Source organism: Eublepharis macularius, chromosome 15 (assembly GCF_028583425.1).
Source record: "Eublepharis macularius isolate TG4126 chromosome 15, MPM_Emac_v1.0, whole genome shotgun sequence".
In the NCBI taxonomy this organism is placed as follows: Eukaryota; Metazoa; Chordata; class Lepidosauria; order Squamata; family Eublepharidae; genus Eublepharis; species Eublepharis macularius.
In genome coordinates this window covers 13850943-13923031 of record NC_072804.1, presented here as the reverse complement: position 1 = coordinate 13923031, position 72089 = coordinate 13850943, and the positions used below count along the sequence as shown (strand labels likewise).

Here is a 72089-nt window from a genome sequence, read left to right as displayed (position 1 = left end):
CACACTTGTGAGTATGGTCTCTTCTAAAACACTATCCACATCTTAAACTAGACAAGCGTATTCTGCACCCGAACACTGTACTGTTCAGTCCCATGAATATTTTAAACAAACTTTCTGGAAAACCTGGGGGGGGGGGGCATAATGTGTGATAGAATTAGTTACCTGATCCAAGTTTGTAGCTACCACATAAAACATTTAAAAACTCATATAAATTTGGCTCTAGCTGGCTAACTGAAGTATTGAGATCTTCAAAAAAAATACACTACCACCTTCCAGGTTGAGTCACTCTGAGTAACAGTTGCTGGACGGCCAATAGGGAATGAGGACTTATTGCCCCACTATGGTTCTCTTTGCAAGAATCTGGTTGGCCAATGTTGAGCTATATGGAGCTTTGGTCTGATCCATCAAGGCTCTCAAGTGGTTTTTAATTTTAAAAAGAGCCAGTTTGGTGTAGTAGTTAAGAGCATGGGACTCTAATCTGGAGAGCCAGGTTTGATTCCCCACTCCTCCGCTTGAAGCCAGCTGGGTGACCTTGGGCTAGTCACGGCTCTCTGGAGCTCTCTCAGCCCCACCCACCTCACAGGGTGTTTGTTGTGGGGATAACAACAACATACTTTGTAAACCACCCTGAGTGGGCATTAAGTTGTCCTGAAGGGCGGTATATAAATCGAATATTATTGTTATATAACCCAACAGCAACAGTTCAATTTTGTCTGGCAATCTGTTAGCAGAAGATGGTAAGAGATGCAGATCTTTCCTTTGTTCCCTTCTTAAAGGACCCCTTTCCAATCACAGGAAAGATGATTCCTGGAGTTCCAGCACATATGTGGACTAACAGCAAAGCAGGTCAAGGGGCTGTGGTGAGGAAGAGCGTGAAACTGTCCCTTCTATATCCTCCATCAGCAGAGGTGTGCTGACAGAGAAGGAAGCAGAGGGTAATTTCACTTCCTCCTCCAGTGCAGACCCTCAACTTGACAGGCCCCACAAACCTGGGAGTCAACTTCCTTGGGGTCAGAAAGGAGTGCTAGAGAAGGCACAAAGGGGAAGTTCTGTGATCCTTGCATCCTCCGAATCACTGCATCCAACCCTGTGCCCTAGTATTACCTAAGCATAGCAAAACTTGAAGACTTGTTCAATGAAATTAATTTTTTTCTTTGCTCTTCAGCATTTTAAAAAGTGGTTTTTAACTGTTCTGGAGACAACTAAAAGTTTTCCAAGGCTCCTTAAAGCCAGGTTTGGTGTAGTGGTTAAAAGTGTTAGGACTCTAATCTGGAGAACTGGGTTTGATTCCTCACTCCTCTGCTTGAAGCCAGCTGGGTGACCTTGGGTCAGTCACAGCTCTCTCAGCCCCACCCAGGGTGATTGTTGTGAGAATAACAACACACTTTGTAAACCACTCTGAGTGGGTGTTAAGTTGTCCTGAAGGGCGGTATAGAAATCAAATATTATTTTTAATCTGGAGAACCAGGTTTGATTCCCCACTCCTCCGCTTGAAGCCAGCTGGGTGACCTTGCGTCATTCACAACTTTTAGGAGGTCTCTCAGCCCCACCCACCTCACAGAGTGTTTTGTTGTGGGGATAAAAACAGGTTTTACTTACCATAACTGTTGTTCATCTAGGTCTTCCGTGCAGGCACACATGGGACTGTGCACGCGCAGGCCTGCCGATACCGGAGATTTTTATAGCTCTAAACCACTAGGGGGCGCTCCAGCCTCCAATCGCGCATGCGCGGCCGCTTTCCCGCCAAAACGGCTCCTAGGAGGCGGAGCGCCCCTCACATACCCTCAGTTCCTCTTTCGCCGCCCCCTGCAAGTTAAGTACCAAGAGAGTTAGCGGGGAAGGAGGGAGGGCATGTGTGCCTGCACGGAAGACCTAGATGAACAACAGTTATGGTAAGTAAAACCTGTTTTTCATCTACGGTCTTCCTGTGCAGTCCCACATGGGAAGATTACAAAGCTTAATACCTGGGTGGAGGTGACGCCAAAGCATCACACAAAGATGGAATGGAGAACCGCTGTGCCCACCGCTGTCTCCTTTCTATCCAGGATGTCCAGCGCATAATGTTTCACGAAGGTATCCGCCGAGGCCCACGTTGCCGCTCTACAGATGTCGTGAAGAGGAACACCTCTGAGAAGAGCCGCAGACGACGCCTGGGACCTGGTGGAATGGGCACGCACCTCCAAGGGGCAAGGTAAGTTAGCAGCAGAATAACAAGTCAAAATAGTCTGGACCACCCATCTCGAGATGGTCTGAGACGTAGCCCGTTTCCCCTTATTCTGCCCCGCAAAACAAACAAATAAGTTAGAATCAAGCCTAAAAGACTTAACCCTATCTAAATAAAACAGGATAGCTCTGCGGACGTCCAAAGAATGAAGAGCTTTCTCTGCCTCCGAGTTCTGAACTGGAAAGAAAACTGGCAGTATCAGCTCCTGGGACAGATGAAAACGAGACACCACCTTAGGTAAGAACTCTACTTTGGTACGAAGAACAACCTTCTCAGGGTGTAACTTTAGATAAGGCGGTTCGCAAGATAAAGCCGCCAACTCCCCCACTCTCCTGGCCGAGGTGGCCGCAACTAAAAAGGCTACTTTCATGGATAAAAAACGTAACGGGCACGAGGCCAACGGCTCGAACGGTTTGGACATTAGGCGAGCCAAAACTAAAGGCAATGACCATTGTGGGATCAGAGCCCGAATGGGGGGAAACAAATTATTCAACCCTCGTAAAAACAAACGTGCAGAGTAGTGGGAGAACACAGATTTCTTATCAATAGGAGGATGGAAAGCCGAAATAGCTGCTAAATAAACCTTAACTGAACTATTAGACAGGCCTTTCTGTTTAACTTCCCACAAAAACTCCAATATGTCAGAGAGAGGAGCCAAAAAAGGGTCCAAGGCTCGCTGTCGACACCAGGCCGAAAATTTGTCCCACTTCAAGGCATAGGACTGTCTCGTAGACAGACGTCTAGCGTTAAGCAAGACGTGCTTTACCGCTGAAGAAAAGGAACCCCCGGTCTGATCAGCCACGCTGTCAGTCTGAGTTTCCCGATGTTGTGGTGAAACACCCCCTCGCAGGACAGAAGGTCTGGAACTACTGGGAGACTGATGGACTGAGTCTGCAAACTCAGGAGGGAGTGAAACCAGGGTTGCCTCGGCCAAAACGGGGCCACCAGGATGACTGTCGCCCCGTCCCTCTGGATCTTGCTGAGCACCCTGGCTAGCAGCGGGAATGGGGGAAAGGCATAACACAGGGGACCTGACCAACTTAGTTGAAATGCGTCCCCACGTGACCCTAGGCCTACGCCTCCCCTGGAGCAAAAACATGGGGCCTTGCGATTCTCTGCTGTCGCAAACAGGTCCAGCTCCGGATCCCCCCACCTGGGAAAAATCGGAGCAAGATACATGTCCTGAAGGGACCACTCGTGGTTGTCCCCTTTTATCCTGCTCAACTGATCCGCCATAGAGTTCTCTACTCCCGGGATGTGAACAGCATGCAACCACACAGCATGGTCTATAGCCCACTGCCAAAGCCTCATCGCTTCGGTGCATAGTGCCACAGACGCCGTGCCCCCTTGCTTGTTGACATAGAACATCGCCGTCGTGTTGTCTGTCAGGACTTGGACGGACTTGTTCTGGACCGCACCTGAAAAGGAGATCAGAGCATAAAAGATTGCCCTTAATTCAAGGACATTAATGTGCTCCATACGTTCTGACCCAGACCATAACCCATGAGCATAAGCTCCGTCACAGTGAGCCCCCCAACCAAATAAAGAAGCATCGGTCGTGACAGATAAATGGGTTTGGCGATGCCCAAATTTCACCCCTCCAAATAGGTTAGAGTCCTCTAACCACCAGTCCAAAGCAGATACCACCCGTCTAGGGACTGACAATCTCCTATTCTGGGAATCACTACTCGGGGAAAAAACTGAATTAAACCATAATTGGAGAGGTCGCATAAACAGCCTGGCCAAAGGGACCACTGCAGTCGTAGAAGCCATGCAACCCAACAAAGTCTGAACAAACTTAGCAGACTGAAAACGACACCTCTTAAGGGTGGAAATGAGCTTCTTAATCTTTGAGGCGCGCTCTTCAGGCAAGAAACCCGCATTACGCACGCCGTCCAAAATCACCCCTATGAACTGAATGGAGCGAACAGGAGTCAGCTTAGACTTTTTTTGATTAACAAAAAGACCCAAACGGAGACATAAGTCCAGGGTGAGAGCCACCTGATTGGACACATCCGCCTCAGACTGACCCACTAGAAGCCAGTCATCTAGGTACGGAAAAATGCAACAGCCCTGAAGACGCAGGTGGGCTACTACCACTGCCATACATTTAGTGAATACTCTGGGGGCAGTGGCTAAACCAAAGGGCAAGACCCTGTATTGGAAAACACGATGGTCATAGGTAAAACGCAAAAATTTTTTATGGTCCGGGAAAATAGAAATATGAAAGTAGGCGTCCTTTAAATCCAGGACTGCAAACCAAGAGAAAGGGGGCAGCAAAGTCAAAACCATCTGCAATGTGACCATCTTAAATTTTTGGATCCGTACAAATTTGTTTAGGCCCCGGAGGTCCAGGATAGGCCTAAGCCCCCCATCTTTTTTCTCCACTAGGAACAGGTTGGAGTAGAAGCCCAACCCAGCTGACTCTGCAGGAATCTCCTCTATCGCTCCTTTTTGTAAAAGAGCTGAGAGTTCTCCCAAGATTTCTGACCGCGGAACATCCGAAGAAAAAACAGGGAGACACAGGTAGGGTAAACCAACAAATTCAACTTTATAACCAAACTGTATTATGGAAAGAACCCAAACATCAGAACAGATCAAATTCCAGGAACTCCAGAAAGCGCTAAGCCTGTCCCCAAAAAAGGGATCAGGTCCCTGTGATTGTCAGAACTGTTTTTGTGATTGGCTCTGATCTTTAGGTTGATGTTGCTGAGAGCCAGTCCTAGGACGCTGGCCCTGCCTCCGTCTAGGGAAGGAAGCCTGCGGGCTCTGGTAGGGTCGGTGTGGCTGGTACGCGTACCCCTGGTAGGGCCGATAACGATGTTGTCTGCCCCGCTGGAAGGAACGGTAATACGGACGAGAGGATTGCTGTGGGGCCTGATGTAGTACCCCATACGAACGAGCCGTCAGGCGGTCGGTTCTCTTCTTCGAAAGATATTCATCGGTCTTCTCCGAGAACAGCGTGGTGCCTTCGAACGGCAAATCCTCCACCTTATTTCTGGTCTCAGCAGGGAGGGCAGTTGTACGAAGCCATGCGTACCTGCGCAAGACCACAGAGGAGAGAAGAGATCTGGCAGCTGTGTCCGCCATACTCCTGCCAGCATTGATTTGATGCCTGGACAAACGGACAGCCTCTTCTTGTATGACCCTAAGGAGAGTACGCTGCTCCTCAGGAATCTTAGGAAGGAAGGAAGCCACCTTCTTCCACAAAAACAATTGGTATGCCGACATCATGGCTGCATAATTAGCCACCTTAATGCCAAACGTGGCAGAGGTATACAGCTTTCTACCCATGCTGTCAATCTTTCTGCTGTCCTTGTCAGCTGGAGCTGAAGAGGAACCCTGGCGAGAACGAGCCTGCATTTCCTCAGTCACAAGTGACGACGGAGGTGGATGCACTGCTAGAAAGGAATGCACATCGTCCTTGGTCTTGTAAAGGCTCTCCACCTTCCTGTTAGTAGCGGTAGCTGATGCCGGTCTCGACTGAAGTTTCTTCCACATATCAGCAAACCCTTCAATAAGGGGGAAAGCAATCGAGGGAGTAGACCCCGAATAGATATGCTGTAGAATCTTGTCGGTAAATTTGGATTCAGTCGACGTGACCTCCAAATCCAGAGCCTTGGCCATTCTCTGAAGAAGCTCATTATAGGCTCGGAAATCATCGGTTGGGGAAGCCTCCTCCGAGGGCCCAATTTCTCTCTCCGGAGAGTCCGACAACGGGGATTCACTGTACCGAGCTCGGCTCCGAGGAGACACCACCTCCGAGGGACGGGGTGTATAATCACGACCAGCATAGGAACCGGCTCTGGGTGACGGCGACAGAGAGACCCTCCGATAACGTTGGTCCGAGAAGTATGAGTCTTCTCTAGTATAAGAGCGGGCACCTGGATCGTCCCGGCCCCGACTACCTCTAGACCGGCTTCGATAAGAACAGCGGGAACTCCGGTCAAAGGAGCGGGCTTGTCGGCTCCCAGTGGAACGAATCGAGCCCGATTCATACGACGTCGATCGAGGCCGACCCGATGGTGTAGGGGGCCTGTCGATCGGAACCACATCCACCTCTTGGATCGCCTCCGGCGGAGGAGTCTTGGAAGGAGGGCGGACAGCGGACTCATCGCGTCTCTCCGACGGAGCCGGGGTAGGACCGGTCGGAACCGAGGACGAAGAGGTAAGCAGGGTCTCCAACACTGCCCTATCATGTTTGCTGGAATGTTTACGCTTCTTCTTCTTCTTTTCAGGCTCGGTTCTGGTAGGTGACTTCGAAGTCGGATCCGAAGCCCTCGGATCCGATATCTCTCGGGGAGCCGGTGGGATCGTCTTCGGACCCGAGGTAGCCCTGTCACCGCTGACCTCACGGGTAGGTGGAGTACAGACCGCCGACGAAGTTGAAGGAGGTCGACTCCGAACGGTTCTCGGAGCCGAAGCTGTCGGTTCCGACGAACTCCGAGCCGGGGCCGAACGACTCGGGGACGGATTGGAACGCGGAGTTCTAGCAACCGACGTCTCCGAGAGAGGACGGGAAGGCGCAGCCGGTGCAGAAGAGGACTTCGGCGGAGGATCTTCTACCGACATTGCCCGCTGCCAGAGGGAGGCATGCAACCGATCCGCCCGCTCGGCCCGAGCCTTGGAGGTAAACGCACGGCAATGTTTACACGCCTGAACATTGTGCGTTTCTCCAAGACAGTAAAGACAAATAGAATGGCCATCCGACCTTGTCATTTTGCGGTTACAGGTCTCACAACGCTTGAACAAGGCCGTCTCAGCCATCGCGACGAAGGAAGAGCAAGAACCTCAACGATCGGCGGCGAAAGAGAAACTGAGGGTATGTGAGGGGCGCTCCGCCTCCTAGGAGCCGTTTTGGCGGGGAAAGCGGGCCGCGCATGCGCGATTGGAGGCTGGAGCGCCCCCTAGTGGTTTAGAGCTATAAAAATCTCCGGTATCGGCAGGCCTGCGCGTGCGCAGTCCCATGTGGGACTGCACAGGAAGACCGTAGATGAATAATAACATACTTTGTAAACTGCTCTGAGTGGGTGTTAAGTTGTCCTGAAGGGTGGTACATAAATCGAATGTTGTTGTTATTAAGACGGCAACCCCAGCTCTCACTGCTGCATCAAGGGCAGCAGTAAGAACTGGGGTTATTATTATTAATAAAGAGAAGCAAAGGCAGATAAGCTTCCTTTCATTACAACTTGTTAGGTGGCCCTGATGAGAGCATAATTTTTTAAAATAAATAATGAATCTGTTCAATATTACTGAGCAACGCACAGCCAGACACCTAGGAATGCTTTAGGGCACACCCTGAGTTGATGGAAACAAAGTGGGCGGCTCAACACTTCTCAAAATCCACCGTGTGATACACGCAGGTTCCATGTCTAGCATACAGGAGTTCTTTGAGAAGCAGGCTGATGGGGGAAACGGTTCTCAGGCCTTTGCTACTTATGCTGTACGTCTAACCCATCTTGCGAGACAGAATCTCATTACGCAGAACACACATATACTCAAGTCTTTGAAATAATTCACCTGGCTCCACCAGCCACAGGAGTAAGCAGTTTGTTCCCTTGTGGGGAAGGGTCATTTGCCCTTTGCCCTGTAAGCCACACAATACAAATGCCTGTCCAAAAGTTTCACCCCATTTCAAGCCTGGAACAGCTTGTGTATTTACCACAAATCACACAGTAAACGGGCACTGTCATTAAATCAGGATGTTCCAGGCATTTATAAAAAGAACATTCGAATTTCTCAAGGGTCATTTGCAGACTCTGACTGGCCCACCTCCAAGACTGAATATACGACAGACCAGGGCAATAAAGGAATTGTGTTTGTATGGTGTGGTCGTGAGCTGCTTTACTGTGGCAGCTTCAGAACTGCAGAGACTCATTCCAGGTACGAATGCCTCCCACTTCGAACAAATCAGTTATTAATTTTGGGTTGAAGATACAGCAGAAGAAAATGCCAGTAACAAGCAGAAGCATTTGCCTACCTCACGAGGCTATTTTATTTCTGGAGAAATGGCAGCGCTGCTGAAATGTGCTCTAAAATATCCGATGTTGTAATCCATGATCGACACCAATTATCTTCGTAGTAAGGCATGTTTGATTGAAGTACATCTCACTCAGCTTCCTTTCAGACAGCTTGGAGCAAAGTAGCTTTTAAAAAGGCAACCAATTCATTGCAGACAATGATTCTTTGTATAATTACTGATTTTACCAAACCCACCTCAGTAACTTGCCTAGATGCCTCTTGGAATTGCTCGACATTCATCCCCATAGCTCCATAAAAGCTTCAACGTGCCTCTTTAATGTAATAGCTTGCAATCAGATAAAGATGAGTCTTTTATGTAGTTGGGTATATATGCCAAAATTAAAGCCAATTTCTCTCTTCTGAACTATTTTATAAATTCATGTGTACAGCAACGTAGTATATCCTTCCATAATTATGTTCTTCCAACTGTTCTGTTCCTTAACTATCACCCTTGCATTTTGTGACCTTGTACATGTAATTCAGTGGTTAAATAAGGATACAAAATTTCCTTCCACCTAATACCTCTCTAAAAGCTAAGTATTTTAAAAGATACAAAGGGCCTAATTAGATGTGATACGGCAAGCACTGGATAGCAAGTATATACAGAATGGAGGTGGTGGTTTCTGTGGGGGAGTACAGGGTTGAAAAAGCTCATGTACAAAAACAATTCAAGGGGAAGTCTATTAATTGTGATTGCACATGACCCAACTGCCTGAAGACTTTGTACTGCTAAATTTAGAACTGGGGGGAGCAAGTAACCCCTTCACCTTTGGTATCTAGTTGAACTGCATTACTGAAAGCCTCGAGCACTCTATTTCACTGCTAAAGTGAGGTAAGGGGGGGGCAAGTATTTAATGCCCCTCCCCTGTGCTCTCTTTTCCAGGTAAACACAGACGCTATGGTTATAGTATATGAATATGACTACCCCATCCTACATGGGCCCTCCATATATTGTTGTTCCTGAAGATACAGAAAGTAAAATAAGTGCAGTTATTTCTTCCCTATTGCATTCAGCAAATTACCTAATGAAATCATCTACATCATAAAAAACACAACTGTTGTCTTTTTCTGGAGAACATACACACATACTGTTTTTCACACAGTGTTTGCATTATTTCTCATCAGTAATCATACACTTGTTTGATTACATTTGTTAACTTGTAATATTTTAATAAATAGCACAGGAGAGGGCAAACAATTTATTGATATTGTTTAATTTTAATTGTTTTGATGGGCAGGCCTTTTGTACAGAGCTTCGAGCTATCATAGGCAGTGGTAAAGACGATATGAATATTGCAGTATATAATGTTTCAAGCACAAACAGAATATTCTAGGAAGGTTTCTGTTTATCAGGAATGCACTGAAATATTAATAATCTAAACTCATTCTGTTAATGCTAAATCAAAGGGACTTGCGTGTTACTAGCGGAGGTCCAGCTGGTGTTGGGAAGAGCATTTTGCATGCCTTGTTATGTCAAAGGAATGGTGGGAAAGTCTCGTCTCCATGACTGGTCTACTACAGCAGGGGTGGGCAATTGTTTTGGCTCGGGGGCCACTTTGTGGGAGCGGAGGTTAGCGGAGGGCCGCACCTTTTAAAATGATTGCATTCATTAGTTAACTTTGCATTTCAGAAAAGTTATAAATTGTATCATAAAAATCAATAAATGTAAATTAAATAAAATAGTGGTAGTTTTATTCAATTTATTTATTGTGCTAATTTCATATCATCTATAGCTGCAAATCTCGGTTCAAGGCAGATTTTTCTGATTGTCTTGGCGGGCCACAAAAAACTCTGTAGCGGGCCGCATGTGGCCCGCGGGCCGCAATTTGCCCACCCCTGGTCTACTACAAAGAAATTTGGAGATCCTCTGGCCCACACACACCAGGCTCAAGGTTAATGCCTCTCTCACACCAGATAGAAAAATACTTTAGTAAGACCAGAATTATAATTCAAGGACAGTACCTGCTCCTCTGCCAATTGTTCTATGCCATCTTTGCAGATGCATTCCAGAAGAGGAAAACCTAAAACTGACCATACATCCTTAATGCTAATGGTTAAAACAGATACATCCTCTTCAGCCCTATTATATAAAGAAGTGATCTTCATTGGCTCAGGAGGCACATGCAGTCCTTTGACATGCCTCCTGCGGCTCTTCTGAGCACCACTGCCCAATGCAGCACCCACCAGTGAAGTGGGCAAGGCCTTTGCCCAGTGTGTAGACTGTGGTTGGCAGCCAGTTCCCCTCCCTAAAATACAAGCCTCATGCTAGGAATGGAAGTAAATGTGGCTCTTCGGGTTGATGGCAATTGCGAATATGGTTCTCTGCAACCCATGGAGTGAGTACCACTGCTTTAAACAGTTTGTTGACCTAGGGGAAATTTGAACTGCAATGTGTAAAATAAAATTATTCTCTCTTTTGATTCTATGACAACTTTGGTCAGGAAGTAAATTTGTTTTAAAAGAAATACTTCTTAAGACTTGGGTACTAAGACCACACACGAGTCTTACTCTTAATGGCACTATGCAGTCTGACCACAGGCCTTTCAGACAAATCAGGGGTTGGCACCAGAACAATCACACACCTCTCCTGCACCCATCTCAAATCTGTGCATCTGAAGACCTCAGTGGCTTCAGCTACACGTCAGCAAATATACATCCGTATCATGGGCCTTAATTTACTTCTCTGAAAGCAAACAGCTATCCATTTCTTAATAGCAACATTATGTATTTTTGACAAGCAATCTCGATTTATGGGAATAATCTGTTATAGCCTTCATTTAGCAATTACAATTTTAAATGGGAAATATTTCAAAAATTCAGATTTTGGTGACAAAGGATTGCTGGGGATACTTTTTTTTAATGGGAATCTGATGGTCAAACTTCAGAGATCAGCCACAGCCCGAGCGGATACACTACTATTCTGTGCATGCACAATAATGGTGATGATGACAACAATAACATTCAATTCATATACCGCCCTTCAGGACAACTTAACACCCACTCAGAACTGTTTACAAAGTATATTATTTCCCCCCACAACAATCACCCTGTGAGGTGGGTGGGGCTGAGAGAGCTCTAAGAGAGCTGTGACTGACCCAAGGTCACCCAGCTGGCTTCAAGCAGAGGACTGAGGAACCAAACCTGGTTCTCCAGAGCAGAGTCCTGCCGCTCTTAATCACTACACGAAACTGGTATCCCACCAGACATTCTCATTACTAAGTTCTAGAGATAATAAAAGTCTTTCTGTTTTTAAAAAAAATGCCCTGACAAATATCGCGGAGAGAATAAATCCAAAGAAATGCACAGGCTGATCCGCTCCACCAGTTCAAACTCGCAATACCGAACCCCTGGGAACTTCCTCACCCAGCACCAAGCCCTAGGTCAGACGTTCAGGTTACCAAGGCTCTTTTCCCCGAAGCGGTTTGAAAGATTTAGACATGAGACAGCACAGCACACACAACAGTAACGCGCACGGGTTAAGTCAGCATTCTTTTCTAGCTAAGTGAACTCCTTAATTATCTGAATGACCTGAACATAAAAATAAAACAGACGATCTCACTCATGATTTCAGGCTAAAAGAATCTTCATCATTTCTTGATCAAAGGAACAGAAATACTAATTTAATATTCCACAACATTAGTATAAATAGACTTTATTGAAGTCAGTACCGCAGTACTGAAGCTGAAGATTGTGTCTACATAAGCACAAGTTGTAACATTTCACAACTTCTAAAAGGAATGTCAACAATTACAACGATCATGCATACCATGGTCGATAATCACATTTTAGAAGCATTTTCAACCATTTCTAAAGAAATGCTTGCAACATTGTTATATATATATATATATAGAACTACTTTCAATAAACTGCAAAACATTGATCAGCTTTTCCAGTATGAGCTACAGTATGAACACAAAAAGGGAGGCATAAATGTTTAATTTATGAAATCAGAATGGAATATTTACTGTAAAGAAAAAAATTAAAAAGCTTTCAAATAAAGGCCATTATTGAACCAAAGCAAAGAGCACAACTTGGAACTTAGAGAGTTCGTTTCATTGTTTAAAGCTGTCCTCTGAGCAAATTCAGTTGAAATAATAGATTCAGTACTGTGAGTATTCCTTGGACTGAAGTTTGGCAATGATGCGGTCCAACTGTCTCTTTGCTTCACACTGTGGGAAATTGCTCATGTCATAATATTGAGGGGCAATTTTCACCAACCTGCCAAAGAAAGAAAGTTTTGTCACTTAGGCACAGAACTCAACATCATGCAGGCGATAGCTCTGGCCCAATTAGTAGATACTTATGCTAATCAGACAATCAATCTATTTAATAATGCCTAGAAATATGGAAATCTATTTCCTGTATTTAAAAAAAGCTACTGAAAATACACACAGGACTGCTTCAAAATAAAAGGCATGTCTTCCTTCAGAAGTAGAGATGGGCACGAACTGCAAGATGAACTAAAGTTCGTCACAAACTGGGCTGGTTCATGGAAGCCCATTTTCCATGAACTTCCATGAACTGGTCTGCCAGTTCCGTTTGGTTCATGTAAAAGCCCAATACGCCTTTCCGTGCTGCTGTAATTTGGCATGGAAAGGGGCATTTAACTCCCCTGATCAGCTGCTTGTCAAGGAGATCCCCGACAAGCTGATCCAAGCCTGCAGTGTTGAAATGCCCCTTTCCATGCCGCTGCGAAGCAGCACAGAAAGGGGCATTTAAACCACAAGATCAGCTGCTTGGTGGGGATCTCCCCGCCAAGCTGTTGATCTAAGCCAGTGGGATGAAATGCCCCTTTCCATGCCACTTCGCAGCAGCATAGAAAGGGGTATTTAAACCCTATGACCCACGTACCGGTTCGTGAACTGGGGCACGTTTGTGGTTCGTGAAACGGGACGAACCACATGGTTCGTTTTTTCCCCAGTTCGTGCCCACCTCTATTCACAAGTATTATATATATTTGTTATTCTGAAAGTTACAAAGCTACAAAATAAATGGCTTTTTCAAAGGATCAAAACAGAACTCTTGCAATAATTACTAATGGCTGTCAAGAGGGACTACTGAATCCTGTATATAGGAAGTTAAGAAAAAAGGAGAGGAACGACCAAAAGTGGGACCATTAAAAATATTCTGTTGGGATTCCTGGGACCTTCATGGACAAATGTCATGGGATGAGTGTCATAGGAAGGATGTCAACTGGGTGGGACTGAGTGAAAGAGCTGGTTGGATCCAACTCTTAGAAAGGTCAAGACTTTCAGCTGGGATAGCATGTTGCAACTTTCCTAAATCTATTTCCTTTTCCAAAAAATTTTGTCTTAACACTTCCCAGATAATATTTACAAATGAAGAGAACTGTGATTCTCGAAAGCTTATGCTACAATAAAATTGGTTAGTCTTAAAGGTGCTACTGGACTCTTTTTGATTTTGCTACTACAGACTAACACAGCTAACTCCTCTGGATCTATGACAGGTATAAATATGTAATTTTTAGTTATGTTGGTGAAGGCATGTTGGCTTGGATCTTCTCTAGTATGAGTGGAGTTGATGCTCACAGAAGCAGAAATATAAAATTTACAGAAATTTGGAAGGCGGGGGAAGAGGGGAGTCATTTTTTCCCCAACACGCCCCCCCCCCAAATTAATTTCAGGGAAAATTGTAATCTATGCAGTATTTACTCCCATCAAACCTAAACTTATTTTACCGATTTAACAACAGAAAATGCATCAGGTATAACTCTACATATAAAGTTGTACTATATTAATCTTAGTTTTCTATAATAAAAATTGCAAATATGCCCAATAGTTGAGAGGGTTAGAAACTACTGCATTCTATGCTACTTTAGCATAAGCATCTTAAGTTTTTCCACCTGGAAAAATAAAAATTGAAGGAAGAAAACGAATTCTGTAGTAAACAAAGAAAAGGTATTATTTGGGCAGAAACTCTCTCATACAATCACAAAATGTAGGACTACCAGCACATTTGAAATTCAAGTTGTTTATAACATTGAAAACACCAAACTCTTTAATAATTATCATTAAACACATTATAGTATATTGTTGCCAAAATTACTCACATTTAACCAATTGAATATATTCTTGAAATTATGTTGTACATATCTACAGAACACACAGGAATTATCATTAGCTAACGCTGTAGATTGTCCTATATAAAAAACCTCATACTACATATTTTGAATAAAACTTTGCCTTAAAAAAATCCACTCATTTCAAAAGGGGAAAAAAACATAAGATGCTACCCAAAATTTCTTAAGCTGGAAAACTGAAAAAAGTCCTCAGGCATTTTCATTTTACACATTTTGAAAAAGAAATACCTCCCATAACCAGCATTTCCCTTATTTCAGGAAATAAAATAGTTCACAGACTCCCGCCCCATTTCCCCAAAAATTCCCACTAGGAAAAATGAAAAAGTCCTCAGGACCCCCCCCCCCATTTTTCCATGCCTTCACATCTCCACACAAGTGAATTTTTCTATCTCCCTCCTCTCAGCTAACTGTGCCCTCTGAGGCCAATGGACCCCACCCCAAATAATATAGGAGCATAAAGAACTAGTGAAAACTAGATAGGAAAACTTGTGAAGTCTTTTGCCAGCAGAAAATATAGTTAGGATCACATTGCCAATACAGGTTTTAAGCAACTGCTTACCATTCTGGCTTGATATCTGTACAAGTGCGTATGTAGTTCTTTGTGGTAAGAACAAATTCGTTGTAAAGCACCCATTCAGGTTTGTGATCAAGAACGGTGGAAGGATGCAACTGCACTACCTGGTTGTCTTTCACTGTTAGATAGTGTCCTGTCCGTTCCAAATGGGCCACCTATATTAAAAGACATTGGAAACAATCCTCTAAACTTAAGTGACATTCAAGGACACTGCCAGTTACATTTCTAACAGGATACCCAGAGGACTTCCCCCACAACAGCTTTCACAATAAAGGAAACATTAAGAAGGGAAATCAAATTAAGGGAAAAGAGTAAAACCTCAAAAGAGATGCACTATTTTCCACATCAGCTGGAAGGGCTAGTACCGCTTCCTAGAACCAGGACTCTTGCATGCACAGGCCTCGTCATTCCTTTCACAGGAGGATGCAGGTGCATGCATGTGCAGTAATGTGTACACAGTTCCACTTCCTCTAGTGAAATAAAGGAACCCCTGAGGACTGAGCTGCTCCTTGGAGACAGAAAAGCTCTGAATTTGGGACAATTCCAAATCTCAATCAGTAAAAGGCCCATAAAAGCCGTTAGTCTCGAAGAAAGCAAAGTGCTCAGGAGGGTTTTTATTTTTCACAATGCATTTTTAATAAAATGAGGTTTTAGAATTTCAAATAATTATTCACCATCCAGGTTTTATGCCTGATCTCTGCTGGGGAAAAACACATAGCAACAATTATAGAAACAGACTGGTAAAAGACAGGAGTTACTTAGGCAAAAGCCTCAAGAGATTTATGTGCACCGAGATATAGAGAAATCATACTGAAGGGGAGTAACAAAGTTTTTAAATTTGTTTAATTTTTATAAATGTCTTAAAGTGGAATGGAAAATTTGCATCTTACTAAATTTTTTGCTGATAAAGATTTATGCCAAAAGTCGTGATACGTCCCCAGACAAGAGATTACTCTTAATCTCAGTGGTAATATCGAAGTCTAGGTCTAGGCTGGGATTCAAAGGTCAGCCACAGGGTATTCCAAGGCCCATGGCAGGTCCTGGAGCCCACTGAAAAGTCACATCTGAAGACTGGGGTACCCTCTAGAAGGGCAAGTGGGATTGCAGTCCAAAGGGCAACACTACCCAACACTCTTCACAGTCAGTGAAGCATCTTAAGAGGCAAGATGTTCTGGGGATCCCGAGGAAATATAGACTATTTACAATGTATAGGGGAGGAAGGATATTCCATGGATAGACACAGGGAGAGCGCAGCTTAATTCCTTGTTCACTATTCCCTGCACAGCTCTGGTCACATTATTCAGGGTCAATTCTCAGAGCACTGGTTGAGGACTGCATATACACCTTGCAGCATTCAACTGACTGTGCCCCTCCTCCCTTAAAAACCTGCTGTTACCTGGGCACAGGCACACAATTTCTGCAAATCACCAATGATCAGAGTACATATATCAGAGCCGAGTAATACACTGATTTTGATCCTGTTGAAGGGCACAGGACTGGAGACTTGCCTGCATTTATGAGCACACATACCTGCATGAAGTAACCAGTAACCAACGCTTTCCTGATATTGATATAATAGTCTCTGCTCGTGAAGTCTGTACTTCTACGTGGCAAATTAAATCTATCCATGATTCGTGACAGCTGTTGGCGCACATTGTCTGCAGACATCAGGGACCTGTAGTTGATGAAGTTGTCATAGCACCACTGAACCGATTCATGATCTGCAATGTTTAAAAAAAGGAATGAATCATCTAAAAACGAGCATTTTACCAAATTAAAAACAAATACACAAACCACATCAGTGGAACAGTCAGTCCAATGAAGCAATTAAACTACCAAATTACATTTAAAAAAATTCAAACTGTAACCCTAGCACCCTCCTGCTGCTCTCGTATTAGGTTAATTGGGCTATACAGTCTTCAAATCAGGCTACATGGATGATGGTAGCTAGAAAACGCAATGGTTTGTATTTGAAGCAATAAATGTAGAAGAATTAAACCCTAATTGTTCAGTTATTTTTTAAAAAATAACAATTAAAGGAAGCCAGGACACTAAGAGAGCTCATGGGAGAAAGAAGTCAACCATTATAAAGGAATTATTGGCTGGTATACACAATGCTATTCATTGCCTAGCCACACGGTAGAGCATCATGTTTAGGAAATGGGGGCTCAAATCACCATCCACCCAGGAAATTTGTTGAGTGACCCCGGGCCACTGACTCAGCCAATCCTAATCTACCCTTCATATGGAGAACAATCCTAAATAAATCTACTTGAAAATAAATCGTGTTATTTAGTGGAGCTTACTCCCAGCAAAGTTACATGAGGAATACAGCCAGACTGCTTGGGTGAGAAAAACTAAGGAAGAAATGTCTCAATGAGATCCTTGGAAGACAGGCAGAAAAAATGTTTAAGAGAAAGAATGGATCTGACAGAAAATATGATTTATTTACAATGTTTAATGAGGTTACGATCCCTCAACAAGCGCAGTGCATAGACCAAGAAAAGGACTGGGGCTGTGCTATTCTGCCACAAAGGACTATTGCATATGAAGATTTTGGGTTCGATCTTGAGCAAACTTTCTGCTTGAACTAGAGCTCTTACAGAAGCAGAAATGCAAGAAAGAAACAGTAGCTTTGTGCTAACTCAAACTTACTGTATCACCAGCTGTGTTTCAAGTGCACTAAGTATGTTTATACTCCCATATAACAAGAACCTATAGATACGGAGCCAAATGTGCACATGTCTGAGCTGTGTAATCTTTAAAATAAGGTCTTATGCTGGGCATGGTGTTGGCTTCAGGGGCGTGGCGCCGGCTTCAGAGAAGATGGACACCTGAGAGCTGAGCTCCATCCCACCCCGCTCCAAAATCCTCAAAATCCCCATCTTATTAAACTAAAAATTGCTCCCAGATATGGGGAAACACAGCGAGAATATCAAGAAGCAAAACAGCACAGTTGCAAAACATCTGCAAGACTTCTTCCCTGCAACTCAAGCCTGGATACCAGAGCCAGCAATCGCAAGCGACGCAAGAACAATGGTGCCGATGGGAAACGCGGCAGGAACCTCACTGAATATCCCTCCTGACTCAGAACTTGCTGCCCTGTTTGCAAACATGGAACTTAGTAACTTAAACAAAATGGCAAATCTTATAAAGCCACTTTTTGACCAGATTGCAGATCTCCAAACTAAACGTTATTCAAAAAACTGACTGCGCGTTAGATATCTCTAGCTCTTTGCAAAATGAAATTCACACTTTGCAAAAGGAGAAAGAGGAAATGCATGAAAGAGTTCTAAACCTGGAAGTAATAACGCGCCAGCAGAATCTTAAATTTAAGGGGGTTAATGAGGAATTAACAGCAAAACAAGATTTATCTTTGCTCCCAGCCAACTGGCTTGCTAGTCTTTTGCATGCAGGTAAAAACATCACTCCAGCAATTTCCAACGCTTACCGTGTTGGTCATCTATAAACAAACAGAAAATCTCCAAGGGACAGATTGTTTCCAGATTGGGAAACAAGAAAAAGAATTCTGGAAATTGCTAGGAAACAAAAAACGCTCCAATATAACGGATCCCAGATTCAAATCTTTACAGATCTACCAAAAGAAATACTAAATAGGAGAAGAGTTCTCAAACCGACTACTGAGGTACTATGTGATGCAGAAATCGAATATAAATGGATCAACTACTCCAAACTTTATGTCCAACTTAAGGACAAATACCTTTATGCAACAGATCAAGAATCAGGACAAGCCTTACTGCAGAATCTGGACATTTCTCCTACAGATCCATCAAAGTCTACACAAAAGAGAAAACTCATTTAACCACCCACTCCTCACAAAGGAAGCAAAATCCCAGTTCGAAACAAATGAGTAACAATAATGGAAAACATTCCAGAAGTCAAGAAATTCTGCTTTCCCTCCCCTGTCTTTCCTTAAAAGTTGAAAAACAGAGGAAGGGGGGAACGATCAGAATTCAGAGATCATAAATTAAAACAAAGTTAATAATTTGTGTTACCTTGCAGTACTGAGGTTTTGAGAGGGTGGGGGGAGTCAGTTTTTCTCTTTGCTCCCACTAATGACAGCCCCTAGACTTTGTACATTTGTACAAAGACTCTCAGGAGACTACTCCCTACAGTGTCTATCAGGGGCTGTACAGCTATCATATTATCACGTTTAGCATTTTGTTTATAAATCACTCATAGTGAACATTTAACTTGAGTTTAATAGTTTTTGTAAGGGGGAAAGAGGGAATATTTATAATCTTATTAATGCTATATAGTTTTTCTATGTTGCAGGGGGGTAGGGAGTTATAACTTTAACTTTTCCTCACCCCCCCCCCATTTCTAAGGTTTATATATTAGTATAGATTAGGAATGTACGCTTTGGGTTACCCGAATTGGACCCGATCCGTAAAGATTTGGGATTTTGGAATCGGGACCAGCATGCTGGTCCCAATTTAGAAATCCCAAATCAAAGCTTTCCGAAGCATTTGTAATGCTTCAGAAAGCTTCAGGGCTGAGTTTAAATGGCCCCTGCTGCTTACAAGCGGCAGGGCCCTTTAAACAGCCCCCCAACCCCACTTACCTTGGCTCTGCCGCTGGTGGTGGAGGTGGCATCGGCGGCAGCAGTGGCTCTGGCCCTCTCCGCCACCCTGTGGGGCTGCAGGACGGCGGAGAAAGCCCTTCCTGTCCCTTCAATGGCCGCCACAGTGGCCATGAGGGGCAGGAAGTGCTGGAGGAGACAGCTCCGGCCTTCCCCACTGCCCTGCAAGCCAAGAGGAGGTGGTGCAGTGGCAGAGGAGCCGGCTCCGGGCCATCCCAGCCTTACACGGGCCACGGCAGCAGCAGACGCGGTGGCTCCAGGCCATCCCGGCCTCGCATGTGCTGCTACTGCTGCTGCTGCAGCATCCTGCCGCCCAGCTCATCACCCTCCCCTCCTCCCTGCCGGCCAGGTAAGTGGGTGGGAGTTGGAGTAGGTTGCTCCCCCTCACTTCAGTATGCTCCGAATCTTTATGGAGCATACCGAAGTGAGTAAATACCAGAATTCCAAATTTTTTTCCTGCTTCGGGTAAACCTGAAGCGGGAAACCCAGATCTTTTCAGGATGCACACCCCTAGTATAGATACTTGTTGCTGGTGTGCCAATTTATAAGTGATAGTTATATTGTTCAAAAGCCTTATATAATGTTGCAGAACCTTAAATTGTATAACCCGTTCTACATATTTCAGCTTTTTGTATCTTTCAACTTCACGACAAAACCTATCTACTAAACATAATAGAATACTTTGACTTTCAAAAACCCATGTGTAATTGCTAAATATCAGATCAGAATGTTAATTAATCGTTGTAATGCCAATATAACTGATCAAGCTAGTATAATAGGAATTGAACACCAACAACGTACCATCAAAAGAACAGTAATCTGTTTTTTGTTGTATTTGCTTAAAAAATGTTTAAGAAAATAAAAAAATAAAAAATAAGGTCTTATATGACCTAGCTTACATTCCAATGTGACACCCTCCACTGACTACCAGACAACCAACGGAAGGGGAAGAATGACCGATATAACACCAATTCCTTATTGCGCTTTGGCTCTATTGCACACACAAGTCATAGCCTAGCAGTTTACTGGCGAGATGGCCAAGAATGGCTTCTTTTCTGAACAGCACAATTTAACAGACGTTGCCCTGATCCTATGCCAGTAGGCTGGCCACAGTCTTTTAAAAGAATCCAGAACCATGCTGAACAGTTATATGGTAGGGAGTGGAAGAACCAAATCTAGCCCCCCTGCCCAACAGCAGATTCCAGTAAGATTCCAGCTGATGTGAAGGGCTGATGTGAACAGCCTAGGCTGTTAAGACTGGGTTGGGGAACTGTGTCTCGAACCATGTATGCAGAACCTCACTTGTATGGGTAGAGGCAGTACATCAAGTTCCAAGGACAATGGGCAGCCAGGCCCTGGGCCTTCTTCAACCCTGACTCACATAAAGGACCACCTGAATTGTTGATCTAAGACGGAAGTGAGTCACTGTTATCAAATGCTACAGACTTGAAGACAAGGCCTGAAGGTCATCTACGGATCCTCCAGCAAGTGCCTAGGGATGTTCCCACCAACATACAAATCAATACTGCCAACAGTGGTAGTAATAATAGTCGGCCAAAAATATGTATTTCTCATCCTGCTAGAGAATGAGTTAAACCAACAAGAGCATGGTGTTTTACTTTTAACCAACCAACTACATTTGAGAAGGCTCCACTTTTGCTTATTTGAGCGATTTACAGGAGAAATGAACCTATTCTGAGTCATTTTTATGAACTCTCAGCCAATCCCTTGTTTTCAAATTGACAGTTCATAAATTATGCAAGTGCAAATCAAACGCCATGTAAACTTTCATGAAAGCCTGCTGTTTTACAGAAATAGGTAACAGTTTTGACACGAGAGCCATTGATGGAAAATAAAAACTGAGACCCAGGGTATCATTTACGGTAATTCTTCAGAACTACTTTATCATTGCTTTTTGTCATTTTGAGCTTGCTAACTTCTCAAGCAGACTTGATTGAAGAGTAATGTAATTGGCAGACCAAATGCATACAACACGCATGAACCAAACAGTATCTAACATTATCATAATTATTCACTATCCTCTGAATCACACTGCTCTTCCATTACTCAATCTTCTTCAGAATAATTCTCATATTGTAAATTGTGAGCAACTTTATCAAGATGCCATACTGAAATCTGCCAGCCAATGAAGAGACATCAGGCAAAAGAGAGGGAGGGAAAGAATTGCCCATTATAACACCAAATTGCTACTATGCATCGGCTCAGAGCAGAGGAAGATATATTATGTCAGTTATTCAAAAATGTCAGAATAACTTGTATGCCCCAAGCAAAAACGTGTAACACTGAATTTATGATTTTCTCATTTGTAATAAAAATGTTAATATTCAGAAGAATCCCTAAACTTTCGAGACTGGCAGGTTTTCTATCAACAGGTTTTCTATCTGTGTTCAATTCATTAATGTACACACAGATTTAAAAAGTCTCTCTTAGTTATCAATCTATCAATGTTTAGGTCACCTAACCACATTGGTCGGGAACCATACATGCTAAGAAGCTTTTTATCTCTGTAATTCTGGTGAGAAGTTCCCACTTCTCAAGATCAGACTCTCCTTTACAGCAGTGTCCCACAGCTGCCCTCAGAAAGAAACACTCTTCCCCCAACCCTGGTGAATGCAGAGAAACGTTTTCCACTTAGGCATGGGGTGGTGGCAGAACTTACACAAATAATTCACAACTGGCACTAAGAATACATCAAAATAGTTGTTTTTATACAAAAACATTAAATTCTTAAAACTGATGGAGAACCTACACAACCATGCAGGTTGGGTCACCATTAGGAGGGAATGGTGAGGAAAAAGGTGGTTTGCCTGAGCCTCCCTTGTGCATTCATAGCAGAAATGAGAGTCTGGGGACCTTCTGGTCTGTAATTCAGTCTCAACAACTACACTATACCAGCTTAAAGTATTGTGCATGCTTTACGTGCATACTGCACATAAGTATGTAAGTATGTGGCGATACATAAGCATTCAGCACTCTCTGCAAGAGCTACAGCTGCAGTGAGTACAGAGCCAAACTTTCAACATCATGCAAATACCCGTATCACCGTTGATACTTACTTTGTTTGAAAGCATGATAGACATTCAGCAAGGTCAGATGATCTCCATCTATGTGGGCGAACCTCATCTTGGCCTCATCTGCCGCTTTCTTGGCTTCCGTGGGGCGAACAAAACACTGTGGGACTAAACAAGGTTGGTATGGGCCCAACACAAACGCCCATATCGATGAGTCACGCATTCACAGATAGAGGAACAAGGCCTAGCTAGGTCAGTTCACAGAGCATAGGGCAGGGCAGGATGGCCTCCAACTGCATCTTGGACTGTCTACTACCTTGATTTGGTACATCAACACCTAACCACATCTGCAAGACAAGAGGGTTTCAAAGCTACAGAGTGCCTGATTATTTTGACTAGAAGTAGGCATCAAAAATTCTATTCTGAAGGCCATCAAAGTGCCAGAGTTGTGTACTGGGTGGATCATGTGACCTTAGTGGAAAACCAAATGCTGATAGCTCTACCTAATGCCGTAGACACAATGCGGTGTTCTTTTTCCAGAGTAGTAGTCTAGGGACAACAGCCTTTTGAGGGAAGGAAGGGTATTCTGCAAGAACCACCAGAGAAAACCATTAAGATTCCATTGGCAAAGGATATTAAATTTTGTTATAGCTCTGCCACCAACAGCAGGCATTGCTATCAGCACGGTCACACAGAAACAAACATAAATAAACGTGCATCTACTGCAGTCCAGGGCCTTGATGACAGCGGCAGTGGTGGAAGGTAGACCGCCCAGCAGCTTTATCAGACCGTAATCAATAAATCTGCATTCGGTGGATTGTGACCCTATTTGTTCCCCTTAGACATTAATTTCTCTTTAAGTAAGTCATCCTCCAAATTTAATTTATAATGTCAGAATGGAGTATAATTAATGTCGATAAGCAATGACTTCACTATTTATAGTAAACAAGCACTCCATAAATCAGCTCATTTAATGCATTGCTCGTTTCTCAGCCTTGTATAAAATTATAGGTTTTTATGTATGAAGAAAGAGCAAAGGCTTTTCCCTAAAATTTAGATACAAAAATAGCATTTCACTCCGAAGTTGCGTGTGCACTTAAATGAAACAAATAATCATTTGAATGATGAAAGAACAGGATGAAGGTCCCCCTGTTTCTTTAAAACTCCATGATATTTTTGGCTTGGTCACAACCAAAACCATAAAGTTCCAATCACGATTGCTTTTTCAACTGTATACAATTTTAAAATTTGTATTTCATCATTCTAAAAGAACATAGGCACCAGGAAAAGAATTGTAATGATGCATAAACTGAATATTGCACACAACTGCAATATGCCAACAGCAATACTGCAAAAGTTGCCTTTAACTGCGCATAATTTGAAAAAACAAAAGCAGAAATCGAAAGACTTTCTTCAAAAGCAAATAAAGCCCAATATCTAGAAAAAGGAAATTTAAACTGGTTTGAAAGCTGAGGATCTAATCCTAGTATGATGGTATTATTCCAATGATTCAATGATCCAAGTAATAAATATGACAGCTAAAAAATTAATCAATTCTATACTGCAAGTTGTGGAATGAAGAGCAGTATTAATTTTCATCAGCTTAATTATCAAAGCCATAACTATTTAAACAAACAAAAATACTTTTGTTTAGGTAACTTTGGTCAGTAATGCTATGTTCCCATTTCTTTTAGATTCACCCTAATGTCTAACACAAAATATTCTGAACCTTGTATTGAATCTGTTCTGTAATAATTATCTGAACACTATCTTGTTCAAGAGTGATTATTTCCATTGGCTCTGTTGGTAGATAATTTTTGAAAGCAACAGGAGTTTAAAGGTAGCAATTTAGGCACCCAGAGAAAAACTCTCCCACAGAACGAAGATCTTCTAAGACTATGTATTCTTAATAGGGTACTGATGATTGTGTACACACATTCTTAGTTGAATGAAACTAGAATATGTAAGCATATCCTGTGAAGAATCCACATGGAGGAGGGCAAGATTCCTTTCTCCAAAATGTTTACTTATACAGCAAAGGAATTACAATATACACAGTTGATGGTGCTCTCTTAGCTCAAGTCTGTCCGGTTTGAGGAAAATGCACGGCTCAAAAAGGTAGGCATCAACCTACCACCACATCCGCAAATAAGGCTACAATTTTCTTTAAACAATGAGATTCTGCCCTGCCCATCTGCTCTGAGTCTGAACTGTCATAACTCTGCAACAAACATTGTGGCTTGTTTTTTGTTTTTTAGAAAAATACCATTAATGTTCATAAGCGGAAATAATCAAGGGGTTGCTCATATTACCCAAAACCATTATGTTACTGTCTGCATGAACTTGCCTATTTCAGGGATGATCAAAACAAAATACTTTTTCTAACTCTGTGAGATGGCAACATACTTATTACCATAATGGACAGCAGACAGTAGAATACAGTAAGTTCCTTAAGTAAAGGAATGTTTTAAGCACAGCATCTTTTTTTCTGCCCTGTGCTTTTTCTGAAAAAAAGAAACCCTATCTGGGAGCCAAAAAAAAAAAATCACAAGCTAATTCCATATGCCCAAGAGAAATTTGGGCTTTCATTCCGTGATCTTCTGAGCTACATGGCAAACCACTCTGGAAACTATAAAGAACAACGTGTGATAGTTTGTGTTGTGCTGTTCTAAATTTAAATATTCCCACTAGGCAGGTTCGGGTCCACAAGTCTGCCTTGGTAGTTCACTGGATTTCAGCCCCAGTAAAACTTGTCTGTTGTAACAAAACACGGCTATTCAGACAAGGCAACTTTATCATATCTATATCTGCCACTTTTTAAAAGAATATGAAAAAGTAATATGATTGTTCTCTCTTTCTCTAGTATTTCTTTTAACAATGGAAGGAAGTTTATGTAGTAAGCTTGCAAAACTCTTCAGAAGCCTGGAATTTGCTTGTTACATAGTTAGCAATCACAAGTTACAGGCCTCGAAGTACAACTATTGTAACAGAAACCAGGCACATGGGCAATTTCTGATAGAAGTGCATTCTTAGGATTTGGAATCCTCAATAGACAGAGATTTTTAGCTGCCACGAGAAGAGTTACATCACACACAATGACTTCTTTCGTTTCAGTGTTGATTTCATTTATCATCTTTACTCCGTTATCAACCATACTATACAGTAACTTCGAAAGGCACAATTCCAGCTTTTTTAAAATTAAGGTTATGAGTTCTGTTGCAGGAACGCTACTACGAGCTTCCCCTAATTGGAGACTTGTGTTTTGATTGGCATCTCTGTCCCTGCTATTACCTGACAACATGGCAGTAATAGATAGAATCTCATTAGAACAGTTGTAGTCGCAACTTGCAATAACCATTTTAGCCAGCTGTGGATCGAGTGGAAATTCTGCCATCATGGATCCCAATTCAGTCAAGTCTCCATCATCGTTTAAAGCAGCCAGGTAATTCAAAAGCTCTAGGGCTCTCATCAAGGTTTCTGGAGCTGAAAAATTACAGGGGTGGTGGTGGTACGTAAGTACACTTGCTAGTGAAGCTGCCTTTAGTAAACAAAAACATCACATTATAAACACTATTTTTTACTTCTCTAGTCAATAAAATTAGGAAACAAGCTGTGAAATTAGATTACTGAGATCCAGCAACAATTACATCAAATAAAACTCCGGAGTTCACTCTTAATGTTGCATTTGACAAAAATCAAAGACCGGGGTGATAATCAATTATGGACAGGTTAAATGTGCTAATCTGCAGGCTTTATTTACATAATAAAACACAAGGTCCAAGTCTTTCAGACTGTTTATAAGAATGGAAATTGGTTATGGTATATTTGAAATAAACCTCACTTGTCTCTGTAGCCTAAGGCACATTCTTCCTATCCTTTAGTGTCACACAAGAAAATCTACTTAAGACATTGAAATTAAAAGCTTTAATAGAAAATAATATAAAACGAGATCAACATTGCCATCCAAGTGATACTGTGGACCAAGCAAATTGCAGGAGGGACCAAGGAGGGACTCATTCTCTTGCAACCGCATTGTCATCAACAGAGTAGAGAAGGGACAGCAGCTTTCATTTTTATATGCCATACAGCAACACGGATTAGTCACGGCAGTACTTCGACTCATTTTCTTGTTTAGATTCACGAACCTTGCAAAGTACTTCAGTTATAATCCCCAATATACATATGGAAAAGTATGGTCAAAAGGCTGTGAGCTAAGCCAACCCAGCATCAAAATGCATAACCACGCCCTGAAATTTAGTATGTTACTTCCTGGACCTAGCCTGTTTGTGGGTTGACGCCATGTCTGCTGCATTAAAATGCCAATCAACTGACCAGTAACAGCAGACAAGTTTGTTTTAAAATATGAAGTTGCTCTGGAGTTTGAGGCTTGAAAGTTGCTCAACGCTGAAAAAGTCTTCAGCACTGGACAACATTCTCTACCTGGGAATAGCTGTAGTGCAATCAGCTTAATAACACGCAAAGTAAAAGCTAATTACCTGAATTAATTTTCTATCAGTGGAGATTCTTTCATAAGGTCCAAAAAGGATGAAATTGCCCCTCCCCTCAGCGAAGCTGCCCTTGCGAATGAGTGAGCTGTTTCAGCGTCACGTCCTTCCTTTACTCCCCTCACTAACTTGTGTAGCTGATCCTGCACAGATCCTGTGACCCCAGGAATAACCCTAAAAGTTGGGAAAGCCTGCAAGCAGTAAGGAGGAGGCAGGAAAACTACACCTTCTGTATGTGGAAAGCTAGGACATAAGCCTAGACATAAGCCCCACTGAAGGATCTGTTGAGTAGGATTTTATGCAGACCTGCTAGGTATTGCTCTCTAGGGCACTTATTACAGTTACAGGAACCTAAATATATTTTGTTTCAGTAGCAAAGCCGGATTAAAAAATAATGTTGGCAGGAAAGAAGAACTGGCCAGCGCAGTCTTGCACTCAGAGCCTTGCTGAAATTGCTAGATGTGGAGAGCCGTGCGTGCAGTATTAGCAGGCCGAGTAACAGGGGCCCCCCGGGCTGCGGATTTCTGGTGTGTCCAAGTTCTATGTGAAGATGAGAGCCAAGTTTACAGGAGACCCTGAGCACAAGGAAATCACAAGGCGTCATCATGCTGAAGCCTGTATACAGCTTATGCTGAGTACCCAGTTGAAAAGAAAACCAGACGCAAGAGATTGCTTACTGCAGGTTCAGAAGAAGAGTTTAGAAAATGGACAAAATATACCTGGTGGATCCATAAAATCAAAGTGAACCAAGTCATCTATACCAAGTTTCTTCAGCTGTAATACCACAGAACCCAAATTAGACCTCAAAATTTCCGGATAGGTGTTGTCCTAGAAAAGAAAACACATACAAAAAAATTCCTTTCCCTTTTCCTCAAGTTCAAGTTCATAAAACCCTCATAAAACCCTCCCCAGTGTCATAAATCAGGCAAACACTATCACCCTGATTCATAACAACTGTGGAGCAAGCGCCAGGTCCAACAGCACCTTAAAGACCAGCTATTTCCAAGGTATGAGCTTTCGAGAGTCAAAGCTCATACCTTAGAAAGCTAGTTAGTCTTTAAGGTGCTATTGGACCTGGCTCTTGCTCTTTGACTGTAGACCAACACAGCTATCCATTTGAAACTACAGAACTGTGGAAAATGCCTCTATAGCAACTGTCAGAGGGACGTCCATATTTCTTTCATGTGGTCCTCGTGCAACCACAGCCACAGAGCCCAAGATGAAACAGCAGTTCTAGATTGTTACACACATTCTTACTCTTCCACTCACTGGGGCTTTAACCAAGTACGAAAACAACATATCTCGCCACCCACATACAAGAGCATATTTCGTCTTTGTCAAACTATTTTTTTTCAATTAACTTATGGAGTTTTATTTTTCAGCATACCTGGGAAGCACAAAATATGGAGAGACTCCATCCTTGTTGATTTTGCTGTTTCCAGCAACTGGCACAGGGTGTTTTATTACTGGACATCAGGGCTGTGCGCTTCGGTTTTTCGGTAAAGTTACCCGAAGCATCCCGATTCGGAATGCTTTGGTATTCCCCGAAGTGGGGCCAGCATGCTGGCCCCGCTTCGGAATACTGAAGCAAAGCTTTTCGAAGCATTCAGAAATGCTTCGGGGCTTGTTTAAAGGGCCCCGCTGCTGCTTGCAAGCAGCGGTGGGGCCCTTTAAACATTAACCCCCCATCTCCCCTGCCACCTACCTTGTGGTGGCTCCAGGCCGACTCCTCTGCCGCCATCGCGCTGCTGCCCAAGCCTGCGGGGTGGTGGGGAAAGCCGGAGCTGCCTCCTCTGACCCTTCCTGCCCCTCAAATGGCCACAATATGCCGGCGCCACGGCAGCCATTTGAGGGGCAGGAAGGGCCAGAGGCGGCGGCTCTGGCCTTCCCCACCACCCTGCAGGCTCAGGCGGCAGCGCGACAGTGGCAGAGGAGCCAACTGGTTCCAGGCCACGCAGCCTTGTGCTGCCACCACCGCCCAGCTGATAACCCAGGTAAGTGGGTGGGGGTTGGAGGGATCTTCCCAGGGTTGGGTGGGGGTGGAGGGATCTCCCCGGGGTGGGGGTGTCTCCCCAGGGGTGGGTGGGGGGTGGAGGGGTTGCCCCAGGGAGGGTGGGTGGTGGTGGTAGTGGTGGTGGGGAGTTCCCCCCCTCGCTTCAGTATGCTCATGGAGCATACCGAAGCAATTCCCGAACCTCGAAGCTGCTCCGGATTTGGGGGTATTCCTAATCGGTTTCATACCGAATCTACCCACCCGTGCACAGCCCTACTGGACATGGTGACTAGTGAGGACCCCCAACAAAATGCTGCAGTGTGAAAGTTTTTAAATTCAAACAACAGGAATAAGTTCACTACCTACAGTAAGCAAGTGAACAAGTTTGCTAAGGGATAATTTCTTTATAGTGGTGCAGAAGTGTGGATTGGAGCTTAGAAACTCCAGACCTCCAACCCTACATTCCACAAGACTACAGAAAAATAGATTCATAATGGTTTGGGAGGAATGTGCTGAGGAAGTCAGAAGGCTGTTCTTTACCCCTCTACCTCTCAGTTCTAGCGCTATGAAGCTACTACAGTCTTACAAAGTCCTGGATCTTCAATTCAGCCCTCTGCAAAGACACCACAGTGCTCATGTTGGGAAGGAGCAGGGTGGAAAAAGAAAGTCTGTCCCTCCTCCTTTCCTTGCAACACTCTGGAGGATTTTCTTTCCCTTCCTTTGCTACCACTTGCTGTCAGTTTGCCTGTCCATACGGAGAGCACTTGCACAGTACTTTATCTGCCCCCTTTGAGGAATTTTCCATCTCGTTATTTATTTAAAACAATTTAGGCCGTATTTCTCAAAGAAGTCAAAGGTGGTATATAAATCAACATGCCATCAGGTCCTATACTAATTATTATTTTTACAAAACCACCAAGTTGGAGCTGTGCACAATGCCACCTGGAGCTAGACCTCTTGTATGAATGGAAATGCAAAAAAAAAAAGGGCTAGCCACCAAGTCAAACTTATTCTGACCCCACTTGTGGTTCCATCTGCACAAGACCTAACACAACTCATTTCTGGGCACTGTAATATAATAAGGAAAGTGCTAGGCACTGAGAGCCAGTCTGGTGTGGTTAAGCGCGGGACTCTAATCTGGAGAACTGGGTTTGATTCCCCACTCCTCCACCTGAAGGCAGCTGGATCTGAGCCAAGATCTACAACTATAGTTAGCAGGCAGCAGCCAACTATCAGAAATATTTTTAAAAGACAAAAACAACAAGCAGCACCAACAGCCAAGCCAAAAGCAATCAACACATAACAGCAATTTTTTGCAAAATGCAACAGAAAGGCTTTCTAAACAAAGCTGCCTTGAAAACTTCCCTGAAAGCCACTACAGACTAAAGTATTCTAGAGGGGCAGAGCAATGACTGAACAAACCCATGAGGGCTCAGGAGGATCAAGCCCCCTTGGGAGATGGTGTGGGGAGTAAGAGCTGCTGAGAGAAGTATATTTGATGCACAGGGAAAGGAAGAACTTCAGATACATGAACCCCAGTAATGAAGGGTTTTCAAGTTAAGAACCTGCACCTTGAACTGACGCTGGAAACACAGGCTGCCTTGAAGAGGTACCACCTATTCTTATCAGCTTGCTGCAGTTTACAGATGAGCTGCTACATTCTGTATCAATTGAAGTTTCTGAGGACCCATTAAGGGTAGACCCAGGAAAAGTGTTACAGTAGTCTAGCTCATCTTTTGCTGGACTTTCCAACATATGGCACCACTGTGCTACTTAGATTGTCTGCATGAAGACCAGCCAATTTCTTTAGAAGGTACAATGCCATGATACACAGAAAACTAAAAAAATTTAACCAAGCAAATTTTAACCAAGCATCAGTACTAAGTACTGATGTCTGGAAAATTATTGGAGATTTAGTATTAATTTTTCATATAGTATGAACTTAGGGGGCAACCAGACTGTCTCAGATTCTTTTTGGTCATGTACGCTTTTCAATATTTATATGAAGCTGATAAATGAGATCACCCAGAGGTTTGGGGTTAGATAGCAACCATATGCAGATGACACCCAGCTCTGTATTCCATTATCTAAGCCTCCAAATGCATCCATCTTGGCTCTGAGGCAAAACTTTGAAGCCATGGCCCAGTGAATAGAGTAGAACAACTTGAAGCTGAATATAGACAAGTCACAGGTAATGCTGGTTGTAAAGGCTAGTGCTTTGGTGGGAATAGAGCTACTTGTCTGAGGTGGACATCAGGGCCAGATCGACGGGGGGGGGGGGGCAGGCGGGGTAGTCTGCCCCCAGCACCGCCAAAGAGGGGGTGCCGGGCGCAGCTGCCAGCCCCAGGAGTGTGCGGGCGGCAGGACAGGGGGCACGTGGCAAGCGCGCCCCCTGTCCTGCGGGACAGGTGAAAGGCAGCGTGGGTGCTTGGGGGGCCACCCACACCATTCGCCTCCCCTGCAGGACAGGGGGCGCGCGGCGAGCCGGCCACCTCGTCCTGCGGGGCAGGCGAATGGCGTGGACAGCCTCCAAGCCACTCGCGCTGCCGCCACCAGCTCCATGGCACGCTGAGACAGCCGGCTTGCCATGGGGCAGCATGCGCCGCCCTGCGTGATGTCGTCATAGAAGTGACATCATCAAGCAGCGCTGGGAGCGTGTGCGCACACGAGTGGCCAGTCTTTGGTTGCCCTGGGCACCGGCAACCATAGATCCAGCCCTGGCTGGCATTTGCTGTTTGGAAAAGAAAGGCAGGTGGGTGCAGTACTCAGGAGTTCCTTCTGGGGAGAATTCTTTAGATTCCATAGGCTTGGCTATGCTAATCCATGTGTCACAATGGGACTACTCTTATGTGGGGCTGTCACTGAAGACTAGTACTAGTTCAGAATGCAGCACTTTGAATCTTGTCAGCGGCTGTGCAACAGGAACACATTTTGTTCATTTATAAGCAGCTAAACTGGCTACTAGTTTGATTCAAAGTTCAATTCAAGGCGCCAACTATAGCCTTTAAAGCCCTTCACGGCCTACAATCTTCACTGCCTGAAAGACTGTCTCCTCCCATGGCAGGCATTTATTTGGGGAGAGGAGTTAAGTGCGCTTTTGATTGACTGTGTATGATTTACTGTATAGTCTACCATGAGTTTCAGTGAGAAATGCAGGTAGAAAAACACCAAATAAATAAATAAAATTGATACTACCTTGAGTTGCAAAGGTAAAATCTGGTATAAATTCCCTTAGTGACCCTGCTGAAGGCAGAAAAGGAGTGTATACATTTTGTAAAATAAATAAAATATATTGATAAATAAGAACTTATACCATCAGATCCATCACTGTATAGTATACATTTAAAATTGTATAAAACTGTGGGTTTGTACTGATCTTCTATGCTGGAAATTTAAGGGTAAAAATGTAAAAAGGAAACAGGAATAGATTTTCGTTTTAGCACACTTGTGCTTTTATTAAGAAACTCTGTGCTGTAAGAGCAATTAACAGAACAACTGAGATGAAAATCCACCTCAAACTGCTAACATTCTTACGGGCATATACAAAATATGTAAATAAGGGATAGTAGCAGCCAAAATTCTTTATGCTAAGTGCTAGAAAGAGAATTCCCACAATTGGAGACTAGGAAAATAATTACATGAATATGCAATTAGGTCTAAATTAACACATTATGCAAGAACTAAAGATGACAATGATGTAATTGTTATAATGAAATCTGACAACTGTTTATTAATTATTGAAACAACAAAGTACATACTTCAACCATGGTTAATCACCCATCTAGTCTCCTACAGAAGGTCATTTGATGCATCATGGTCAAGAAGTTTCAAAAGGTCAGGAACTGTGTTGGTCTACAGTAGAACAGCAGGGTTTGAGTCCAGTGGCACCTCAGAGACCAACAAGATTTTCACAATATAAGCTTTTACGAGTCAGAGCTTGCTTCTTCTTCAAGGGAGCTTTGACTCTTGACAGTTTACAACTTGAAAATCTTGTTGGTCTCTAAGGTACCACTGGACTCAAATCCTGATGGTCAAGCAAGTTGATATTTGTGTATGGTCTGCCTCTAACACTGCAATCCTATGCAGCATTATTCCAGTCTAATCCCTTTGAAAACAAATATGACATAAAAGTGACATCAGAACAGCTTAAGAACTGAGAACACTGCAAATCTTGAAGATCGCAGAAGTATGAAATGACAGCCCGATAATCTGAAACACAGATTTTCATAACCAAAAATGTATTTTAAGGAAGCAGATCAGTCTCCTTGAAAATAATAATCTTTCTAACTGCAACCTGAGGCCATTATTACAGGCTATGATAAAAAGATTTGACCTCCTGCATTAAGATCCAATGCGATACTCAGCATTATGATTATCAAATTTACTCTCTAACTCCATGCTACGTACCTGCATCTCAGTTTTGTAAGCCTTCTCTGTATACAGTCGAAAACATTTGCCTGGTCTAGTACGACCAGCACGACCAGCCCTTTGCTGAGCAGAAGCTTTGCTTATTGCAGTCACCAAGAGAGATTCTACTCTTATACGAGGATTGTATACCTATATTTGATGGGGATGCGGGGGGGGGGGGGTCAGAAACAGGACACAATCACAACTTAATATCTCAAATTATTATGAATGTCATTCCCACAACAACACATCTATTTTTACTTTTTTAAATTGATCTAAAGTGTTTATATTTTGACACTGCTGGTTACGCATTTTAACACTTTCATAAACCACTAAGGAAGCCTATGAAATGTGAGGAGAGAAATTTAAAAAATGGAACACATAACCAAACATCATACCGTTAGGTGCTTGAAATGCAATTATTGACTCTTATATTTTAAAAATCTCTTTTATTAATTTTTTTGCTAGTCCCTTATTAAGCTCCCACTGTCCTGATTCTGGAGAGGGATTCCCCCGCTCCTAGCATGTTAAAGTGTTGCCTGTATACTGTTTGCTAAAGTTATTCTCAGGCACAAAACAACTTCAATTTTCTCAGAAGCTGAATAGTCAAAACACTAGCAGGTCAATAAATGCACCATCAAGGCCACAAGCTAAACTACAATGTTGTTCCTGAAGATACAAAGCATTAAAGTATAAATAATTTGCCTCATGAAACATGTAAGATGTGCTTTATAGTAAACTTCATGCCCATTAAAGACAAAACAATCTGCAGACTTTATACAGATTTTGAGGTACAAGTAATGACTAATCTATAAGAAGTATGAAGTTTTAATGTCAACCCTTTTACTTCTCTATTCCTCAATCTATAGTTTCAAATGCATATTTCAAAATCAAGCTTAAAATACTACTAAAGAGACTTGTTCTGAAATGTGGCTTTTTAAAAAAAAGGCTTGAAGTCAAGTCGTATCTACCCAACAATACTTAATTTTTCACTGCGGCTTCACCCCACAGCAAGAATAAAAGTAGAAAACAGTAGACTAATTCCACAGTAGTTCCATCTTCTCTTCCAAGGGGGAACAGTCCTGTTTGAAAGGACTTATATTTACCTTTTGCTTAGCAAACCCAGGATCAATGACAAACACGACACCATCTATTGTTAGTGATGTCTCAGCGATATTAGTAGATACAACCACCTGTTGAGAAGTTAAGAATTACAATCAGTCTTTCAACAAAATATGGCACAAATGTTGTCAACATAAGAATGCTACAACGATATGAAAATATAACTCAGTTTTAATGGAAGGTCTATTTAGTAGTTGAAAGGTTGAATAGGAAGAAAACTTTTAGTGCTGTAAACTACAGATGTCTTAATGGGAATATTGTGGCTGATTCTTTTAAATTGCAGTTTTCTACAACTTTCCAAATTCTGGTCTGTTAATTCAATATCAGTATTATCAAGCTAGCTTGAAATAATCCAAACACTGATGCTGCACTTTGTATAAAAAATAGATATTGTCTGTTGCTCTGATTCAATTCAGACATCATAGCAAGCCATAGGCTGCAGCCAGGTATGAAACTTAACCACAGTTAAGTAAAAACACACACAAACTCACCTGTTGCTGGCCTTACTCATCTCCCCCCCCCCCCCCGCCCAAGTTTAAGAACTAGCTCTGGTTACCCAAGATGTAAGAAAGCATGTAATCGGAGTTATTTTTCCTTCCACTAACCAGAACTGTGAAGGGAAAAACCAACTCTGGTTAACCCATGAACCTACATTTTTATGTGGGGAGTAACCAGAGTTAGATTTTAACAATTCTCTGTGGGCGAAGTGAGCACAAGGATTAGGTCTGAGCCCAAGAAGATGTTCTCAACTGTGGTTAAGGGTAATATCTGGAGGCAGCTTTACTTCATGTAATTTAACCATGGCTTTGCATTCTGTCTGAACTAGCAAACCCTATTCATAGCTGTTGCTTCACCTCTAGAGGCTACTGCACCCCAGGGAGACATGAACAAAATATATGAAGCTGAGGGCTCAGATGACCAAAAACAAACAGATCTAAACCATGGGCCACCTATTATAGGTTCTGAAGCTCAGGCCAGGGCTTAGAAATATGGTTCTTAACTTAAACCACTGTTTGATGTCTGGACTGAGCTCCTGCAAAGTCTTACATGTATTTTGTTCAACTTTTAAATATAGCTTTGAACCATAAATTCACTGAAATCCTTGGCTGTTGTGTCAAACACTGTTTTCAGTCATCATCACTTTAGCCAGGTGTCTCTGTAGCCTGTGAGAGAATGGTGGTAGTGCCATAAAACAACTGAGAAAGTCAGTGTTCGCACCTCATGCGTCAGACCTACTTAACCACAGTTAGCACAGCAGCTGCATTAAATAGTCACACTAAGAACAGCCTAACTAGACTATGAACAGCAAGATCTGAGTTCTAGCGGCATCTTAAAGGCCAACAAGATTTTCAGTGTATTTGAGAGTCAAAGTTCCCTTCATCATGCAAAGTTTATATCCTGAAAATCTTGTTGGTCTTTAAGATGCCACCGGACTCAAATCTTACTAAACCTTGAGTTTAGTAAAACGTTCCCAAATACTGCAGAACAAGACCAAAAGATCGAGAGAAGCAGTTACAATCCTCCAAGGGCAACGGCATATTGCCCAGGCAGCACATCAAGCTGCCTGAAATAGCCCCCAACCACCATCTCCTTGCAGTGGACTTGCACTTTACTGATGATGTCACGGGGACATTTCGCACCCTCCCCCACCCATACTGGGGCCACTGTACAAAAAGTCTGAACCATTTAAAGCAGCCCCCACTAGATGACTGTTTTCATGTGCAGAGCCCTTGAGCTGTATACAAAAATGGCACTGAAATCTCCAGCATATATTCAGAAATTCTGGCACTGATGCACATTAGAATTAGCCCATGTCATTTCAGCTGTATTGGTGGACAGTATCCCCAAACAGTAGTGGTTGTTAGAGCAAGATACTGAAAAAGACCAGTTCAGCAACGTTTATGCGAAGTTTTAAAAGCTCAACATGCTTCCCCACAAGCAACACCTCATTTTGGCTGCAGCTCTGTAAGTCAGGTTAGTATGCTTATAGCCTTTCTGCAGATCTCAGCTGAGGCTGAAACACTCCCTGCCCAAAAAAGCGTGCTTAAGGATACCTAGTAAGTTCTGAAAATTGGAATTCTCAACTACTTTCTGTAACATTAACTCTTTGGCTAAAAACAAGAGAACTCCAACACTGCTATCAAAGTACAATCCATATTCAAACATAATGCAATATAATTGCTAGTGACATGCATGCCAATACCACCTTGATGCTGCTCTAAATTTTGTCAGCTTCGATGTGTGCTATGACAGTCGAAACAAAAAGAAATCACTGGCCTAGACACAAGCAGAATTTTATCTTCCCTGAAAAATACTGAATATTTTATTTGCACACTCATTGCACAAAGAGGGCAAGGCCAAGGAACGCACTCTGCCTAGAGCACTCTCTGTTTAACTGAGAACTCCTTAACAAAAATGTCCCAACCTCATTTGCATGTTTCCCTAGAATCAAGTGTCAGTAAAAGCACCTATGCCCACGTCCACTGACCACGAGGCATTGAGCTCATGATTGGTCTGAGTGTAGGTTCGGGCTGTCCACTGCCCATCACAGTCCACACCCACAGCATAGCCTGACATTCCAGTGATCCCATCTCTCTCTCCCTCTCTCTGTGTGTAGATGTGGGTGTGTGGGTGTGGGGAGGACTGAGAGGATGGCCGACTTCTGGCCAAGCTGGGACCTCCATATGCTTGTGTGCAGCTGTGGGCCTCCCCGTGCCCTGCCAGTAGCCCTACCATCAGTAGTTCTTGCCATGTACTTCCTATGTCGCCCTGACCTGGATAATCCAGGTGAGCCTAATCTCATCAGATCTCAGAAGCTAAACAGGGTCAGACTCGGTTAATAATTGGATAGGAGACTTCCAACGAAGACCAGGGTTGCAGAGGCAGGCAATGGCAAACTGCCATGAAAACTCCACCAGCAGTCGCCGTAAGTCAATTCTGACTTGAGGGCATTCTCCACCACCACCACTTCCTATGTCAGTTCCGTTCAACCAGCTAGCTGCACCTCACTACTGTAAAAGGCAATACCCGCATGGATTGGCATCTGCCATTTGTGACTGTAGAGATGGCAGGGGGCGGGGCGGGGAGGAGAATACCAGAAATAAATTACAGCTGCAGCACACAATGCAAGTGAGTCACACACAAAACTCAGATTTTTGCCTAAAAACAAGCTTAGAGAGACAGACTCGGATCTGGAAACATAATGTTCAAAGTCCCTGTTCTGCCCATGGAAGCTTGCTGGGTGACCTTGGGCCAGTCACATCTACCTCACAGGACTGTTTTGAGGATAAAATGAAGAATGATATAAACAGCTTTGAGTCCCTACTGGGGAAGAAGATGATCTAGAAATGAAGTCAAATAAATGTTAAAAATAAAGAACATGCTTTAATAAACTTACTTTCCGTCCTATTGCACCATTTTGTTTTTTGGGAGGGGGTGGCTCAAAAATCCTCTGCTGTTGCTGTGGTGGAAGTGTCGAATATAATGGAATGATCTTAATGTCACCAACTTCAGGGCCCAGATCATCAATTTCACGTTTTATTCTCTTACAGGCTTCATCTATTTCCTATAAAGAAAAAAGGCCACGAAAACTTTAAGTGTTTTTTTCCATCTCTAATTGCTATGAAGACTTTTTTTTAAAAAGTCTCACTACAAAACAAGTTATTTTTAAACTAATTTCAGCACATGTTGAATTTTCAATGGGATTTCCACAGCAGTCCAACAGGCCTCATATTCTTTATTCCAATGAGCATAACAGCCTTATTTGCATTCAACACCCTTTTTCTTTTAGTCGTATTTCCTAATTAATTCTCTACAAATTGTACTAAAATTGAAATCTCTCACCCAGGAATATTAAACTGCACTCATGACCTTTTCAATTTTCACAATCTAAAAGAAATTGATGTGCAAGAGATTTTAAATAAGCCAATTAAGCGTTAATGTCACGTATCACTAACGCAATTATATGGAAGATTTGCTTCATTGTACCTAATGAGAACAAACACCTTTACAGTATAAACATGGATGTTCGAGAAGCAGGACCCCTCTCAGTTCCAGCTGTCAGGGCTTATATTAGAACTTGGAATTATTTTGGCATCTTCATAAGTAATGACTGCAAGAGTATTTTTGGTAACTGCAAAATACCAAGAAAAGCTTAAAATGAAGTAGAAAGGCTAAATAACATCAACAAGCTGGCCTCAGTTCCTAAGAAAGATCGACATTTTTTTTTAAAAAAGGAAGAACAATCAAGAATATATGTTAAAAAGAACGTTTAACTTTATGCTTGTTATGATACTCTTAACGGTCTGATCTTCAGGAACTAGCACCTCTTGTTAACCTATTTTATGGGGGGAAATATAGGGCAACATAAGCTGACATGTTATTGACAAATGACTTTTAAACAACTGAACAACAATACTCTGAAACTACAGTTTTAAACAAGCAAATAATACACAATTCAGGCAAGAACAATGACGTATTTAGGGCATAAATATGCTTCTTTTAACAATTAAATTTTTATTGACATTTTTCTTGTTGCTCCATTGAAAGTTCTAGAATGACACCCACCTAGTGATCACTTTACAGGGTATAAAACTCACAACATGTGGAACAACCACAAACGGTCACTTATCTATGAAAATGACTCCTCTACATTGGTGCAGCTCTGGCCTTAATTAAGGAGCAGCTAATTAAAAAGAATAAACACATTTTTGAAATCCAAAAGGTTTTTAAAAAAATTCTTAGTATTAACTACTTTTGTCCAAAAGTATTCCCACATAAGAGGTTAAATGCCTCTATCAGTCTGGGTTAGCATGCCCCCTACTGGTCTACTACAGAACAAACAAAAACTATATGCTGGACAGGCTAAATCTATTTGGAACCTGCGGGATGCGGAACATGCTCACGCAGCCTGCTAGTGGTGTTAAAAAAGTTTCTATGCAGATCCAGCTCTGACTGTAAAAGGTACACTAGTGGGTAACCCATACCGTAGTTTACATGAGGTATGTAACCCTCATTCGCTTCCCAGAATTTGGAAAACCAAAAATATGCACTCCAATAAGTACCACTTCCACACTACTTGTCAATTTCATTGTAGAGACCATAATGAAAGTGCATGCTTACTGTAACATTAACAACGAGTATCCAAAGTGTTTAAGGTTACGTTAATAAGGAACAATGGACCAAAACCTGTTCAAAGAGGAACACTGCAGATTTCATACCAAGTTCAGTGTTAAGCACAGATTCAACTTAAGAACATGGAATGTGCCATGGTAGGGTTTGTAAAACCTATGCAAGTCACAAAGAAACAAGTATGAACACCTGTACACAAAATATTGCTTCCAAAGGAAAGAGACAACAGTTTTTACACGATTAATGACTCAATGACCTCTTTGTAGTTTAGTTCTCCAAATATGCAACAGAACTGGTGAGTCTATGATTAGATTTCCTGGATACTACCTATGGCAGCAAAAATATGGGTCATTGCAAGCCATCTCGTTTATGGAAGAGGCGGGGCCCTGCCATTTCTGCTTGAGAAAAGAGCAAAGCCACTGTTAGAATAGCAAGTGTGACTGTGAACAAGGAGCTTTCTTCCACCAGAGAGAGGGGGAAACAAGGCCACTAATGCAACTATATAGGGATTTCTCTGCTTCCAAGGAAGGGTTGCTAAGCGACAGTGACAGACTCTTAAGGTATTTGTTTCTTCTGGGCACACCAAAGAACTGAAGTGTTGGCTCCCTAAGGAAAATGGATGGAGAAGTATTTTGCTTCCCAAGTGCCGCCTTTAATGGGAGACTCAGCTGACCAGCTCATCCGGCATTTCCTTTTCCTGGAGGCTTCAATGCCATCGTTATAGAAATCAAACCTAGGAAAATTCCAGCAACCCGATCACCTGCATGTTTGGTTTTTTAAAAAATGTTCTTCAACTATTTTTCCCAGCCCTGAAATGACAGTAACCCAAAAGTTCCAACCTGCCCACACAACCAAGGGATGCAAGAAGCCCAGACCAAGAAGAGGCGAAAAACCTCACAAATGGCGACGGGGCCAGAGACTGGAAAGGAGCACTTATGCTCCCATCCTGCCAACCCAAGAAGACTTCTGGAGCCAACTGAAGAAACTCCAGCAGCAGGAGGAGCGGAGGGGCACTTCTGCCCCCTCCCTCGCAATGCAGCTGCCTGTTCCCCCAAAGGTCCCCCGATCCACAGAAGCACTTTTTTGGTATCCCAGAGAGGAGAGATCAGCCACCCCAACAGCCTTCTGCTCACTTGATTACAGGACCCAATCCAAGAACAGCATAACACTCCTATGCATATTTACTCTGAAGTAAGTCCCACTGAATTTGAAGCAGCTTACTTTCACACATACAAAGGTCAGGGCTGCCCTCTAGAAAAAGGTGAAAAAAAGAGTTCCTTGATTGGAGAGCTCTGGAAGCCAGTCCACAGCCTCATTTTTAAAGTTTTTATTCAGTGTCCTGATATCTGCCAGTACAGACTACTCTACAGGACAACCCAGGGTGGCTTCTGACACAATGGTTTGTACTCAGGTACAAATATCTGTGTATAGACATACATGAGAGATGCAATGGAGACATATATAAATTTGCTTCTTAAAACACACTGAAGCAGGGTCTGGCAATTGTCCCCAATTTGAAATATTTTAAAGGACAAACTGCTGACCACACATGTAAACATTCACAAACTTAACTTTGACAAGAGATACAACATTTGTGCATTTGATATTTGTATGTCAATATCCAAGTACAGAACGCTGCCTCAGAAATCTAGCTCACAAGAGATAACAGAATCAATTACAATCAGAGAAACTAAAGTTTCAAACTGTGGTCTAAGAGTCTCCATAAAATTGTGACGAACACATCCATCCCACAACCACCTTGTGTTCCGACTGCCATGCAGAAATTCCAGTGGCCTGCCACACCATTGTTATAATCAAGTATCAGACTTGAATAAAAGCATCTTGACAGGAAGACTTCTCAGTAACACAGATCAAGGGAAACTTAGCCGCAGTCACATGCTATCTAAATGTGTATTCGCCCCCCCCCCTTTCTTGTGTGTTTAGTCTTTTGGTTAGAGTTCATAGTATAAATGTATCAGAGTGCAGAAGCAGCCAATTTTTCATCCAGAAGCTTTTCAGGTACCTTCCAATGTAGCAGCTATAAAATAATGTCGTGATTTATAAAGAAAAGTGGTTCACGATATGATAAAAAGATTAAGAAACCCTGGGCTAGAGGTTACTTTTTATAACCGTAATTAGCTTCTTCTAACCTCTAATCAATCATAAAGTCTATGGAGAATAAATTGCCAAGCAGTCTACGTGCAATTCCTCGGCTCCAGCTCCATCAAGGATGAAAACACAGTTAATGTTTATACAGATACTTCAATATACCCATCAAGTACTTTTTGTCTTCAGCTGCAGCAGAAAACATTAGTCAACTGTCAGAAAACATTAGTTCCACCAAATTTAGGAACTACTGTGTGCTAGGAGTACAGGTGTCTCATCTGAAAGTTTAAAATCAGAAGATGCAACTGAACATTCAGGCATCTGAAATGGTTTGCTTATGCATCTAGTTGTAATGAGTACACCAGGGTGCAGTATGGAAGGAGAGTCATTTGGTAAGCAATTTAAAGTGACAGCAGAAGCCTTAGCAACATTTTCATCTCTCTCGTGGTTTACGTCAAGGAGAAGCACATCGACTGAATGGCCAATTCGTTTTCTTCATGTGTTTTCCCCCGCAAGGGGATTGATTCTTCAGGTCTCCCCTTTGTCTTCTCTGTAGGAGATGGCACAGGATTTTTATTTTTCCTTATCCTACTGCTTGTCACATAGGGGAAATTGTGATGTGCTTTAAACTATGTTTCAGAAGGTCTCTCTCTCTCTCCTTGCCCCCTTCCTCCACACACTGTTTGACTAATGAGGCAATTTCACATTTAATTTTTGAAGTGGAAAAACTAGTTTTCCCTACATAGGAAGAAGGTAATTACAAGGTGGTTTATTATTATTACCCACATACAAGGGCAATTCTCTCTGTTCATTCAAAACCCAGCAGGTTGCACAAAAACAAGGTATTTTCTTGTACACCCAGATTGCGGGAACAGCTTCATTCTCACAATCCTCTATAAGGCACTAGAAGTAAAACACTGTGTGTTGACCCCGAGGGCTGCTTTCTACAGTCACACAGCTAAGTGAGCTGGGATAACCTCAAACCACTTGATGCAGGAAAGAAAAAGGTTAGTTTCTCAGACATTCTTCCAGAAAGGCATGCTTATGCATATGCACTTCCTTGAACCAATGGCTCATCTGGGAACAGCAAGAAATTAATAGATGATGCAATTTCATATCTGCTGCATGCTGAACACAACCCAATTAAATCAGGAATCACTGGGGGGGGGGGGCGGATCCAGCAACTCACACAGCCAGTGCTTTGGTTCCAATACAGGAAAACTATTCTGTCCGTCCTCCCATATACAGATACCACCTCTAACTTGAAAGGACCAGCTCCACCAGAGTAAAGTTTCTTCTGCAGCTGTATCTGCAACTCTAAGCCTCCTCAGGATATGGTAACAGGAGAAGAGGATGGGCGCAATGAATATGTGACACCTCCCCCCCCCCCCGGGATAACTATTCTCTTATACTTCCTGCCTCTTATACCAGAGGGCAGTACTAATAGCATCTCCAAAGACTGTAATTGCAATCCTGAGATGAACAGTGTGAGATACTGGACTAGCTATTTATTCCTTCTAGTTCCTTTCCCATGGAAAGAGTACAAAAGACAGCCGCCAGGCTCAGACGTCACGTGAACGAACCCACTGCACCATTTCTCCATGTGTCCACTAGACGTTACCTGAAGATAATACGCTGTCATACAATGTTCCAGTTCCCTTAACCCATGACAGACTAGGGGGGTTCTGCACTGCTAAATCAAATGACTGAAGGCACACGTGCACAGGCCCTTATGCAGATGTGTCACGATGCAATGAAAGGCCCAACTTAATAAAAAATGGGCACTTCCACCATTGCCCACAAACATCCCCTGAATCCAACAAACCCAGCAACTACTCTGAAGCTACCAGTCTTTCCTCCAAGACTCGAGATGAACTACAATACTTCAAATCAAGTAGAAAGCACCTGTTCCTAGCAAGTCCTACAACTGCAGAACAGAAGCCAGATGCAAAATTATACAAAATTCATATGCCCTGCAGCCAAATCTATCCAGCAAGATACAAAACAGAACTTAAGTGAGATGACAGACAGGCCCCGACTGTTTTTTGTCAGAAAGCACATTCTCTCTGAGATGTGAGCAGTTCTATTTGTAATGTACCCTGACTGTTAATCGATTTGGTATCTATCAATGGATGTCGTTTTTAAAATCAAACTCTGCTATAAGAACAGAGAGCTCATAAGAAAACACACTCAAAATATGCTACAAAATCCTCCTATGTGAGACTACAGCTTATGAGGAATGTGAAAAATACCTCTTGGCCAGTAAGGAAGAGAAGAAGGTCTCCTTCCTCCTCTTCACACATATGTATCTGGATTACAGTACGAATAGCTGCCTCAAGGTAATCTCTCTCGGGTTCCGGAGTATAAAAGATCTCCACAGGATGTGTACGGCCAGGGATAGTGAGGAGAGGACAGTTATCAAAATAAATTTGAAACTTGCCGGCATCTAGAGTAGCACTCATAACTATAACCTGCAATAAAGAAGAAAAATCCAAAGCATTATTTGCAAGTTCAAATTAACTCTAACTTTATACACAAATCCTAGAGTAAAATACAATTTTAAAAGATAAAATCCAACACTGTTCACTGTCACATTGTCTTCTAGGCAAGTAGAACCTAGACGTTTTATTTAAAACATGTATACCCTGTCCTTCGAAGAAGCTGAAGGTGGCTTACTGGGCACTGTCTCCCACAATACATGTGCTGAAGACCTGGATCCAGCAATGCACAAATGGAAACACACAGACTTAGAGCTAAACTACAAGAGACAAATTACACGAGGACGCTCACGTGAAGGGAGTTGCAACAATAACCGAGGAGCCAAGTTTTATTGGAAGGCTCTGTCAAATTCTCCACTCTACAGAGCTAGCAAAGATGCTCCTCAGAGGGTTTATTTCCTCTTCACCTCCAGAAGGCTCTGTCAGTTTCACCCCCCTTCTACAAGGCGAAGAGGAAATAAACAAACCCTCTGAGGAGTGATCTTTGCTGGCTCTCTAGCGGGGAAAATTGACAGAGCCTTCCAATAAAACTTGGCTTCCCGGTTCACATTGCGACTCCCTTCATGTGAGCGTCCTCGTGTAATTCATCTCTTGCAGTTTAGCTCTTAGTGCAGTTGTGCTTGCACACCTTCTTACCTATCCTGCCCAGAAACTGGCTGCACGCGACCTTGCTCAGAAATGCAAGCAATGATATGATAGGTTTGACCAAGCACAAGAGGCCATGGCAGCCCCTCTCTTGTATTTCTGCTTGAGCTGAAGAGGAAGAGGACATTTTGCACTGATCCCACCCATTATGCCTCCCTGTGGCAGCAGTGCTCTGTTGAACAAGATCTACTAAAGGACACCACACTGAAAATGGCTAGCGCTTGCGTCAAGGGGCCTTTTCAGTGGAGGCCCCCATGTGGTGGAATAGCTTGACACTGTCCTGGCTCTGCTATTTTTGGTTTCTTTGTGGGTTTTTTTGGGAAAGTTCTGCAAAATTTAGGCAAGCATTCTGAGCTTCCTCCACTACAGTTTTGGCTGAAGGGATCAGTTTTATCTACTGTTGACGTTTTTATAGTTAATGGTTTTTAACTGATTGTTTAACAATACCTTGGATCCACTTGGGAGAAAGGCAGGCAAGAAATACCTTTTAAAATAATCTTGCTGACCTCAACAGGACTTACTTCTGGATAAACATTAATGAGATTGTGGTATACACATCTGATAAGGAGTAGATACTAAAAGATGACAAACTTAAGTTACTTTATGAATTGTAAAGCTTCCATTATGGACAATTTCAGCCACACATACAAACTTTAAAAAATCTTATTAAAAGTTTGAAAACTGATCTTGAGAACATTCTCTATAGATGGATTCTGATGACATTCTACATAGGATATATATCACTGACCTTTAAATCAGATCTCTGCCTTACAACCTCTTTCAAAACTCCCATCAAAATATCAGTAGCCAAGGTTCTTTCATGGGCTTCGTCAAGAATTATTACTCCGTAACGTTCCAGCAAAGGGTCATTCATAGCTTCACGCAGCAGCATACCATCAGTCATGTACCTGACGAGGAAACAAATATTTTAATTTCAGATGTAGTATAAATGCTTTGCTTCCTCCCTTACATCGCTCAAAGATTATTCTCAGCTTTCTCCACCAGTCATATTCCTTCCATTTCCCTTGCAAAAGTTGATGTTTTTAGTCATGAGTTAACAGACAGGTTCCCACCACACAAGATGTGCTCACTGGCAAGAGCTCCACTGCTAGGGGAAGCCCAGTCTCCTTTGCACCCACCTCCTGTTTTCTCTGGCTGGGCTGCAAGATGTGAGTCTCGTCCAGATCCCCCTGCACGACAAGCAAAGAGCCAACAGGTACTGGCATCCCACCAACTGCACCAACTAAGGGTGCCCAGGACCAGAGGAATCCTCTTGCTTATCCCTTTAATAGCAGGTGAGAAGTTGAGGAAAAGCAGTGGGTCGGTGAGCACCCATGGCATATCCCCATTGGTGGGGAACTAGAGTCTGTCAGGAGCGGCTGGCTGCTTTGCAGCCCAGTGGCGGGGACAGATGCTCTGGTGGGAAACCCCTGGACACGCCAGTCCTTCCCCCACTTTGCGGCCAGGGGGGTGGAGCTTTAAGGGGGGAACCACATTGCCTGGCCAGGATGGGGCACAGCCATACGAGGGATGGCTTGCACTCAGGGCAGATGGTGGCTTGCCCAGACAGGTCAGGGCAGAGGTCCAAGAATGACCCTGACCTGTACCTGTACTGCTAGTTAGGCCTTTGCTGTGGTTGCAAGTTATGTTGTCGTTATTCAATAAAATGGCCCTTTATATCCCAACTCTGGTGTCCGCCACTTCATTCTGACTGGGGGGGGGGGCAATGCGGCACTCCCCAGCTGTGGCAACAGCCGCTTGGCTGGGGGGGGGCAGGATTTGCCTCCCCAGAGGAGGGGAAGGAGGACAGGGCTTTCCTGGGCATCCGGGTATGCTGGGGCGGGGGTGGCAGAGACAGAGGCCTCATAAGGCAGCTCTGCCCTACCTCATCAGTCAGCTGCGCCTTGTGACAGACTGGACATTTTCCTTGAATTTATGGATCATAGAATGTACCATGTTCCTGTAGTCCAATATTTCACAAACTGTTGACAACTAAGACACCCAGGACATTACTGTATAGCAACAACAACAACAACCAATTTATATACCGCCCTTCAGGACAACTTAATGCCCACTCAGAGTGGTTTACAAAGTATGCCATTATTATCCCCACAACAAAACACCCTGTGAGGTGAGTGGGGCTGAGAGAGCTCCAGAGAGCTGTGACTAGCCCAAGGTCATCCAGCTGGCTTCAAGTGGAGGAGTGGGGAATCAAACCTGGTTCTCCAGATCAGAGTCCTGCACTCTTAATCACTACACCAAACTGGCTCTCATACAACTTAATTCTTTATTGAGGGTATTCCACAGCTTGGGTGCTATGACTGAGACCTTCTAACTCTACAAATCCATCTAGCCTCCAGAAGTGGGGACGCTTGGAGTAGGGCCTACAATGACTACCTTAACTGGTGGCTTCTTGTGGGAGACAGGGGTCTTTCTGGTTCTTTGGTCCGAGACTGTGTACAAGTATTTAGGTAACAAGCAGCACTTTGAATTGAGCCTGGCAGTGAGTGGGCAGCCAGATAAGAGCTTACAATACTGGTGAAATACAATTGCTATCACTTATATCTGGCAGCAGTGCCCTCCCCCAGGAAAAGCCATTTCTGAAACACACATGAATTGCTTAGAAGTGACGTGGTATGCCTATGTATATCTTTTACACTTCGTTATCTGTACCCAAGCACCGGAGGGAACAACAGAATTTCCCCTCTATCGTGTCCTCATGGGTTCTCCCCTCGTATAGTCCTATTGGCAGAAGCCTATGCTAGAGATCAACAGCAGCATCGGCTCAACTGATTGCACGATAGGTACATATTACAGCTATGTTTGCATTTATGTTTGCTTCAGGCAAACTCCTTACAAACTCCTGGACAACAGAAAATAACTCTAGTTGGCTGAAGCACCTGAATGGAATAAAAAGGGGACTTACAAGGATGCTTTGATTAGTACTATAATTAACGATATGTCTAGACAAGACACTGTCCCAAGTAGGAAAAAAAATTAAGGCACAATGATCAGCAAACTATACTTTGTTTCAAATAAGAGTAAGAAAGAAGTTTCAACTTAACATGAGTCTTGGATGTTCAGTCACCCTTCCCCTCCACATTCATCTGATGTGTTATGTACTGGACTACTCAGAGTTCCTTTCCTTTCTAGAGACAAACGGGTGTTGAAAAGAATAGCACACAGCCCAGCAAGCTTATTGCCTTCTCTCTGCACTGAAGGGGAAGGGCATATGAATATCCAAGTCTCTTAAAAAGCTGACATATCCTCCAGATAATCTTGGGAGAGGAACTCTCTTCACCAGCTGGCCATGGAATATAAAACTTTTCCTAAAGCTGGCAACCTCTTCTGTTTGGAGCATGAGACCGAGCACTTACTTGAGAATAGTTTTTGCACTACTGCAGTCTTCAAATCGAATGGAGTAACCTACTTCTTGGCCCAACATCACATCCATCTCATCAGCGACCCGCTGTGCAACGCTCATCGCGGCAACTCTCCTAGGCTGGGTACACGCCACACCTCTCTTCGGCCCCGGCAGTGATCGCATGTAGTCAACACACCACTGAGGGATCTATCAATGGGAAATAAGGTCTCATTAGATCGTTTATACACAAAAACAAGAGGGATGGAATTTACTTAGTTAGTAAAGACCGACAGGACCTTAATTCAAGGAGCTTCAACTGAACAATGGGGGAGGGGATACATAAATACGCACAAGTACACACCTATACTTCACTAGCAATACATGGAGGCTAAGGAAAGAGTTTAAAATGCCAATTAAATGCAAATTAAATGTGCTTTAAAATAGCCATGTACAAGGGGTGGATCCAATTATCCTCCAAGGATCCATCTTCCACACTTAAGTTGGAGGGAGGCTTCAGACATTGCTCAGTGGAATTAGGAGCCACCACAATACTCCTGCAAGTATATGGCTAATGTCTAAAAATATTTAGTCCCAAAGTAAGTTGATTAACCTATGGCTTTAAATATGGAAGATAATTATTTATATTGCTCTGACATAGGGATGACTAGACCTATTTTCAGACTATGGTTTGGCACTATACGAAGGAGGCCTTTGCTCACACGCACTCTGCTTCCGTCGCATGCTACAAGTCAGTGATTTCAACTTCAATGCGAGCCAACGTTTAAAACTACATAGAAGCCAACAAGCTATAGTTTACACTCCTCCGTACCAGGTTTGCAAATCAGATTCAAATTATCACTTGTAATCCTGGTTTGGAAGGGAGCACAATCAACAACTTGCTGATCTGGATATAAACTGACTGAAAAAGAGGGCTACACAGGAACCAAACCTACCAAAACAAAACAAAAACCTATAAAAGCTGTATGCAAACAAATGCCACTAACTCAGACCACGCAAGGGGTCATTCATACAACACCAAAACATGGTTGTGCACTCTGTGTGAATTATCTCATAGTTTAAAGTGACAGTTCAAAGAAAGTCTAAATCCATTATAAAGCATTCATAATTTGTAACTCCATTAATCAATAACATGTCTTGTGCATATATTAATAAAGGATATAAAAATGAAAATCCACATACAAAATGAGTTTCTTACATAATAGTGAAAAAAATCCACCAGCACGTGTACATTATTTTTTAACATCCAAATTAAATTCTGCAGACTAGTTTCATGAATCAGACTTTAAACAACTATCTGCAATGCCAGGGACTGCCATCCATGGAAACACACAAACAAAAAGGAGGTGCAGGAAAAAAGACACCAGATTTTATTTAAGGCCAACACCCTCCTTAGGACCGCCAGAGAAAAGAACTTACAACCACCAAAATCAAAGGTCTATAATTTCATACAACTTTTGCTATGTTAAGTCTGACAACACCTTGAGCTATATTTTATCACTCCCAAGAACAACAGTAACGTGCTAAAACTGAAAAGCTTCAAGTAACCACTACAAACAGCCTTACATGAAACCATCTGGGGGAAGGGACCATGAAGGTTCAAGTAATTAAAATGTTTCATTAATCAGCTGAAAAAATAAGGAAGCCTCCACATCCAGAAGCAGTAACCCCATAAATCCTGACTTTACAGAGCAACATCGGGGGAAGGCCTTGGCCTCTGTACCCTTGTTTGTGGCCTGTGCAGAGCAGCTGGTTGGCCACTGAATGAGAGAAGATGCTGGGCCTGAATGGAGCACTGGCCTGATCCAGCAGGGCTTTCGTTATGCTCTTACGAAAGTTGTTGCGATGCTGAGAATAAAGAAGCAATCTTTTCAACCACAGAGAAATGGGCACCTGCTCAAGACAAACTGGCCTTGAATATAAAGGGAATGTAGGAGACATCTCTTTATTTACTTACTACAGAAGAGCGGGAAGCCAGGATTCTCTGAACCCTGCTCAGCATCCAGAAAATTAATATATTTGACATCTGTATGTATTCAAATAGTCCTAGGATCCTACTATACTGCAGATGTCCAACATGTTGGCATGGCCTTTTACAGGAACATAATGTTTCTACTATGTCATACTTTCCCCCTCTTTGGACAGCTGCTATGGCACAGTGGTTGAGTGGCTGGGCTGTGAATCAGCACTCTCCTGGTTCAAATCCCACTAGTGCCATAAGCTCAGTAGGTGGCCTTTGGGCAAGCCACTCCTCTCAGTCCCAGCTCCCCAGCTGCATTGTAGGGATAATAATACACTGCCTTGTTCACTGCTCTGGGTGGGGCACTAATCAGTCTAGAAGCAGTATTAAGTGCTGCTGTTATTGTGGTTATTATTATTATTGTGATTTTATTGCCTATTTCCTGTAATTTTATCTACTGCTGTAACCTGCCCTGAGCCCGCTTGTGGGGAGGGCGGGCTACAAATTGAATAAATAATAATAATTATTATTATCGCTGAATTCCTCCCTTTGCTCCATATTGATACCTAGTAACATGGTGGAGCATTTGTCTGGCTGCATACAAGGATTTTTGATCGTAGTTCAGGAAAGAACTTTTGAAATATCTGCCTTTTGACATCGATTACATAGGACCCAGGAGCCACACATACTTCACTTCTGTGAGCAATCTTATTGACACCTGTAGGATGAATGACTGCTGTAAAGCTGATGACATGAGAAGATATATGCAGAATGCGAACTAAGAGCAAGTGTACTACAATATTTTCTAGTGATACAAGTCCATTTCAGTGCAACATTTACAATATTTTATCCTTTCCATGAACTCCCAGAGCACACTGTTCCCTGCACCTGCAGCTTTTGAGAGCAGCATATTCGGCATACCAGTATCAGTTTGACTCAATGCCGCCAACAGAACTAAATCCCCTAGTGTTACAACTGAGACTGCTATCTGCATATGTAATACATGTTTCTCATTTTGTATTTTCAGGGGGCTACAGTAAAGTAATTCAACTGCTATCAACAAACTAGATTTGGAATGCAAATAATGACAGCAGATTTTTCAAAAAAATTATTCTAAATACTACATTCAAGAAAGCAACCAGAATATCACTTATTTGTAGATTAACACACTTGTACTGAGTAATTCAACGTCACTTAACTTCTTATGAAGAGGTAACAGACCCTGCAGTGACAGGCAGGGTGGGGGAGAAAAGAGAAATTTCGGTACATCATTTTCTCGTCATTAAGCAACTGAAAGGTTCATTTAACAGATCTCGCTCAAAAGGGTGAGATCTGCAACGTGTCAGTGCACAAGGAATTTCTTTAAGGACCCTGAAATATTGCTGATACACAATGAATAATGTCACATAGTCTTCAAAATGGTTAACACATATTACACAAAATAGTTACAAATTATCATAAGGGGGGGGGGGCACTCACCTGTGTTGTTTTACCAGAGCCTGTCTCACCCACAAGTACAAAAGACTGGTGCCGAATCAAGATATCAGTAAACCTTTCCTTGTATTCCCAGACAGGGAGCTGAAGCCGTTTCTTTAAGATCTCGTAATAACGAGGTGTGTGTGGTAGGTTTGTAAACGGATTTATACCCTGCGGAAGCACAGCTGGCTTTAAAGATGGCAACCCAACGCCAGCAATGAGTGCAGAATTGGTTGAAGGGCGTAAATCCTTTTCTTTATCTCGTTCCCTCTCACGATCTCGATCTCGGTCTCGGTCTTTGGAGCGGTCATCACGTTCCCGTTCACGATCCCGATCCTTCCTAAATGGTTTTCAGGATACAGGGGGGGGAAAGGTAATACATAAAAAACACCATATATAATAACTGTGCTTAAATACTGCTATTCTAAACAGATTAGTATCCCACTCAGAGTGAAGAAAAATATAAAGTTAACTGACATGTTAACAAATACTTTTTTTTTTTTTTAACTAATTTGTGTTTTCAGAGGACCCATTTGGAGACAGCAGCTCGGAGGAGAAAGGCACAGGGACTAATCATTTGCCAGCTGTAACAAGATAGCACAATGATCTTCTAGTTCTGCCCACTCAGGCAGAATTTAATGATGGTTCTACTACACTATCTATAGCATAGGCAGTATTTCTAACAGAAGCAGACATGGTTCCAACTGCATTTGGCAAATGAATCATCCACATCACATGATGAAACAGAGCCATAGACACAAATGTGGTTGAAGTCTTCCTTCACTTCTCCTTATGGTAGGCCTTGACAAACTTTCTTTGGTTCTAGGAGCCAGGCCAAAAATTTAAGAGCCAGACACATTTTTTTAGCCCAAAGTAAAAGAAAATAGCCGTGAAAGCTATTTTCTTTTCCTTTGATCTTGGTTCCATGAAACTCTCTTATACTATAGTTACATTTTTTTTAGCCTTCAGGTTTTGTATTTTAAAATTACAGTATCTTCTAATTATTACTACTACATAGACTAATCTTAAACTCTACAGTTTCTTGGAATTTTATTAAAACTATGAAAAAAGTGTTACAGTAGTGGCAATCTTCGTTGTCACTATTGTAACAAAAAGTTAACCTCTAACCCTAACTACTCCCTAATTTCCTTACTGCCCTGATGGCATCACTTATTTTGGAATATCAATTTTTAGAAATATTAAGTATATGATTATGCTGAACTTCCATAAGTTGACTGCTGATTAGGGATGTGTGAATCGGGTTTCCGATTCGGGTAAAACACCCAAATCGGACGCGATTCACAAAGATTTGGGATTTCAGAATCGGGCCCAGGATCCCAGCTTCCCAAAGCAATTCGTATGCCCCTTTCTTTCCATGCCGCTGCAAAGCTGCAGGGAAAGAGACATTTAAACTGCAGATCAGATGCTTGGCGGGGAAATCCCCGCCAAGCAGCTGATTCGCGCTGACAGCCACAGCGAAAAGGCACTTTAAACTTTATCTAGGTTGCAGGGGGATTCCCCCTGCGACCAAGATAGAGTTTAAAGGGCCATTTTTGCTGCTACTAACATTGAGCAGTGGCAAAAGGGCCTTACTGTGCTCCTCCTGGGTTGCCGGGAGGGGGGGGGGGTCCCCTGCGACCCAGATGGAGTTTAAAGGGCCATTTCACCGCCGCTTGCATTGCCGGGGGGGGGGGGGTAGTTTGCCGGTGTGCTACAAATCTTTACAGAGCACACAAAAGCAGGACAAAGAAGGGATTCTCGAAGTGGCTTTGCACACCCCTACAGCTGATATATCTTCGGATTTGGACAGATGGGCAATTTTAAACCTGTCATTATGGGACAGACACATTATACCTAGAATTACATATGTTTTCCATGTAATTTCTTTTCATATATCCTGAGGATTCATTCATGAAATTAGCACTTTATGTGGGCCTTACTACCTTGGAATTCTATGAAGAGGATGTAGCTTCCATTTAATGAAGGAAGATTTGGCTTTCCTGATCATAGTTTATATCATCAAGCGTACTGTTAACTTGCACTAATTATTGGAATTGCTCCCCCAGGTAGATTATCTATCCTGGGCTCTTTTGGAGGCATCCTTTCTGGTCCCCCTATTTATATGTTCCCCCTCTATTTATGCTAAAATGGATCCTGTTACACCAGCAATTTCTAGTTACAAAACTGTGGAGCACAATGTCACGACAATATCAATTCAACCCATTTTTACATGTTCAATTACATTATCGGCCAATCCAGATTTTAAAATTTGGAAGAAACTTTCTATAGAAGGTTTGGACAGATTTTTACTTTGGATCAGTTGACAATCTATAATGATGTGTTTCTGTCATTTTCTCAACTGGGGACTTGATATGACTTGTCAGCTTTTGCTGAATGGAAATATTTACAACTACTACATTTGTTGGTATCTAAATATGGTCTTGCAGCACTGAGTATTCCAAAGTGGAGGTGGACACGAACCAGGAAAAAAAACAAACTGTGTGGTCCGTCCCGTTTCATGAACCATGAACTTGCCCCAGTTTGAGAACCTGTTCGTGGTTCGTAGGGTTTAAATACTCCTTTCTGTGCTGCTGCAAAGTGGAACGGAAGGGGGCATTTCACCCCCCACCAGCTTGGATCAGCTGCTTGGCCCAACAATCAGCTGATCCGGGGTTTTTAATGCCCCTTTCCGTGCTGCTTCGCAGTGGCAGGGAAAGGGGCATTTCACCCCCCACCAGCTTGGATAAGCTGCTCGTCGGGGAGATCCCAACAATCAGCTGATCCGGGGGTTTTAATGCCCCTTTCTGTGCTGCTTAGCAGCGACAGGGAAATAGATAATTTGATTCATTATGTCCTGAGATGCTCTCTCCTTTTAGACCCCAGAAACAAATTTATTTCTAATATTTTGTCCTTGTGCGAAGGGGTTTCAGACATGGAAAAATAATATTTTTGTTAGCTGATGAGGACCCTTAAGTTTCTAATAGAGTTGCTTTGTATGCATTAGCGGCAAGAAAGATTAGCTTGATATGTATGGAATAATAGTACAATTGTGTTTTGAATATGTTTTAATCTGGATCTGACCCTGTGCGGCTGTGTTCTATATTATGTTGTTTTACACTGTTATGACTTATGGTCGATACAATAAATTACTCCTCCTCCTCTTCTACATGGAGCAGTAATTAAGGAAATAATTAAGGAAAAGTCACTGTTAGTTTTCAGAATAGTTACCTTAGTCATTTGCCCCAACTTGGATAGCCCAGGTGAGCCTGATCTCATCAGATCTCAGAAGCTAAGCAGGGTGAGCCTCAGGGTGGATCAAAAATCAATGATTTTTTTTAAAAAAAAATAAAAATCGTATTTTTTAATTTAAATTGGATTTTTAAAAATTTAAATGATTTTTTTAATAAAATGTTTTTGAGGAAAAATCTATCTAAACATAGTTTTCTATTTAAGATACATTATATTCCAAAGGTTGTCATCATGAAATAAGGATTAGTTTTTAATTATGCAGCATGAGGCTGTATATTCATGCAATGTTTAAATTTTTTGGTAAACTAATTCCATTAATCCATTCATAATGTCATGCCCTTCCAGAGGTTTCTGTAAGATTACTGGGCAATTTTTTTATCTAAAAGGTATTATCACAGTTTTGGTTCTATCTAGAAGATATCACAGCTTGGTTTTATAGTTCTCAAAACTGTGAATTTGTGTCTGCAGAGATCATGTCTCTTCTTCACAGTAAAAAAGCTATAAAATAAACAAACACCATTGAGAAAAATACTTTAATCCCATGGTTCCTTTGCAAATCTTTGTACACAGAACCAACCCCTTACCTCTTAAGTGCTAAGGTTCAAAAAAATCAATGAATAGAAGATTGTTGGGAGTAGAACAGCTAAGTGTGAGGAGTCTTTATGTAGAAAAGAAAGCCTTTATGTAGAAAACCATGATTTAAATCTAGTCTTGCTGACTAGTGATTTAAATTATGATTTAAATCAAATAGATTTAAATCAAATCCACCCTGGTGGGCCTTGGTTAGTAATTGGATGGGAGACCTCCAACAAAGACTAGTGTTGCTGAGGGAGGCAATGGCAAACCACTTCTGTTAATCTCTTGCCATGAAAACCCCACCAGGGGTCACCATAAGTTAACTATGACTTGAGGGCACTCACCACGATCACGTTAGTCATTAATTAAGCTATCTAATCTGTTCTGGCTTGCTTAGATCATCTAAAATACACCCAACATGGTGTATAAAATTTCACTTTGGAAGACAAGACATAACTGTAGAACAGAGTACAATAGTTTTCAAACTTCCACGCTTCACAGGCCCCTTTTCACACTGCAAATATACAGGGAACTCAATATTGTAGTGAATTATGGGTTTCTGATTAAACATGAGTTAGGATGGAGGAAATGCAAACTCAGCTTGGGTTTAACATCTGACACAGCGCTCCCTTTAAAAAGTGTGTGTGTGTGTGCGGGGGGGGGGGGGGATCAGCTCCCAAGAGTGTGTCTGGTGGCAAGAGCAGCTTCACCATTCCCTCCCTTCCACCCTGCATGCTTTCGCTAGCACAAAAAGGCTGTAGGAGCAGGCTGTTATTACCACCAGTTCCACATCTTGTGGGTGGACTACATTATTTTTAAGACATATGCTGTTCACATGGTAAATGTGAAATGGACTGGTGTTTTCTCAATGCATGCAGAGCACTGCTATGGCCCACTGGGCTTGACTATCACACCTCAAAACATATCAATAACCTCCTCTGAGGGTGCGCATATCAAGGTCATCATTTGCAGTCTCGTCTTTCAGAGAAGCTTGCCTGTCAATACAGATGTTTTCAGTGAGGATTCTGTTAATCTTACAAGTAGGTGAACTGATTAAATCACTGATGTGTAGTGGAAAAGATGGAGACTTGAATTAAATTGTTGATACACCATTTCTACTCATGGTAGTTATTTATGCTCATAGAATAAGGGAGAGAGAATTTAACTGATTCCCCCCTCACAATGCAGCCCCAACTCTGACCTCCTGTGATGATGCTGGGAGTGCTCTGGCCTGTGCAAACACAATTTTGGAAGGCAGAGAAGAATGCTTCGGGGCGGGGGGGGGGGAGAGCCGGAAAGTCACTGTCCATACAGTACAGCTCTGCTTGCCTGGTTCAGGATCCAAACCCAAGGTTCCAAATTTTCTAGCTCATATATTTCATAGGCAAGTGTGCACATTTAAGGTTTGGATCCAATTAAGCCAATTCGCTTCTGTCTAATAACCACCTATTGTTTAACCATGGCCAACTACCCTCAAATATTCCATAAACAAATGATTTCACTGCATAGAATGGGGCAGCTTATTTTTTATTTCATTAGGACAGTGATATTTAAAGGCTCGGAAGCCACATGGGGCTTTTTGACGTGCCACCTGTGGTTCTTCTGAGCACTGTGTCCAGTGTGGCAACTGCTCATGTCCCAGTAAAGTGAGCAAGGCCGTTGCCTAGTGTAGCTGGTGGTTCATGAGTGGTTCTCACCTTGATATAGTTGCTTCCACAGAGACTGAAGGACAAGCCTTGTGCCTACGGCTCCACACCCACCCTTTCCCACAGTCTCTGCACTATTATCCCAGCACCTAAGCGGCTGCTTAGGTAGAAAGCAAGTTGGCCACAGAAAAATGCAGCCACCATGGCAGCAGCCCAGAAAAAAAAGCAAGCTGACTAGTGTGGTTATGGTTTTATATTTCTATTTCTCCTACTTGCTCTCCTCCAAGAGCCTTGGAAATCTCCCTCTCTCACCTAAGTTGCTGTGGCTGTTGCTGGGGGCGGGGGGAAAACCATACACGCTCAGAAATAATTTGGCAATTTAAAAGTGTGTGTATTTATATATAGTTATATCCTGTACTTCTTGTCTGAGCTTGGAGGGGTGGCAGATAAGGCATACAGTGGGGTGGCAGATAAGGCATACATACTGGCTGATAGTTGCAAATGTGGCTCTCCGTAAGCCACAGAGTGGCTACATTAGGTTATCAATTGACAGCAATGGTAGTAGAGGTGGCTGCTTGGCCCTGAGACCTGCAGAGTTCAGGGCAGCCCAGCAGTATAGCAAAGATTCTTCTATCAGCCACTTGCTCTAACTCAGTGTTTCCCAACAGAAATCTGGGGTTCCACAAAAAAAACAAAAAACAAAAAAATCAACAAAAAAACAAAAAAACAAAACAAAACAAAACAAAAAAAGAAATCTGGGGTTCCACAGGACATTGTCAGGGATTCCATGAAACATCATGGGATAAATACTTTGAAATACCGCAAACATCCCTCAAAATATAGTGGTTATTAAGGTCATATAAGCTCTCTCTCTCTCTCTCTCACACACACACACACACACAAAATTGACTTGCCCTCAACTTTCCCTGCCATCAACTTTTTCTGGCCTATAACTGTTTTCATATGTAAGAGTTCCTAAGTATTGAAAAATTAATTTAGGGGTTCCTCCATGGGAAAAAGGTTGAGAAACTGATCTGCCTATAGGCTTCAGTGCCAAGAATCACTGCCTTGCCTAACAATGTCCATGTTAAAAGTCCTAACAGTAGGCTTGTAACTAAACTTAGAAACATTTATCCACCACCTAGAAGTAGGCATGTGCGCTTCGGGATTCCGATTCGGAAAGATTCGAAATACTGAAGCAAAGCTTTCCAAAGCGATTTGGGTCGCTTCGGGGCAACCAGGAGCGTTATTTTGCTGGCTGCTTGCATTTGCATTTGCAAGCAGCCGGCAAAGTTATGTAGCAAATTCAAGCCTCCCGTGCTTTCTTAGGAGAGGGGAGGGGGGAGAAGGAGTGAGTGACTCACTCCAACCTCCTCCTTATCCCTCCCATCTAGCAAAAAAAGGCAGGAAGCTTGAACTTGCTTTTCTGACTGTTTGCATTTGCAATGCTTGCAATGCAACGCAATGCAAGCAGCCAGCAAAGTCCGCTGAGAGATTCCCTCCAAATTTACAGGTTGGGAGGGATGATGAGGGGTGAATGAGTGCAAGGGGGAGGAGGGAGGGGGATCAGGGAAGGGAGGGGGGAGTTAGAAGTGGCCTCTGAACTTAATTGTTAGGGAATCAAGATTAGTTCTCCTCCTTATATAGGATTCAGTAGAAAGAGTTAGTTAGAGTCAGGTTTTGGTCAATTCGTGTGTGTGTGTGTGTGTGTGTGTGGAGAGAGAGAGAGAGAGAGAGAGAGAGAGAGAGAGAGAGAGAGAGAGAGAGAGGCTGCCCATAGTACCCCCTTAAGTAGTGTTTATCTGCCCATCTCTGGCACCTTTGGAGCCAGGACAGGCACATTACTTGAGATAGGCTTTCCTTTAGATTGAGGTTTAGGGCCAACTGGATTACTGAAGAGGAATTCAGTTGTTTGGTAGGTTTAGGTTCCCCAAAATAAATAGGGCTGTTTAAAAAGATACTTCATTAACCATCTCCTTTAGTAATAGAGCCACAAGAGACACAGATTAGATTGTAAATTTTTCTGTTTTTTAAAAAAAAAAACTTTTTAAGAATCTTTTTTAGAAAGGGGAATGGCAGATAGAAAAGCTCAGAGGGGTCCCGGGGGGAAGGCAAGTGGTAAGTCTAGAGGGGTGGAGGGGAGGGGGAGTGCTGCGGCTGTCCTCCCATCTGAGTGGAGGAGGCCCTCCCCTGCGCTGTTGCTGTTCACCAGCCTGGCTTCTGGTGACAGGAAGAGGGTTCGCAAGGCCCTCTTTCCTGAGGCAGCTGTTGGAGGGTCACCCTCAACCCAGGTGTTTGAGGCAGGGGCTGGCACTGGGCAGGGGCCTGCTGCTGAGGCTCCCCCTCCTCCAGTGGTTGAGACCCAGCTGCTGGAGGAGGGGCAGCATGAGGTGTCTACTAGGATGGATGTGGGGCACGTGACTTTTCCGTCCCTCACACTCACCCCAGGGACCCAGTGGATGTTGGTGGAACTGCAGGAGGAACCCCCTGCTGGGTGGTCCCCCCCATTTTCTCTGAGGCCAGCAGCAGGCCTCTCACACCTGTGCAGGAGGAGAGGGTGCTAGAGGAAGAGGAAGAGACTGTGGTGGAAGAGCCCACATCTCAGCCCCTTCATCCTCAGCCATTCCCAACTGCCCAACCAAGAGTGGGACATGGTGTGTCTGGCCCAAGCACCTCACAGGAGGTGTCTGCTGAGGGGCCCATAAGCATCTCCCCTGTGTGGTGTGGGGCCCCCATTACCTCCGATATCTAGAATCACTTCCAGAGAACAGAGGACCCCCGGTTTGCCCGGTGCTGGCATTGTAGGCAGCGTATCAGTCGTGGCAGGGATGTGAACCATCTCTCCACATCTAAAATGAGGAACCACCTGAAGAGGCAACACCAGGCGGAGCTTCTTCGGGGGGAGAGTTCATGACACCACATGGATGCCAACTAGCCAGAAGGAGGCAGGCTCCTCTGGTGCTCTCCCCCCACGGGTTCCTGTAGCACAGGGGAGCCAAGCCTCTCTGATGGAGATTGGTAGGCAAGGCCCTAGTGTTCCCAGAGAGGGGATCCAGAGGGCAAGCTCGCACATCACGCGCTGTATTGTCAAAATCATTGCCCATGATGGACAGCCACTTGACCTAGTGGATCAACTCAGCTTCCAGGAGCTGCTCCAGGATCTTGCTCCCTGGTACGTGATCCCTGCTCGCACAACGTTGAGCAGGACCGTGGTGCCCTCGTTTCACAGGGCTGCTAGGGACCACATGAAGGCACAGTTGTCCCATGCTGCCGGGAGAACTGTGCACTTCATGTCCAATATCTGGACCTGCTCTAGTGCGCAGCATTTGTACCTCTTGCTTACTGTGCACTGGTGGCAACCCGAGGACCTCCAGGATGGGGGTGGGGTGCCCAGAGTTAGGCAGTGACAGATGGGAGACCGCCAGGCCGGCTACTGCAAGGTCTTACTTCATGCCGAGGTTCTTGACATGTCACACACAGTGGAAAACATTGCTGCCACCTTGAAGAGACAGTTGGAAGACTAGGTAGGTGAGGGCCCCGTCATTGTGGGATGCATGGTGATGGATGGTGGCAGCAACATGAGGGCAGCAGCGCGTCAGGTGAGCTACAAGTGCATTTACTGTGCGGCTCACAAGTTTCACCTAGTGGTGAAAGATGCGCTTGAGGTGGGCTCCTCCCCGGAACCCCGCGACTCATGACTTCCAGTATCTCCTGCAGAAATGTCAGAGGCTCACAAGTCACTTCTCGCGCAGCGTGACATCCACTCACGAACTGCGCCAGAAGCAGGACAGGACAGGCGTGCCAGAGCACATCCTGATATCTGATGTGGCAACTCGCTGGAACTCCACCTGTGCCATGCTGGTGCGTTTGGTGGAGCAGCAGGCCGCACTCCAGACATGGCTCTCAGAGAGCGACTCTGCAAGTCAGGTGGGTGAGTTCAGCTGGGAGGATTGGCTCACCATCACCCAGACAGTGGAGGTCCTGAGGCCCTTCCAGGACTTCACTATAGCGGTCTCGTCAGACACGGCGACCCTGGGTCTGGTCATTCCCCTGATGCACACGCTCCAGAGGAATCTGGCCCCCTTTGTGGACCCAAACGCACCACGTGCTGTCATTGTTCCGGCGGTGCGTGCACTCGTGAGAAGGCTGCAGCAGGGCACAGCTGCCAGGCTAACGCCTCTCACAGGCAGAAGGAGTCGTACATGTTGGTGACCATGTGCAACCCGTGCATTAAGGGCACTTTTGCTGAGCAGGACAGGAACCTCACCCAAGCCAGAGAAGGCCTCTGTGCTTGGGTGAGGCGCAGGCAGGCCAAGAGGGGACGCCTGTCATCAGAGGGGACAGGTGGGGGACCCAGCCCTGTGGGTCCCTCTTGCACCCCTTCTGAGCAGGCTCCCCCTGTGGCCACCACCGGAATGTCCATGGAGATGCTCCGGTGGCCCCTCGGCCCCTCTGGGATCATGAGTCACATGACAGGATTTGGCAGAGGCAGTGGTCAGGGATTACCTTGTGGAGCCCTGTGAGTTGCTGTCCACCAATCCGCTGAGCTACTGGGCCAAGGAGGAGGCAGTCTGGCCGCACCTCTCCCTCGAGGTGCAGCAGCTCCTCTCATCCCCTCCAACAAGCATGGAGAGCGAGCACGTCTTTTCCTATGCGGGCAATATTGTCAGCCCACATCGCTCTCGCCTTCTCCCATGGGGAGTTGAGCAGTTGGTTTTCCTGAAGGTCAACTCTCTCCTCTTTGATTTCTCAGGAGTGGACTTCCAGAGTGAATGAGGTGAGCCCTCCTTATGGCCTGCATCCTCTGAGAGTCTAGTCCTGGGGAATTGTGCTCTTCCCTACATTATACTTGTAGCCGTAGTTAAAACCAGCCAGCAGGAGGAGGGTGGGACTCAGTGGCAAAGGGAACGCACCCTGCAATTTGGCTTCCCCTCCCCCAAACAAGAATTAAAAAATTGATCTAAAACTGTCACAGACCCCGTGGGCACAAACTGATTCTAATAATTAATAACATGCCCCAGAAATGTTGATTGCCACTGGAGGGAGGGATAGGTTAGATAAGGACTGGTTAGGTTAGGGAGACTTTGCTGCTGTTTACTGTTGTTTATTGTTTGCTGCTGTTTACTGTTTAATGCTGTTTAATGTTGTTGCATGCTGTTAAAATGTTAATGTGGAAGGGGTGGGGGAGGAGTGGGGCAGGTAGGGATGGTGGGGGTGAGGCCAGCTGATGAAAGCTACCTCCTACACGACCTCCTAGGTGTTTTCCAGGTCAACCTGAAGCTGGTGGGGGGTCTTCCCTCACGGGAGGAGGGGGAGGATGCCGCGGGCTCGCCGGGCGGCTGGGCAAGGTAAGTGTGGGGCTGGGGTTTGGGCAGTTTAAAGGGCCCTGCTGCTTGCAAGCGGCAGGAAATGTTTATATGACCTTTTCCCTCGGGAAATGGTCATTTAAACTGCCCCTTTAATACGACCCAAATGAATCAGTAGACCAGTTCGTGGAAGTTCGTGGAAACAAGCTTCCATGAACCACTGGTTCACGAACCACGAACTGGCCTGGCTTGTAATTTTGGCTTGTAATTTGATTCGTGCCCATCTCTAATTGTTACACAGAAAAAGAGTGTATCTAAGAACAACTACATAAGAAAAGTGTGTTAAGTGTAGGGGTGTGCAATCTAGGATTTGTGTACCAGCTAAATGTTGGATCACACTGGAGAATTCCAAATTGGATCTGGAAGCAAGCTCCACACCACGGCAGGAGAGTGGCACTAGCGGGGGGACAGGAGACAGCAGGCAGAGTGGATTCCTATCCTGCCCCTCCACCCCCACCCAAGTTCCAAAAGAACCCTTCAAACTGCCAGCTGCCTTTCAAGCTCTGTGGGTCCAGCAAACCAGGAATATGTTCCTTGCAAGTTTGGGGGAGTTTGCTTGAAAAATGCCCCCTAGTCCCCAAATAGTTTTCCCCATAAGGCAAAATGGCCAGATAAATTCAGGATTCTTTGAATGGTTTAAAGAATCTCACCCAGATTTCAGAGAAACTGGATTGTTTTTGGTAGCCCTGAAACCCAGATCCAAATTCAGGAAAATTTTTCAAGGGTAGTTGCAAAGACTGTTGCACAAATTGGGGGGGGGGGGGGTTGCAAAGACTGTTGCTCAAACATACCACAGCTTGTGCCACCTAAGTAAGTGGATTCAGGATTTTCTGTTTTCACAGCAACATTACTGCGCAGGCATCATCTGCTACTACAAGGTATGTCACAACAACATGCAACAGAAATTGGGGGGGGGGGGGATTCAGGACCTTAATTGATTCACCAATATTCTGGCTTTAAAATGCATCACCCACCAAAACATAAGGTAAATGCCTAGATCTACATTCCCAATTTCTGTTTGCGATATCATCTAACACAGTGGAACTCACTCTATGGACTTGCGAAGAGCCACATTCACAATTGCCATCAACCAAAACAGACATATTTGCATTCATCCCCAGTATGGGATGTGCACCACCTCACCTGTCTGTCCCTCCAGCAGCAACTCTTTCAAGGTGGGAACCACCTGCTAACCAAAAGATCCACCAGGCAAGGACTTTGGTCACTTTCCTGAAACATGGGGCAGATGTCCAATTGGGGAACAGTGCTCAGAAGAGCCACAGGTGGCATGTTAAAGAGGTACATGTGGCTCCCAAGTCACAGAGTATCATTGATCTAACACCATTAAAAAAACCTGTCAGTTCTATCACTTCAAATTTTAAGTACATTCCAAGACATCTTAAATCATAGGTCTACCACATAGTAGCATCAAAAGATTTATTCATCTTGGTAAGGCACATAACAGATAAATGCTGTAAGTTACAAAATGGATCAGGATATTGGCCAACTGATTGCTTCGTTTGATTGTACTCAACATTTTCTCAGATAATCTTATAAAGTATGCCCTTATATAAGAAGCAGCAGTCCTCTTTCCACTGCAACATTCTCAACCCTGCCAGAGCCAGCTTAACACATGCACACACCATTCCTTTAGGGAGAGTCATCCCATTACTTGTAGGTTTTTCCACAGAGCTTCTGCCCTCGGGCTGCCAGTTGCCCACGGGTGGTGGGCAAACTCCCAACAGTTAGTCCCCAGTGATCATAGTCATAGAATCATAGAGTTGGAAGGGGCCATACAGACCATCTAGTCCAACCCCCTGCCCAGTGCAGGATCAGCCTAAAGCATCTCTGACAAGTATTCATCCAGTCTCTTCTTGAAAACTGCCAGTGAGGGGGAGCTCACCACCTCCCTAGGCAGCTGATTCCACTTTTGAACTACTCTGACGGTGAAAAAGTTTTTCTTAATATCCAGTCAGTACCTTTGTGCATGTAGTTTTAGCCCATTGCTTCGCGTCCTACCCTCTGCTGCCAACTGGAACAGCTCCCTGCCCTCCTCCAAATGACAGCCTTTCAAATATTTAAAGAGAGCAATCATGTCCCCCCTCAACCTCCTCTTCTCCAAACGAAACATTCCCAAGGCCCTCAGCCTTTCCTCGTAGGGCTCAGTCTCCAGACCCCTGATCATCCTCGTCGCTCTCCTCTGCACCCTCTCGATTTTGTCCACATCCTTTTTGAAGTGAGGCCTCCAGAACTGCACACAATACTCCAGGTGTGGCCTGACCAAGGCAGTATAGAGAGGGGCTATGGCCTCCTGCGATTTCGATGCTATGGCCCCTTGGATACAACCCAGGATTGAATTAGCCTTTTTTGCCACCGCATCACTGACTGCTCATATTCAGTTTACAGTCCACTCTTACCCCAAGATCCCTTTCACATATACTACTGCCCAGAAGTGTATCCCCCATCCAGTATTTGTGCTTCTCATTTTTGTGGCCCAGATGTAATACTGTGCACTTGTCTTTGTTGAATTGCATCCTATTCACAGCTGCCCACTTCTCCAGAGTATTCAGGTCTTGTTGAATTTTAATTCTATCTTCTTGGGTGTTTGCTACCCCTCCCAATTTGGTATCATCAGCAAATTTAATGAGCAGCCCTTCCACTCCTTCATCCAGATCATTGATAAAAATATTGAAAAGTACCGGGCCCAAAACCGAGCCCTGCGGCACCCCACTGGACACCTCCCTCCAATCTGATGAAACGCCGTTGACCACCACTCTTTGAGTGCGGTCCTCCAACCAGTTCCCTATCCACCGAACTGTCCTATAGTCTACTTCACAGTCTTCCAGTTTGCCCATCAGAATGTCATGGGGGACCTTATCAAAAGCTTTACTGAAATCCAGATAAATCACGTCAACAGAGTTCCCCCGATCCAGTAAGCTGGTCACTCGATCAAAGAAGGAAACCAGGTTGGTCTGGCAGGATCTGTTAGGAACAGATCCTGATCAGCAGGAGGCGGCAAGCTGCCTGGCAATTGCCTGCCACTGGCAGGCAGCCCAGGCAAATTGGAGCTTATGCCTCCACACCCCACAACGATGACATCACTTCCAGAAGTAATGTTGTTGCATGGAGGGTGGGAGCACTTTGGGCTGCTCCTGCCCCCCTCCCACATGACAACATCACTTCGGGAAGTGACCTTGTCACAGTGAGGCATGCACTTAACATGACTCTGAGAGGATTACCAAGTTATGTACTGTGCCCCCCTACCCTCCCAATCTCCTGCCAGTCTACCAATTGCTAACTTCATTCAACCTCCACATATCATCAGAAACTAGGGCTGCCAACTACGGGGGGGGGGGGGGCACAACAAATTTTGGCAGGAAAATTCCAGAGCATTGCCTTGACACCATGACAGTACTTCAGGGTTTGTACCAGAAGTGATATTACAGTGTTGGTGCAACACCAGTATCCCCCGCCAATTTGCTGCCTGTCCACCAAGTAGCTACAGGAGAAGCAGGGCCTGGGGTGGGGTATTAATAAATAATAATAAATAAATAAATAAAATGAAGCCCAACTACCTCAAACACACCCAAGCTCTCCAATAGGCAATGCAGCACATGTCTTCTTAGGCAGGCAGGCTATTTAGTATAAGGAACAATTAAAGATGCAAAGGCCCAGAAGAATGTTTTTTTTCTTTTGAAACGAATGAAATGCTTTATTATATATATATATATATATATATATATATATATATATATATATATATATATATATATATATATATATATATATATATATATATATATAAAAATAAAACAAGGTTTAGTCACTTAAAATACATAGCATAAAAACAATACTGAGAAATTTTGGGGGAGCCCTGAAAAGTAATCTTGATGCCCTCAATCCTACCTGGAGATACAGTGACTGAACTCAGTGAGCTATGCTCTCTTAAAAGCCCCACTAAATTTAATTGAATTCCACATCCCAGAAATTATGTTTGTAGTTTTGAATGTTTACTTGGTTTTTAAGTCTCACTGATTTCAACTGGCCTCGTATCCAAATGCTTTCTTTCCAAATAGATGAATTTCAGAATTTGCCTAGAAAGGGCCACTCACATGCACGTTTACAAAATAACATGAAGCAGCAACCTTGCTGATGCTAAGCAGATCTCAGTCTTACTGCTTTGGGTCTGCATTGGAGAGAAAGGGGGTGTGTCAATGAAGAAGGTAAAAAAATAAATGTTATCTGCCTATTCCTGGATAAGAAACATCCTGGAACTCTTTAGACTCCCTTGAATTCCACAATGTGCAAGAGGCAGGAGTTAAACGTACATTCAAAATGTGTAAAATCTACCAAAAGAAATATAGGGACACTTGTGTACATATGAAGCTGCTCTATGCTTGGACCATCAAGGTCTGTAATGTCTCCTCAGACTCACAGAGGCTTTCCAGGTTTCAGGTGGAGGTCTTCCACATCATTTAATATCTGATCCTTTTAACTGGAGGTGCTGAGCACTGAACCTGGGATCTTCTGCATTCCAAGCAACGCAGGACCGACCTTCAGCCACTGAGTCACAGTCCTACTCTTTTTCCTCGCACCATGGGTCATTGTCCCAGTTCCCCTCTCCTTGTCACATTGTCCTGAAGATTCTTCTTGCCTGCTGTTGTACTCTCTAACAGCCTGTCCAATTCTGGCTTCTGGATCAGGTGTCTTAAGGAGTCCAACAACAACAGTTGCTTTGGGTTTATTTTTTAATTTACAACAGTTTCCCCTTTTCACTGTCCTTTAGATATTCTGCATTTTAAGAATATTTAACAGATTGTTAAATTGTTAAATCTTCACAATAAAACCAGAAGGGACAGCTTTGTTAGTCTGCAGAAGCAAAATTATTCTGGTGTGAGCTTTCATGAGTCAAAGGTCACTTCACCAAATGTACCAGTGTATACATGCACAGGAAACAGATTTATCATCAACATTACATTTGCTATGGATGTACACTCTATGCACCTGATGAACTGAGCACTGATTCACAGAAGCTCATTCTAGAATAAATTGCCTTCAAAGTACCAATAGACTGCCATTTAATTTTGCTTTCAACTGAGCCAACTATACTTGTGGAATAGCTGCTACCCTAACACTTTTGGTAACTTTTACTATAGACAGGGGAACTTGTGCAGCTTAACAACTAAAAGGCTGAACTACCTATAAAGAAGTCCTACCTATAAAGAAATTCCACCTCTGATATGGATGCATGAGGTGGTCTTAAGCAAGCCCCCCTCTCTTGGCCTCGGTCCCCCATGTGAATCACACAGACCTACTTTACAGGACAATATACATGAAGCACTTGTAGTATTTATATATATAGCCTTAAAGAGTTCAGCAATTTTTCACACTGAACAACAGCCCCATTTAGAACATTCATAAATCCACCTTTCTCCCCGATAACCACAACCTATATCAGTCTGTTACAGCAAGACTTGCACATTTGCATTCATTACAGTACTATGGTGTATAACACACCATTCCCCTTTCAAGTTCTTGACTTCTTGGCCAATATTTATAAAAAAATCCTTATCACACTCAAGATACATATTCTTATCCACTTCAGTATCCCTGCCATCACACTTTTAACCTGTGGACTCTGATCCACAAAAGCCTAGAATTGCTTAGGTTCTGTTTCGGCATTTCTTCAACTCTGTATTGGATTCCTGCTAATGCTATGTCTTGGTAAACTTGTATTAGAAAAGAGCAAGAGTCCAGCAGCATCTATAAGACTAACAAAATTTTTGGTGGGGATGAGCTTTCATGAGTCACAGCTCACTTCTTCAGATAGCAGTAGAAAAGAGCAAGAGTCCAGTAGCACCTATAAGACTAACAATTATAAGACTAACAATTTGTGGTGGGGTATGAGCTTTTGTGAGCCACAGCTCACTCATTCTTCTCTTGTAAACTTGTGCTTCTTTACCCTATGGCATCGTTTATGGAAATGTCCTTGAAACTGACTGTCCTAATCTCACCCTGTGTAATCCTCCCAGTCTCTGTGAGAAAGGTGGACTAGAAATGACATAAATAAAAATAAAAAAATAAATAAATACGGTGCCAGGAGGCTGGAAGGGGGAGCAGAATGTGAAAAGGGTTGGCATACCCTTAAAAAAACCCCATCTCTGGAAAAAATGTTTAAACAGAGGCAGCGACAGAGCAAGAGCGAGACTCAGAGACGAGGGCTTTCTAGGGTTGCCAGCTCCAGGCTGGGGAATCCCTGGTGACTTGGGAAGTAGAGTCTGGTGAGGGCTGAGTTTGGGGAGGGAAAGGACCTCGGCATGATACAATTCCATAGTGTCCACCCCACCCCCCAGCAGCTATTTTCACCAGGGGATCTCCCGGAATTATAACTGATCTCCAGGCCCTAGAGATCAGTTATAATTCCGGGAGATCCCCAGCCGCCGCCCTGGAGGCTGGCAACCCCAGGGCTTCCCTCCTCCTCTCTCCTGGCAGCTTCGAGGCCGCCTCAACCAAGCCAAGCTGGAGCGCCAAACAAAGGGGCCGCGGCGCCTGCCCTGCCCTGGGAAGCGACGGGTCCAAGGGCGCCGGGCCAAGGCCGCAAGCGACTCGCCCCCACGCCAAGGCAGCCCCTCCGCGGCCTCCGCAGGGCCCAGACAAAGCGCCAGAGGCCGCAGCCGGGAGCTGGAGGCGGAGCTCGGCGCCTCGCCCGCCTCCCCGTCCCAGGCGCCCCCGCCGCGGCCTCTCCTTACCCGTCGGAGGCGACGCGCTTCTTGCTGGAGCCGTAGTCGTCCCCGAGGTCAAGGCGGTGGCGCTTAGACATGATGGTGGCGGCAGCGCGAGGAGGAGGCCGCGGCCACAGCCAGACCAACTAAAATGGCGGCAGGAAGGAAGCGGCGGCCTCGAGGAGGATTCCCCCCCCCCCCGCGCGGAGGGGGAAGGGGCGCCGAGGCGCAGTCCGACCAGCAACCTTCCCCCGGCGCTCGCGTTCCGCCGCGCAAGAGTTCCGGCCCCCCTTGAGAGCGGCGGTTTCTTGTTTTTTTCTTTAACCGGTTTTTGGCTTGTTTGCGGGAAAGAGGGAGGGAAGCAACCTGTCTGGAACAGAGAAATTATAGAACAGCCGTCGTTGCAAAATTCAACCAGACCAAGAAAGATTTGGGGATCCTGGGATAAGAACTTGACTCTGCTCTCAAGCGGGGTGGGGGTGGGGTGGGGTGTTAGAGACCAACATAATTGATCCCAGTAGAAAAGAGTAGGACTCCAGGAGCACCTCTAAGGCTAACAAAATTCGTGATAGGCTCTGAGCTTTCGTGAGCCAAAGTTCACTTCTTCAGATACAGCTAGAATGTGAGTCCATCTGTCCTTATATCGTGGACAGTGGAGTGATTACAGATCTGAATGACAATAGCAGGTAAATGATGGATAGTCAGCTCATTCCTTCAGGTATATGAAGAAGTGAGCAGTGAGGCATGAAAGCTCACACCCTACCACAAATTTTGTTAATCTTATAGGTGCTACTGGACTCTTGCTCTTTTCTGTTGCTACAGACAGACTAACAGGGCTACCCGTCTTGATCTATAATCGATCATTCCAGTATACATTTTTGTGAGTCATAGTTTACGATGGAATAAATTATGGCCCGCTGCTGAACTTCTGTTTTAATTTCTGCTACAGACAATTACCCATCTAAAATTATTCCAGTATTAACTATTAATTATTCCTTTTACACACACCAAAGGCTCAGAGCCCCGGAATGGAAGATGGCCTATCAAGCCAGGGTGAATAAATCGAATGTTGTTGTTTTGTTGTTATTGTTATTAAATGAGTTCAGCAAAGAGAGGCCTGGGGGAAAGGCCTGCAGCAGAATAAATGAGCTCAGCAGCAAAGCCCTGGAGACTCCAGGAGAACGAGCTCTTGGCATAGCTCTGCCCGCAGCTTCTTCAACTGAGGCCTTTCCAGTTGTTTGAAGCATGCTCAAAAAGACTTTCCTCACTCTCCTTTCACTCAGTTCAAAACAACCCTCATGCTCCACAACACACCAAGGTTACAGTGAACAAAGTAGCTACTTACTTACATATATACACTCCTTCCCTCACAGTGTGAGTGTGCCACAGACTCATCATCGTCGTCGTTACTATTCGAATTATCCAAAACAATCAAGGTCACGTTATTGACTGGCCTTGCTAAGTTGATACACGTTTCCACTGGAGACCTAAGTATCAACCAGATATCAGCGTAATATGTACATTCCAAGTAGCACTGTCTTTTGCAGTTCTGTAGGTGTTATGTCAAAAAGCTGCAGGTTTTTCCATATGAATTGCAAAGTTTTTCAAGATGGTTCCAAGTGTCCTGATGACAATGGAGACTACTGTTGCATTCTTCTTCCAAAGTTGGGTGGTTTCTATTGCCAGATCTCTATATTTAATCATTTTTTTCTTGTTCTTTTTCTTTGATTCTGGCATCCCCAGGAATTGCAATGTCAATTATGCAGACTTTTCCATTTTCCACGACTGTTTTGTCTGGTGTATTAATTTCAAGGTGCCGATCAGTTTGAATTTTGAAATCCCACAAGATTTTGACTTGTTCATATTCTAGCACCTTTTCCACCTGATGTTCCCATGAAGTCTTTGATACAGGCAAGTTATATTTTTTACACAATCACCAATGAATCAGCTTTGCGATCCTGTCATGTCTAGCTTTGTAGTCCGTCTGTGCAATTTTGCTGCACTCAGATATAAGGTTTCATCTTTTTCCTGCTTGTTGTTCTTGTTGTTGTTAATGCTGCTGCTACACTTTTCTCACTGAAATCCAAGGCAGATTACACAGTACAAGTGAAAATACAATATAATCAACAACTAGGACATTCACTGAGCAACGTACAATAAGCAACAAAGGCTAGGACATTCAGTGAAAGAGGTACAATAGGATATCGTAGCAGAACATTAGAACCAAAATCCCCCAATACATTTTGGAATCTAGACGGATCCATGAGCCTTCGTGGTAGGCAAACCATTTTAGCTGCCCCCCCCCAATTTTGTGGGATGTCAGAGCCCTATTCACCCTTGACTTCACCAAGTAATGGTCAGTCTGAATCTCCAACTCTGAAAGGAGACTTTTCCTCAAAGTAAAAAGATTAAGTCCAGGGTGTGGCCCTTTTCTTGTGTGAAGCCCATCATGAGAGAGGCCTAGTGCTGCTAAGGAGGCTATGAAATCTTGGACCAGGGCTTTTTTTCAGCTGGAATGCAAAGGAACGGAGTTCCGGCACCTCTTGAAAATGGTCACATGGCTGGTGGCCCCGCCTCTGATCTCCAGACAGAGGGGAGTTGAGATTGCCCTCCGCGCTGCCGAGGGCAATCTAAGCTCCCCTCTGTCTGGAGATCAGGGGGCGGGGCCACCAGCCATGTGACCGTTTTCTCCTAGAGAAACCCACTGAGTTCCACCACCTCTTTTCCCAGAAAAAGAGCCCTGTCCTGGACT

General features: G+C 43.7%; 1 protein-coding gene across 1 annotated transcript; it reads right to left on the bottom strand.

Moving 5' to 3' along the window:
• Positions 1 to 11881: 11881 nt before the first annotated feature.
• DHX15 (DEAH-box helicase 15) lies at positions 11882 to 69488 on the bottom strand. Its single transcript, XM_054998819.1, has 14 exons — positions 69365 to 69488; positions 51782 to 52118; positions 48338 to 48531; positions 45709 to 45868; positions 44070 to 44288; positions 37979 to 38146; positions 34566 to 34652; positions 33460 to 33609; positions 27779 to 27887; positions 25846 to 26037; positions 22600 to 22722; positions 16450 to 16640; positions 14905 to 15074; positions 11882 to 12463 (listed from the first exon to the last, which is right to left on the bottom strand). Exons 1-14 carry the CDS (start codon positions 69433 to 69435, stop codon positions 12346 to 12348), a joined length of 2289 nt encoding a protein of 762 aa, XP_054854794.1. The 5' UTR covers positions 69436 to 69488; the 3' UTR covers positions 11882 to 12345.
• Between the last annotated feature and the right edge of the window lie 2601 nt (positions 69489 to 72089).

Excerpts from the sequence above, each read along its gene's own strand:
- DHX15 (XM_054998819.1), bottom strand. The coding sequence starts at position 69,435 with ATGTCTAAGCGCCACCGCCTTGACCTCGGGGACGACTACGGCTCCAGC. Across the intron at positions 26,038-27,778 it reads TGATTTTATGGATCCACCAG|CTCCAGAAACCTTGATGAGA; the intron begins GTATATTTTGTC and ends GTAATTTTTCAG. Across the intron at positions 15,075-16,449 it reads TTACTGGTTACTTCATGCAG|GTGGCCCATTTGGAACGGAC; the intron begins GTATGTGTGCTC and ends CTTTTAATATAG.